The sequence below is a fragment of the Mirounga leonina genome, unplaced genomic scaffold (assembly GCF_011800145.1).
Source record: "Mirounga leonina isolate KUSES-001 unplaced genomic scaffold, KU_Mleo_1.0 Mir_173, whole genome shotgun sequence".
Classification (NCBI taxonomy): Eukaryota; Metazoa; Chordata; class Mammalia; order Carnivora; family Phocidae; genus Mirounga; species Mirounga leonina.
Window position 1 is genome coordinate 1,925,462 of NW_023270447.1, and position 72,089 is coordinate 1,997,550.

General features: G+C 39.0%; 1 protein-coding gene across 3 annotated transcripts; it reads right to left on the reverse strand.

Annotated features, from left to right (window-relative positions):
- Positions 1-20,436: 20,436 nt before the first annotated feature.
- CD53 (CD53 molecule) lies at positions 20,437-42,675 on the reverse strand. Of its 3 annotated transcripts, none has more exons than XM_035017801.1 (8): positions 42,493-42,675; positions 27,471-27,550; positions 25,351-25,527; positions 23,831-23,905; positions 23,244-23,339; positions 22,655-22,735; positions 21,487-21,570; positions 20,437-20,647 (listed from the first exon to the last, which is right to left on the reverse strand). In XM_035017801.1, the coding sequence occupies exons 2-8, from the start codon at positions 27,531-27,533 to the stop codon at positions 20,576-20,578; spliced, it is 648 nt and encodes a 215-aa protein (XP_034873692.1). In that variant the 5' UTR covers positions 27,534-27,550; positions 42,493-42,675; the 3' UTR covers positions 20,437-20,575. The 3 variants fall into 3 exon arrangements, with proteins under 3 accessions (XP_034873692.1, XP_034873693.1, XP_034873694.1); XM_035017802.1 differs by lacking the exon at positions 42,493-42,675 and adding an exon at positions 34,018-34,042; XM_035017803.1 differs by lacking the exon at positions 25,351-25,527 and having other exon boundaries at positions 42,493-42,625.
- Between the last annotated feature and the right edge of the window lie 29,414 nt (positions 42,676-72,089).

Sequence of the window (72,089 nt, forward strand, 5' to 3'; positions counted from 1 at the left end):
TATTTGAAGTTTATAATTTATTTCTTTGAATGTGGTAAGCAGTTATTTTAAAATCTGTAATTGGTAATTTCAATATCTGAAATTTGTGCAGGTCTGTTTCTGCTGTTTCTTGTTTTTGCTGGTTCTCACTCATGTTGCCATGTTTATTGTGTGTATTTCTATTTTTGGCTAATAGTTGGTAATTAACCTTGTAAAATTAGCTTTGAGATGTCCTTAAGGTCTTAGGTAGAAGTTCCTTCCACTAGAGTTGCTTTATTACTTACTTTTTCCTGGTCCTTGTAGGTACCACTAGTCAGGAAGCATCCCAAATTAACTCTATAGCCTGGACCTAAACTATGATTCACCCAGGTGTAAACCTGAATGACAGCCCAACTGTGGATCCTACTTCTTATGCCCAGTTTTGTTTTTCTTAATTCTTATACTCTGCTTTTGCCATAGAAGAAGTTTAAGAAAGTACCTTTCTGTTACAGTTTTGTGAGAAGTTTTTATTGAGTGTATTTTGTTCTTTAGTGTTTTGGCTTTTTTTGGGGGGGGGTTAATTAAAAAATATTTTTTATTACAGTAAAATATGTGCATAACCTAAAATTGACCATTTTAACCATTTTTAAAAATTTTACTATGTTATGTTAATCACCATACATTACATCATTAGTTTTTGATGTAGTGTTCCATGATTCATTGTTTGCATATAACACCCAGTGCTCCATTCAGTACATGCCCTCTTTAATACGCATCACCAGGCTAACCTTTCCCCCCTACCCTCTCCCCTCTAGAACCCTCAGTTTGTTTCTCAGAGCCCATAGTCTCTCAGAGCCCATAGTCTCTCATGGTGTGTCTCCCCCTCTGATTCCCCCCCTTCATTTCTCCCTTCCTACTATCTTCTTTTTTTTTTTTTAACATATAATGTATTATTTGTTTCAGTCAGAATGGCTAAAATTAACAAGTCAGGAAATGACAGATGTTGGCGGGGATGTGGAGAAAGGGGAACCCTCCTACACTGTTGGTGGGAATGCAAGCTGGTGCAGCCACTCTGGAAAACAGTATGGAGGTTCCTCAAAAAGCTGAAAATAGAGCTGCCCTATGACCCAGCAGTTACACTACTGGGCATTTACCCCAAAGACACAGATGTAGTGAAAAGAAGGGCCATATGCACCCCAATGTTCATAGCAGCAATGTCCGCAATAGCCAAACTGTGGAAAGAGCCAAGATGTCCTTCAACAGCTGAGTGGACAAAGAAGATGTGGTCCATATATACAATGGAATATTATGCAGCCATCAAAAGGAATGAAATCTTGCCATTTGCAATGACATGGATGGAACTGGAGGGTATTATGCTGAGCGAAATAAGTCAATTAGAGAAAGACATGTATCATATGATCTCACTGATATGAGGAATTCTTAATCTCAGGAAACAAACTGAGGGTTGCTGGAGTGGTGGGGCGTGGGAGGGATGGGGTGGCTGGGTGATAGACATTGGGGAGGGTATGTGCTATGGGAGTGCTGTGAATTGTGTAAGACTGTTGAATCACAGACCTGTACCATTTTAAGTGTATAGTTCAGTAGTATTAACATTGTTGTGCAACCATTAAACCTCTCATTTAATATAATAAGAAAGTAAAGCTCAAAAGGGCAACTTGTCCAGTGTTACACAGGTGATTGGTGGAAGAGCTCTACATTGTGCAGTCAGTGCTTTTCCTATTCATTCATTTTATGGATAAGAAAATCGAGTCCGAAAGGTAAAGTGACCGTGAACACATCAGGAGGAGGACTGGTAACATCTACAGACCTCATAGGCCAATGCTCTGCTTTCTCCACCTCACTACTTCAGACGGCCCCAATCTCCCTCACCATTTTCCTTTCCCAGTTCTTTCCACAGAAATTCCAGGGCTCTGCTCACCAAAAAGTGAGTTTCACACAGCCAATTATCACCTAAAAATATATATCCTGAAATTGGTGCTTGGCAAGTGTCAAATCCGTTGGCTGCAATATGTCTTCACACCAGACTTCAGTAGTTTGTCAGTTATGGATTAAACACACTACTTGCCACAATTTCCCACCACTGCTAAAGTTTTTCATGCATTGTTTTTGGCTGCAAATCAAGTTTAAAGAATTGGGAGAGTAATTTAGGTTATTTGTAATACATTATATAAATTGAGATTAATTTGATTAAACATATGGTCATTTACATATAACTGATAAATTATTGAACATTAAATTTGAAACTAATGATGTACTATAAGTTGACTAATTGAATTTAAATTTAGAAAATAAATAAAATTAAAATGATGCACCCCCCCCCCAAAAAAAAGAAACTTGAGAAAATAGGACCTGTCTCATAATATGGTAGGTTTTTCCCAGTATGAGGGCAGGATATTCACAAGATTCAAGCTGGTCAAAAAAAGGACACATGCCCACCAAGATTCCAAAACGGTCCATGATGAGGGTCAAACAGCATTCAGTATCTATGATTATGCTTTGCATTATACCTCTTGTTTTGTTATCAGGAAACTCTATTACACTTTGTCCTAACTAAAATATCTTTATCAGTTCCAACACAGATCATACAAATGTGTAAGCTAATATGAGCTAAAGGTTTGAACATGCCTTCTTCCTATAGTCCCAGATGCCAATAGGCTTTTAAACAAATAAAAACAAGTTAAAATTCACATGTAATGAAACCTGGAAATAGACCAAATACCTTTCAAGTGGGGAATGTATAAGCAAACTAGGGTACAATACACAATGGTATATAGAAATGATCTACTTATATAATGCATTAATATAGAACTTCAAAAACATTATGCTAAATGAAATAAATGGGACTGCAAAGGCTGCCTACTATGTGATTCCATTTATGACATTTTTACAAAAGCAAACCTAGAAGGACAGAAATCAGATGGGTGGTTGTGAGTGGACTGAGGAGGGTAGAAGGGCCTGACTACAAAGGGGTGTGGGGAAATTGTGGGGATGACTGAAGGGTTCTGTATCTTGATTGTTGTGGTGGTTACATGACTGTAAACACTTGTTAAATCTCACAGAACTGTGAGGGTAAATCTTACTGCGTATATGTTATACCTTAATTTTTTAAATGGGGGAAAAATCAATGAATATATCTGCATTCACTTTTTCAACCAATATTTACTGATCACCTACTATGTGCCAGATACTCTTAGGTGTTTGTTTTGTTTTTATGTAAAGTGATGAGTGTGTCGATTATTTTGATTTTGGTAACCATTCCACGATGTATATGTATATCAAATCATCATATTGTACACCTCAAATATGTACAATTATATTTGTCAACTATTCTCCAATAAAGCTAGGGGAAAAAAGGTATCAGTAGGAATCTACAGCAGCAGTTTAGACAATTTCATTGCCTAATTTTTATTAGGAGTATATTTTGAATTTTATCAAATGCATTTTTAATATATTGAAATAATTATATATTTTCTTCTTTAATATGAAATAAATTATATTTATTGATTTTTAAGTGACATACATTTATTTAATTCCTGAGATAAAATTATTTGAGCACAAAATATCTTTTTTATATGTTGCTGTATTAATTCTGCTAATATTTTATTTAGGATTATTGCATCTATGTTCATGAATAAGATTGTGCTCTAATTTTTCTCCCTCATATTGTTCTTTAGGTATCACAGTATTTTATTTTATTTTTTTATTTTATTTTATGATGTTATGTTAGTCACCATACAATATTTTATTTTTTTTACTGAAATTCAGTTAGCCAACATAGAGTACATCATTAGTTTTTGATGTAGTGTTCAATGATTCATTAGTTGTGTATAACATTGCCCCTTAGCCAATCTAATTTTTTCACAATACATGTCACTTCATAACATACAATATAATTTAATTGTATACTATATCTATTTCTAGTGTTAACCCCTTTCCAGAAAAATGTAAGCAATTTGAAGGCAGAGATTTTTGTTACATGTATATATTTCAAGCACCCAAGTTCCTAGCATATCACAAACTTTCAATAATATTTTATGTGGTAATCATTTCACAATATATACATATATCAAACCGCTTCTTTGTATACCTCAAACTTATACAATATCATATGTCAATTATATCTCAATAAAACTGGAAAAAATATCTTTAAATAAATGAGTTGAAGACAGAGATAGTGGCACAAATTACCTTATGATCAATTTTCACAAATATTCCATGCCCACTTGAAATGTGTATGTATGAATCAATTTGTTACAGGGATTTGACTTTACACAATCTGGTCAAACAGTCTCTGAAAGGATGTTGTCTTCTCATCTGATGTTAGAACTTGAAGTCTGCAGGGGAGGCAGTTGGGAAGGAATGATGGAAATAAAGTGGGAGAAAGCAGGGACAAACTAGAAAGTGAGCTGGAACTTACATGGATGGACAGGAACCCATGTCAGATCTCACTACTCCAGGCATAATACTGTAGTGTCCCACAGGAGAAACTAGTGCCCTTTGTCCTGAAGCTTGACATTTACCTGACTCAAGAGTTGGAGAAGCTGAAGGAGGATCCAGTGGAAGGTGAGAACTGTTGGGCTGGCTGCTGTCCACACCAACAACAAGGTGAGCTACCAGACATGTAACATCTGGTGACTCTGCTCTGAACCTTTGAGTGGAAAAACAGTATAACTTCTTAGGTGGAATATAAGAAATAGCACAGAGAATCATAGGGGAAGGGAAGGAAAACTGAATGGGAAGAAATCAGAGAGGGAGACAAATCATGAGAGAATCTTGACTCCAGGAAACAAACTGAAAGTTGTGGAAAGGGAGGTGGGTGGGGGGATGGGCATTAAGGAGGGCATGTGATGTGATGAGCACTGGGTGTTATATGCAACTAATGAATCATGGAACACTTCATCAAAAACTAATGAACTACTGTATGTTGGCTAATTGAATTTAAATTAAAAAATTAAAAAAATATATGACTGCTGCTTCCCTACCATCTTCCAAACCTCATGCAAAAATGTCTCTTGTGGCCCACCCTAACCAGAAACACACAGGACTGGAAATTGTAGGATGTGTAGTTTAGCTTAGACAGTTTAAACACAATCACAGCAAGATTATACAAATTTAAAGTTTCATATTTTCTTCATGCATTGCAAGTTTTATCATTATAAAATAGCTGTCTTCATTTCTACAAATGCTATTTGCCTTAAGGTGTATTTAACCTAGTTTGACCGGATTTCTCTTGGTTAATGCTTACCAGTTACAAGATCAAGAATGGAAGACTACTGCCATCCCAGGAGCCCCTGTGTATTCCTTCACAATCACAACTGGCTCCCTTCACCCACAGGCATCCACTACCTTGACTTTATAAGAGTAATTTCTTTCCTCTTGTTTTTCTCTTAAATCTTATAATGTGTTGACTTCCATTGAATTTTAATGTTAAACAATCTATATTCCTAAGATAAATTCATTTTGGTCATGATGTTTTCATTTTTTATTTTAATTTTTTATTACATTCAATTAGACAACATCATTAATTTTTGATGTAGTGTTCAACAATTTATTAGTTGCGTATAACACCCAGTGCTCATCACATCACATGCCCTCCTTAATACTCATCACCTGGTTACCCCATCCCTTCATCCCTCTCCCTTCTGTAACCCTCAGTTTGTTTCCCAGAGTCCAGAGTCCCTCATGGTTTGTCTACCTCTCTGATTTCTTCCCATTCAGTTTTCCCTCCCTTCCCCTATGGCCCTCTGTGTATTCCTTATGTTCCACATATGAGTGAAACCATATAATTGTCTTTCTCTGCTTGACTTCTTTTACTTAGCATAATCCCCTCCAGTTCCATCCATGTTGATGCAAATGGTGAGTATTCATCCTTTCTGATGGCTGAGTAATATTCCATTGTATATATGAACTACATCTTCTTTTTTTTTTTAAGATTTTATTTATTTATTTGACACAGAGAGAGTGAGAGAGAGAGAGAAAGCATAAGCAGGGGGAGTGCCAGGCAGGCAGAGGGAGAGGCAGGCTCTGTGCTGAGCAAGGAGCCCGATGTGGGACTCGATCCCAGGACCCCGGGATCATGACCTGAGCCGAAGGCAGACGCTTAATGACTGAGCCACCCAGGCGCCCTGAACTACATCTTCTTTATCCAGTCATCTATTGAAGGACATCGTGGCTCCTTCCACAGTTCGGCTATGGTGGACATTGCTGCTATGAACATTGGGGTGCATATGCCCCTTCTTTACACTACATCTGTATCTTTGGGATAAATACCCAAGTAGTGCAATTGCTGGGTCGTAGGGTAGCTCCATTTTTAACATCTTGAGGAACCTCCATACTGTTTTCCAGAGTGGCTGCACCAGCTTGCATTCCTACCAACAGTGTAAGAGGGTTCCCCTTTCTTCACATCCTCACCAACATTTGTTGTTTCCAATTAGCCATTCTAACTGGTGTAAGGTGTTATCTCATTGTGGTTTTGATTTGTATTTCCCTGATGCCTAGTGATGTTGAACATTTTTTCATGTGTTTGTTACTTGTATGTCTTCTTTGGAGAAGTGTCTGTTCATGTCTTCTGCCCAATTCTCGACTGGATTATTTGTTTTTTGAGTGTTGAGTTTGAGAAGTTCTTTATAGATCTCGGATACCGGCCCTTTATCTGTAGTGTCATTTGCAAATATCTTCTCCCATTCTGTGGGTTGCCTCTTAGTTCTGTTGACTGTTTCTTTTGCTGTGCAAAAGCTTTTTATCTTGATGAAGTCCCAAAAGTTCATTTTTGCTTTTGTTTCCCTTGCCTTTAGAAGCATGTCTTAAAAGAAGTCACTGTGGCCAATATCAAAGAGGTTGCTGCCTATGTTCTCCTCTAGGATTTTGATGGATTCCTGGCTCACATTGAGATCTTTCATCCATTATCTTTGTGTATGGTGTAAGAGAATGGTCGAGTTTCATTCTTCTGCATGTGGCTATCCAATTTTCCCAGCACCATTTATTGAAGAGACTGTCTTTTTTCCATTGGATATTCTTTCCTAATTTGTCAAAGATTAGTTGACCATAGAGTTAAGGGTCCATTTCTGGGGTCTCTATTCTGTTCCATTGGCCTATATGTCTGTTTTTGTGCCAATACCATGCTGTCTTGGTGATCACAACTTTGTAATATAGCTTGAAGTCAGGCATTGTGATGCCCCCAGCCTTGGTTTTCTTTTTCAACAATCCCCTGGCAATTCGGGGTCTTTTCTGGTTCCATACAAAATTTAAGATTGTTTGTTCCAGCTCTGTGAAAAATGTCAGTGGTATGTTGATAGGGATTGCATTGAATGTGTAGATTGCTCTAGGCAGCATAGACATTTTCACAATGTTTATTCTTCCAATCCATGAGTATGGAATGTTTTTCCATCTCTTTGTGTCTTCCTCAATTTCTTTCATAAGTGTTCTGTAGTTTCTATGGTATAGGTCCTTTACCTCTTTGGTTAAGTTTATTCCTGTGTATCTTATGGTTTTTGGTGCAATTGTAAATGGGATTGATTCCTTGATTTCTCTTTCTTCAGTCACATTGTCAGTGTATAGAAATGCAACTTTTTTCTGTGCATTGATTTTGTATCCTGCCACGTTGATAAATTATCTACTTGCTTCTTTAGTAATACTTTATGAAGAGTCACAGCACTGTTTTTTTTTTTAAAATCTTATCTATCTTTTTAAAAATGTTATATTAGTTTCTGGTGTAAACCATAGTGATTTGGCAATTATATGATCACAAAAGATCACCACAATAAGCATAGTTACCATCTGTCATTATGCAATGTTATTACAATGAATGGATAAAGAAGATGTGGTATATACATTCAATGGAATATTACTCAGACATAAAATATAGAATGAGATCTTGCCACTTGCAACAACATGGATGGATCTACAAAGTATTATGCTAAGCAAAATAAGTAAGAGAAAAACAAATACCATAAGATTTCACTCATATTTGGAATTTAAGAAACAAAACAAAGGAACAAAGGAAAAAAAAGAGACCAACCAAAAACCAGACTGTTAACTATAGAGAACAAACTGATGGTCACCAGAGGGGATGTAGGTAGGGGAAAAGGTTAAATAGGTGATTGGGATTGAGGAGTGCACTTGTTGTGATGACCACTGGGTGTTGTATAGAAGTGTTGAATCACTATATTTCATACCTGAAACTAATATTACACTATGTTAACTAACTGGAATTTAAATAAAAACATTATTTTTTAAAGATTCTATTTATTTGAGAGAGAGACCATGAGCAGGGGGGGAGGAGCAGAGGGAGAAGCAGACTCCCCACTGAGCAGGAACCTGGTGTGGGGCTCGGTCCCAGGAACCTGGGATCATGACCTGAGCTGAAGGCGGATGCTTAACTGACTGAGCCACTCAGGCACGCCTTAAATAAAAATTTTAAAAAATAGATAACTCACAGGGATGAAAAGTCATCCTTGTTAATATTATTATATTATAGTCTATAATTACAGTCAATAATATTATAACATATATTTTAATTTTTTTATACTTCTCAGTTTGCCATCTTCTTTTATAAGATTGTTATGTCTATTTTTATGAGTAAGATTGACCTAAAATTTTCTTCTGTAATCTTTTCTTTGTTCAGTTTTAGTATCAAAGTTACGCTAATCTCACAATTGAGTTAAGGCATGTTTTCTCTTCTACTATTCTTTTTTATAAAACTTTTTAATAAAGATTTTGTTTATTTATTTATTTATTTATTTATTTTATTTTATTTTATTTTATCATGTTATGTTAGTCACCATACAATACATCATTAGTTTTTGATGTAGTGATCCGTGATTCATTGTTTTCATATACAACCCAGTGTTCCATGCAGTACGTGCCCACCTTAATACCCACTACCAGGCTAACCCATCCTCCCACCACCCTCCCCTCTAAAACCCTCAGTTTGTTTCTCAGCATCCATAATCTCTCATGGTTCATCTCTCTCTCCGATTTCCCACCCTTCATTTTCCCCTTCCTTCTCCTAATATCCTCCATGCTATTCCTTATGTTCCACAAATAAGTGAAACCATATGATAATTGACTTTCTCTGCTTGGCTTATTTCACTTAGCATAATCTCCTCCAGTCCCATCCATGTTGATGTAAAAGTTGGGTATTCATCCTCTCTGATGGCTGAGTAATAGTCCATTGTATATATATATACCACATCTTCTTTATCCATTCATCTGTTGAAGGGCATCTTGGCTCTTTCCACAGTTTGGCTATTGCAGACATTGCTGCTATGAACATTGGGGTGCATATGGCCCTTCTTTTCACTACATCTGTGTCTTTGGGGTAAATACCCAGGAGTGCAATTGCTGGGTCATAGGGTAGCTCTATTTTTAATTATTTGAGGAACCTCCACACTGTTTTCCAAAGTGGCTGTACCAACTTGCATTCCCACCAACAATGTAAGAGGGTTCCCCTTTCTCCACAACCTCTCCAACTTTTGTTGTTTCTTGCCTTGTCAATTTTTGCCATTCTAACTGGTACAAAGCGGTATCTCAATGTGATTTTGATTTGAATGTCCCTGATGGCTAATGATGATGAGCATTTTTTCATATGTCTGTTAGCCATTTGTATGTCTTCTTTGGAGAAGTGTCTGTTCATGTCTTCTGCCCATTTTTTGACTTGATCATTTGTTTTTTGGGTGTTGAGTTTGAGAAGTTCTTTATAGATCTTGGAAATCAGTGCTTTGTCTGAAGTGTCATTTGCAAATATCTTCTCCCATTCTGTGGGTTGCCTCTTAGTTCTGTTGACTTGTTTCCTTTGCTGTGCAGAAGCCTTTTATCTTAATGAAGTCCCAAAACTTCATTTTGCTTTTGTTTCACTAGCCTTTGGAGATGTGTTTTGAAAGAAGTTGCCGTGGCCGATGTCAAAGAGGTTACTGCCTATGTTCTCCTCTAGGATTTTGATGGATTCCTGTCTCACATTGAGGTCTTTCATCCATTTTGAGTTTATCTTTGTGTATGGTGTTAGAGAATGGTCAAGTTTCATTCTTCTGCATGTGGCTTTCCAATTTTCCCAGCACCATTTATTGAAGAGATTGTCTTTTTTCCATTGCATATTTTTTCCTGCTTTGTCGAAGATTATTTGACCACAGAGTTGAGGGTCATATATGGGCTCTCTATTCTGTTCCATTGGCCTATATGTCTGTTTTTGTACCAGTACCATGCTGTCTGGGTGATCACTGCTTTGTAATATAGCTTGAAACCCGGCAACATGATGCCCCCAGCTTTGTTTTTCTTTTTCAACATTTCCTTGGCGATTCGGGGTCTTTTCTGATTCCATACAAATTTAAGGATTGTTTGTTCCAGCACTTTGAAAAATGTCATTGGAACTTTGATCGGGATGGCATTGAAGGTATAGATTGCTCTGGGTAGCATAGACATTTTAACAATGTTTATTCTTCTGATCCAGAGCATGGACTGTTTTTCCATCTTTTTGTGTCTTCTTCAATTTCTTTCATGAGTGTTCTGTAGTTCCTAGAGTATAGATCCTTTACCTCTTTGGTTAGGTTTATTCCGAGGTATCTTATGGTTTTTGGTGCTATTGTAAATGGAATCGTTTCTCTAATTTCTCTTTCTACAGTTGAATTGTTAGTGTATAAGAAAGCAGCTGATTTCTGTGCATTGATTTTGTATCCTGCCACATTACTGAATTGCTGTATGAATTCTAGTAGTTTGGGGGTGGAGTCTTTTGGATTTTCCACATAAAGTAAGAATATGTGACTACTAAGCCTGCCCTGCAAGAAGTATTAAGGGGGGTTCTATAAAAGGAGAAAGACCCCAAGAGTGATATACAACAGAAGTTTACAGGGACAATTTATAAAAACAAGGTCTTCACAGGCAACATGATGACAATTAATTCATATCTGTCAATAATCACTCTCAATGTGAAAGGCCTAAATGCTCCCATAAAATGGCACAGGGTTGCAGATTGGATAAAAAGACAGGACCCATCCAGATGTTGTCTACAAGAGACTCATTTTGAACCTAAAGATACATCCAGACTGAAAGTGAAGGGATGGAGATCCATCTTCCATGTTAGCGGACCTCAAAAGAAAGCTGGGGTAGCAATTCTTATAACAGATAAGTTAGATTTTGAACTAAAGACTGTAGTTAGGGCACAGAAGGACACTATATCACTCTTAAAGGGTCTATCCAACAAGAAGTTCTAACAATTGTAAATATCTACACCCCCAACATGGGAGCAGCCATCTACATAAGCCAACTGTTAACCAAAATAAAGAGTCATATTGATAACAATATATTAATTGTCGGAGACCTCAATGCTCCACTCTCAGCAATGGACAGATCATCTAAGCAGAAAATCAACAAAGAAACAAGAGCTTTGAATGACACACTGGACCAGATGGACCTCATAGATATATATAGAACATTCCACCCTAAAACAACAGAATACTCATTCTTCTCGAGCGCACATGGAACTTTCTCCAGAAAAGACCACATGCTGGGTCACAAATCAGGTCTCAACCGATACCAAAAGATTGAGATTATTCCCTGCATACTCTCAGACCATAATGCTTTAAAACTGGAACTCAATCACAAGAAAAAATGTGGCAGAAATTCAAACACTTGGAAGCTAAAGACCACTCTGCTCAAGAATGTTTGGGTCAGCCAGGAAATCAAAGAAGAACTTAAACAATTCATGGAAACCAATGAGACCACAAACTCATAGGTCCAAAACCTATGGGCTACTGCAAAGGTGGTCCTAAGGGGGCAATACATAGCCATCCAAGCCTCACTCAAAAAAATAGAAAAATCCCAAATTCACCAACTCTACACCTTAAAGAACTAGAGAAAAAGCAACAAACGATGCCTAAGCCATGCATTAGAAGAGAAATAATTAAGATTAGAGGAGAGATCAGTGAATTAGAAACCAGAAACACAGGAGATCAGATCAATGAAACTAGAAGCTGGTTCTTTGAAAGAATTAATAAGATCGATAAACCACTGGCCAGACTTATCCAAAAGAAAAGAGAAAGGACCCAAATTAATAAAATTATGAATGAAAGGGGAGAGATCATAACTAACACCAAGGAAATAGAAACAATTATTAGAAATTATTATCAACAACTATATGCCAATAAATTAAGCAATCTGCAAGAAATGGATGTCTTCCTGGACACCTATAAGCTGCCAAAACTGAAACAGGAAGAAATGGACAACCTGAATAGGCCAATAACCAGTAACGAGATTGAAGCAGTGATCAAAAACCTCCCCAAAAACAACATTTTGTATGGTATCTTTTCCATTAGCCAGGGTATCTGAGTGACTTCATTGAGAAGAGGCCCTCTGCCAACAATAGACATGTAACAAAAGTAAAAGTAAATCTTTGTTGTTTTCTGTTACTTCATCATTTTCTAGCTTATTCTGACAGATGATGTTCTTATTATCTGTTTAATGTCACTGTAGCATCTGCAATAATGTTTGCTTTTCTTTTTTTTTTTTTTAAGATTTTATTTATTTGACAGAGAGAGATACAGCGAGAGAAGGAACACAAGCAGGGTGTGGGAGGGGGAGAAGCAGGCTTCCCGCAGAGCAGAGAGCCCGATGCGGGGCTCGATCCCAGGACCCTGGGACCATGACCTGAGCCGAAGGCAGACGCTTAACGACTGAGCCACCCAGGCGCCCCTAATGTTTGCTTTTCAATTCCATCACTCTACTTCCCTCCCACCTCCCACCTCCCAGTCTCACCACCAGAGGTTTGTCAATTTTATTAGTCTTTTGAGAGAACAAACTTTGGGCTTTGCTTATGTTTGTTTTCTATTTTTTAAATTCTTTTTTTAATTTAAATTTTGTTAACATACAGTGCAATATTGGTTTCTGGAGTAGAATTTAGTGATTCATCACTAACATACGACACCCAATGTTCTTCACAGCAAGTGCCCTCTTTAATATCCATCAAGCATCTATCCCATCCCCCACCCACCTCCCTCCATCAACCCTGAATTTGTTCTCTATCATTAAGAGTCACTTATGGCTTGTTTCCCTCTCTCCTTTTTTATTTTTCCCTTTCCCATGTGTTCATCTGTTTTCTTTCTTAAATTCCACATATGAGTGAGATCATATGGTATTTGTCTTTCTCTGACTGACTTATTTCACTTAGTATAATACACTCTAGTTCCATCCACGTCATTGCAAATGGCAAGATTTCATCCATTTTTAAAAATTTTATTTATTTTTTTATTTGACAGAGAGAGAGAGAGCACAAGCAGGCAGGGCAGCAGGAAGGAGAGGGAGAAGCAGGTTCCCCACTGAGCAGAGAGCCTGACTTGGGGCTCCATCCCAGGACCCTGGGATCATGACCTGAGCCAAAGGCAGACACTTAACTGACTGAGCCACCCAGGTGACCTGAAGATTTCATTCTTTTTGATGGTTGAATAATATTCCAGTGTGTGTGTGTGTGTGAGTGTGTGTATGTGTTTATATACATACCACATCTTCTTTATCCATTCATCAGTCGGTGGACATTTGGGCTCTCTCTATGGTTTTCCTCTTGTTAACAATGCTGCTATAAACATTGGGGTGCATGTACCCCCTTTGAATCTGTATTTTTTTATCCTTTGGGTAAACATCTAGTAGTGCAATTGCTGGGTCTTAGAGTAGGTCTATTTTTAGCACTTTGAGGAACCTCCAAACTGTTCTCCAGAGTGGTTGCACCAGTTTGCATTCCCACCAACAGTGCAAGAGGGTTCCCCTTTCTCCACATCCTCATTAACACCTGTTGTTTCTTGTGTTGTTCATTTTAGCCATTCTGACAGGTGTGAGGTAGTATCTCATCATGGTTTTGATTTGTATTTCCCTCATGCTGAGTGATGTTGATCATCTTTTCATGTGTCTGTTAGCCATCTGGATGTCTTCTTTGGAAAAGTGTCTGTTCATGTCTTCTGCCAATTTTTTAACTGGATTATTTGTTTTTTGGGTGTTGAGTTGTGTTTCTTTATAGATTTTGGATACTAACCCTTTATCAGAAATGTCATTTGCAAATATCTTCTGATTTTTCTTTAATTTTTTCCTTCTGCCTTAAAAAATGTTTAAGTTTTTAATTTGCTGTTCTTTTTCTAACTTTTTGAAATGTTCATTAATTTTCATCTTTTATTTTCTTCTAATATATGCATTTAAGATATTAAATTCTCTCCAAGATTTACTTTTCCCATGGATCTTGACATAAGGTGCTTGTGTGATTACTCAGTTCAAAATATGTGCTAATTTCCATTATGATTTCTTCTGTGATCCAAAAGATCTGTGATGTGGGTTTAGGAAATGTATTCCCTAATTTATAAATAGACATGTTTTGTTATACTTTTTTAGATTTCCAGTCTAAATGAATTATGAATAAAGAACATATACTATATATATTTTCAATCCTTTAAAATTTAAATATTTCTCTTGTAAATAATATATAGGTTTTTTTTAATCCACTGTGACAATTTTTGTCTTTTGACTTGTTAATATCATCCATTTACATTTAATTACTGATACATTAAGATTTCTCCTACCCTCTTATTTTTTTCTTTACACTTATCATATATGTTCACAGTTTTCTTTCCTTCCTTGACTTTTCTTTTACTGACTAAATATTATTTTATCATTATTCTATTGAAAGTTTTAAAAGTTGTTTCTTTTCTTGTGGTGACTACCCTAGAAATTATAACATGTACACTTCATCTTTCAAAGTATGGATTTATAAAATATTTACCTCCCTCCTAGATAAACAATAAATACTGTAACTCCATTTATCCTCTTCTTGACTTGCTGTTATCTAATATTTTTAAACTACCTCTTGGTTTTACCCAAACAATGTATTATGATAATTGTTTTCTAGAATCAATGGTTGTTTACATTTGCCTATGTATTTAACCATTTTTTTCTCCTTGATTTTTCTTGTACTTCTGACTTTTCATCTGAGATCACTTTATTTATGCCTGAAATTTATCCTTTAGAATTTTTAGTGAGTGTCTGATGATTACAAATTCTCTTGGCTATTTAGTCTTAGTTTTTCTCTAAGAACATTCTTATTTCAACTTTAGCATTTTGAGGTCCACACTCTTCTAAGGAGAATTACTACTGATAAGTCAATGGTTAATCTATCATTCTTCAAAGATAATCTTTCTTTTCCCTCTGACTGCTTTAAGGTTTTTGTCTGTCTCTGGTTTTCTTCAATTTCCTATGACTCAAGAATGTGGATTTATTTTTATTTAACCTTCTTGAGATTAAGTGGACCTTTTGAATCTGTGTGTTGGGGTATTTCATCAATTCTCAATCATATTCCCTTCAAATATTTTTTTTTTTGGCCCATTTATTCTCTCCATTCATTCTAGGACTCTAATCAAATGGATTCAAACTGTATTTTCTAAATCTCTCACCCTCTCTACATTTTCTATATTTTTACATATTTGTGCTGTGTTCTCAATATTTTTTTCTATTCTATCTTCTAAGTCACAAATCCTGTCTTTTGTTTGTATTCAATCGTCTACCGAATTAAAGTTTTTAGCTTCAGTTATTGCTTTTTTTCATCTCTAGATGTTATTTGGTTCTTTTTAAAGTCTGTGATTTTTTATTTTATGATTTCCTATTCCTGGTAGAAATTTTAAAGTTTATGATTTACTTCTATATCATGGTAATCATAGTCAGTCTAAAACATGTATCTGAAAAGCCTTGCCTGGAACTGCTGTTAGGCCTGTTGTCAATTTCTGTTGCTTAGAGAGTTCCAGGACCTAGTTCAATATTACAGAGAGATTTGGGGTTTGCTTCTTTCAGTTCTCTGTGGTATGTTTAGTTGGGATGACTTCAAATCAAGTTTAAGTTCTGAGGGTCCATCTAGACCTTGCTTAGCTGATGTGCAAAGACATGGGAGATTTGGTCTTATCACAGCATGAGGTTTCCTTTTGCTTTTCCTGTTCTTTTTCCTCTCCTAATTGGTTCAAAACCACAGCATCCCATTCTGTAGTTATCAGAGTTTAAAGTAACTATAGGGGGTCAAGCTCTGGTTTGTTCTAACTGAGGGTGGGGTTCAATATAAATGTCTTCCACATGACTCCTTCCACTCATAATGGTGTGTCCTGACAAAGAATCAAAAGACAAGTATTTGTGATAGTAGTTCATACTTTCTCAACATAGGTAACCTTGGTGCTCTAATATTCCGTTCTATTGCCTATTACTAGAACTACAACTTCTATTGCTGTTCTTAAATCCCCGCCCCCCCCAACACACACACACACACACACACACACAGGTTCACCATGCTATGGCTAGGTGTGATTTTCTTTTTTTTTTTTCCCCCTCATGAAAGTAATTCATTTGACTTTTTATTTGTGGATTGTATCTTCCATCAGTTCTGGAATATTCTCAACTATTATGACTTCAAGTATTGTGTCTACTATGCTTTGTATCTCCTCTTTCCAGAACTCCAGTTACACTTATATTAGATTCTATAACTCTGTCCTCATCATTTCTTAATCTTGCATTCATATTTTTCACTCTTTCTATGTGCTACTGTATTAATCTCCCAGAGCTGCTGGAATAAAGCACCACAAATTGGTGGTTTCAAACAAAAGAGAATCATTCTCTCATAGTTTTGAAGGCTAAAAGTCCAAAATCAAGGTGTCTCCAGGTGTTGATTCCTTCTGGATGCCCTGACGAAGAATTTGTTCCATATGACTCTCTTACCTTCTGGTAGTTGTTGGCAATCTTAAGTGTTCCCTGGCTTTAGATACATTGTTCCAATCTCTGCTTCTGTCTTCATATGGCCTTGCCCTATGGGTCTTCTCTATATCTGAGTTAAAAATATCCCTCTCTTTTCTCTTTAAGGACAGAAGAAATTGGATTTAGGGCTCACCCTAAATATAGGATGATCTCATCTCAAGATCATTAATTTAATCACATCCACAAGGACCCCATTTCTAAATAAAATCATATTTACTAGTACTAGGGGTTAGAATTTGGACATACCTTTTTGGGGGCAAAGTTCAACCCACTATAGCTACATTCTGATTAATTTATTCATATAAATCTTCTTGTTTATTAATTTGGCTTTCCTTGTATCAAATATGCTTTTAAACATGTTCATTTAAATTTTAAAAATTTCAACTATATTTTCCTCTTTCAAAAATGATTACTCTTTCTTTCAGTTTTTCTCTGCACATATTTTAAAGCTGATCTTTATTTTCTTAAATATAAAAAAAAACATGGTTATATATATTTGTTTAAAGTAAGTATAATAGGGCGCCTGGGTGGCTCAGTTGGTTAAGCAACTGCCTTCGGCTCAGGTCATGATCCTGGAGTCCCTGGATCGAGTCCCACATCGGGCTCCCTGCTCAGCAGGGAGTCTGCTTCTCCCTCTGACCCTCCCCCTCTCATGTACTCTCTCTCATTCTCGCTCTCTCAAATAAATAAATAAATCTTTAAAGTAAGTATAATATCTGAAGTTTTGTGGGTCCATTCCTATTGTTTGTTGCTTCCCTTGGCTCATAGTGCCTTGTTTTCTCATATTTTTAGTGAATTTTAATTGTGAGTAGTTCAATTTAATTAAAAATTTGCTTTTTGAGATTCATGGGGACCTGGTATTATTATTATTTATTATTTTTTTCCAAGTTTTTATTTAAATTTTAGTTAGTTAACATACAGTATAATACTAGTTTCAGGAGTAGAATTTAGTGATTCATCACTTGCATACAACACCCAGTGCTTATCACAACAGACCTGATATTATTGTGGGCTCATTCAGAAAGTGTGTGCATTTTGCTTCTGCCAGAGCCTGGGATAACTTCTTGTTTGGGACTACTTTAAACTAAATTTTAGTTTGAGAGTTTGCAGATGACTCAGACACTTTAAGTTTTCACTTTAAGTCAACATAATGGCCAGATTATGGATTCAACTTTTTAGGGATGTTGCTTTCCTCTGCTAAATTGCCAAGTTGCAGACTTTCATGTAATCTTTTGTGAAAGTGAGTGGTATTTCTAGTTTACTCTTATACTAAGGTATAGCACTTTGGTGCCTCTGACTTAAAAGAGGAAAGATTTCTGCTTAGACTCTCAACCTTAGACCCTGAAATTTTCCATGTACCTCCATGTGTCATGAAAACTGAAATCCAAGTTCATCTAGTTTGGCAAATCTCCTCAAATTCCTCTTACCTCTCTGGTTCCCATCATCACAAAGTCTCAGGCTTGAGTATTCCTTACTTTCATTCCATAAAACATTAATAAAATGTTTTAAAGCTTTTATCTAGCACTTTAGTTGTCTATAGTGGAAGTTTAGTCTAGTAATATCATCCATCTTACCAGAAACAGAAATCTCCTTTTTCTATTTGAGTCAATTTGGATGGTTCTTATTATTTTAGAAAAAATGTTTATAGCAACTACATTTTCTTTTCAAAATGATTGGCCTAGATTTTTTTATCATATAGTTTCATGTGTTTTAAAATTTCAACTGTATTGTGGTTATGACACAATCTTTATTTATAGTTGATTTTTACCTTTTCTCATTGTTTTTCTAACTTAGGCCAATAATTAATAGAGACAAATAAATAGCAATTAAAATAAAATGTAATAAGATCTGTGAAGTTTCTATGAGTGCATTATGGAGGTACTCACAAAAGACATTTTGTCAAGATTTAAATGGGGAGATGTGTGGAAAGCTCTTAGCACACTATCTCATACTTATAAAGACCTCAATAGATGTTAAACTTAGTAGTACTAGGGAAACCTTCCTTAGGGCAAAGGAATTATCCAAAGGGATCATTGGATGAATGGGAAAAATAAGTCCGTATAAATAAAGCTCAGAGCAACTAAATAAACTTCAATAGACCTAAGTTAGAATAAAAGGGTAAGAACAGTAAGAGGTGAGGCTGGAGGGCTAAGAGTGGGGCATATCATGTAGGTCCTGGTAGATATAATAAGAAATCTGAATTTTATCCCAAGAGAAACATAGTGTCGAAGGTTTCCCTATAACTACCACTAAAATGACCAATTTTCCTTTAAGGGAGTTGGGAGATACACAAAACTTCAAGAACAAAACCAAACTCTTCTGTCCTTTTCTCTGCCTTCTCTACATTTGGTTCTATATTAGATATGTTCTGATTTTATGCCTTATTACATATGGTTATTAGATGATTTAATTTAGCTTATAGACAATCCAATTAAGCTTTTTCTGGCCCAAAAAACATGTGGTTGGCAACCTCTAAGATGGCCCCCAATGATTTCCGCTCCCTGGTATTCACACCCATTGTAAACTCCTGCCCTTGAGTGTGGGCTGAACTTTTTGACTCACTTCTAAGGAATATAATATGGCAGGATTGATATGATGGCACTTCTGAGTTAGATTATAGAAGGATTATGGCTTGTTTGGGGTGCTGTATTTCATGCTCTCTCTTGGATCTTTTGTAATAGGGGAAACCAACTGTGATGTCATAAGGCAACCCTGTGGAAAGTTGCATGTGGCAAAGAACAGGCCTACCAAGAGGCATGTGAAAAATTTGAAAGTAGATCCTCTTCCATTTGAGCCTTCAGATAAATGCAGCCCTAGCTGACATATTGATTGTAGTCATGTGAGAGACTATGAACCAGAATCACTCAACTAAGCTGCTCCCAGATTCATCACTCACAAAAAATGTGAGATAATAAATTTATGTTCTCAGCCACTAAGTTTTGGAATAATTTGTTATGCAACAATGGATAACTAATATACCTGGCTTGCTGGCAGGGCAATCAGTCTGAGTCACAGAAAACATATTTGAGATATAGGAATGAAAATGTAATGATTGAGATCATAAGCTATTTTATTTATTGAAGAGATAAAATAGTACATTAACAAAACCTTGTTTGATAGAAAAATAACACCAAAACTCTTACAAATGTGATTATTAGCTAAACCACCAGAGATACTGGTTCTGCTGAGTTCTTCCATAGCTAGGTAACTCAAAGGCTAAGAGATTGGCTGAAGTCAGGATATGAATCACTGGACAGTTTCTTCTGGAAAGACAGAATAAATCAATAAGGCCCCTTAATAAGGAAGTTGCAAGAAACCTTACCCTTTGGAGAAAGTACTCTGTCATTCCTGTAGTCAAGGACCAGGCCCAGCCAAAAGGAAGCAGAGGGTTGTGACAATGAGTCTGGCCCCAGAGCTCCCTTCAGCTTGTCTTTTGTTTGGCTTTGGAGAGTGGATTGGGCATGATTTAGAGGCTAGAGCCTTATTTGACAATAAGAAGATGCAAAAATTCAAGTCCCAGACCCATCCTTTGACCTTGAACCATTAGTGCTGCAGGTTCTCTTGGCTTCTCATGTCCAAAAAATGCTCAGATATTAGTGTCACCTCCTTGAGGGACATAGCTGTCCCATGAGTGGGTGAATCATTGTTCTGGTGCCTGAGATGGGGAATGCCTGGCTAATACCCTCTTTTCTGATTCTATGATACAGGGACAAAACAGGGAAAAGATGAGAGAGGGACAAAGACACCAGGCCAAGAGGTGATCATTTAGGACTTCATGCTAATAGCTGATTTTGGCTTTCCAGAGATGAAATAAGCCTCTCCAGCACAAGGCAGTATCATGTCACAGCCCTAGGGCCTGGCTGGTTTTATCAATCTGGCAGTTCAAGGTCAGCGCAAAGGACATCCCCAACACCTGAGAAAAGAGTTGAGAAAATGTGAGGTCTTCATAGGAGGAGCCATCTTTCCCACACCCTTGGGATTAGCCCCAGAGAAAAAGGAAGTGTTCATTACACTGGAACCACCCTTCTTGCCATTACTTCCAATTCCTTCCCTATTCTCTCCTTCAACTTTAGAATGCTAGTGGGGGTGATGTCAAAACAGTAGAGGATAGAGTGTTGGGACATCTTTGTCTCCTTAAGAAGTCACTTGTATAGGCAAGTACTGCACAAGTCAACATTTTGTGCAATGAGTCATCTCTACCCGTGCCCTGAGACTCCTTAGTTTCCAAGCAGAGAAGAATTATTTCCCTCTGAGCTTCTTGATTACATCTTAGCCATTCTGTGACATACCCAAAATACATGGGTATAAAAATAGTAGAAATGTCACATAATAAAAAAGAACACAAAACTATCCCCAATTCACCCCTGACTTATCATGCTAAGCAGAGAAACAAGGAGGAAATTGTTTATGATTTTTATCATCAGCTCCTGCTTGGCATACAAGGCCAATTTTTCACAAAAAATGTTTATCCATCACAAGTTTTCCATACCGGTTGAGTGAATGACCAAAGTAGGGGTCTGCTTGATGACTTTTAATTTGACTATGAAGCACTCATAGCTCTTAGGGATAAGTTGACCAGATAGATCTTGCAGCATATTTTCTGTATGCCTTAAATTGGTAATGACATCATTTGCTACATGACTGAGGAAACTCTTATTTATTGAGCATATACTATCTACCAGGAACTGTTCTAAAACTTTACCTGACTTACCTAATTTAATCTTCACAATAGTCCCATGATTAAGTTCTTACCTGGATCACACAAACACAGATGGTGATGATTCCAATGTGCAGGAAGTTGGAGTGAAACCACAGTTTTGCTTTTGCATAGCAACCCTAGAAAAAATTACAAGTACAAAGGATACCACTATATTATTCGACTTTATCAGGAAGTTAATTTCAGAAGATAGTTTATATTTTGCCTTATGCCAAGAAACTTAGGCCATTTTATTTTCTTAGGCCATTTATTTTATTTTCTTTCTGTGGATGAAGAAACAGTCATAAAGTAGAGAATATTAAACTACAGACTTTTCTGGTGTTGTTATCATCACAATGGCACCTAACGCGGAAGTCCTAGATGTCTACACAAAGAGTTAAACTAGCTCCTGAGAGGCAATAGATATCCTTAAGTTCTTTAAACATCCACTGCTGACTTGGGACAAATAAATGGGGAGGTAACCTCTGCAATTCTAGGATTGGTTGCATTTCAGCTTCTGCTGAAACCTAAATCTATCATGGTCCTACCAAGCTCCAGGGCAGGGCTAGTTGGTGAGTGTCTCAGTCTTTCTTTATAGACCTAAAAGGTTCTGGAGATTTCAAACAATCCCAAGGTGGATAACACCAGGTAACAGGAATTTAGGAACTTAATCTTGGAATATAATCTTGGCTTCTTCTCTGGGCCTAGTCTGGAGGTCTGAATTAAGTCAGCAGGTTCTTTCAACAGTTCTACCAACTCTCTCTCCCCCAACTCCAGACTCCTTTACTTATGATTCATTTCACCAAGGGGCTGGATGTTGACATTTCCAAGGAAGAAGAACAGAGAAACAGGAAGAGGGGGAGGTTTTCTACCTCAACTTTACAACTTTCATTTTCAACCATAAGACCTACTTCTTGCTCAAGAAAAATGTAGATATAATCCTCTGTCACTATCACATAAACTTTTCCCCTCTAATGTAATAGTTTAGGATAGCAAGATTTATGATGGCATCGCTAGTCTAATGAGCTTGTTCCTTTTTTTTTCTTTTGTCTGGACAACTTTTGTCTAATTTGCCTAGTTACCTGGGTTTTCTCCCTGGCCTCTATTTTATCTAAGGTTTCTTGTTTCTGGTTGGGAGGACTAAGTCCTGTATGACTGGAGTTTCTAAGATAATTGAAAGTTTAACCAAAGAAGCTAATAACAGAAAAGTTGCCAAAAAATTACCTGAACTTGTGGACCCGAGGGGCAAGATGCTGGTGGGTAACCGGCCCAATCACTCGTGCCATTTACACCACAACATTGCAGCTAAAAGCCAAATTCCCCAAAAACATGATGGTTAGAAAGTCAACAAAAGGAAAACTGGAATTTGGAGAAAAGGTAGACCCTTCAGATCTGACTCTAGCGGAAAATACAGAATTGGCTTAACTACTATGACTCCTTAGAACAAAATATTTTCAAATCCATTATACCATTTCATTCACATAAGACTCCTTGAAATAGAAAGGGCATGTTTAACTTATTCACATTTTACAGATGAAAAATTAAGCACACAGGGAATTTAGTCTGACATGTTTGGGTCTTCCTTAGATCTTAGTAGGGCTTAGACAATGAGCCTAGCTGAGAATGTGAAGGATGAGAGAATGTAGAGAATCAGACTGATTCCTGTTTGTGACTGCTAAACATTATTTTGGACCTAGGGGTTATGGACCTTAGATTCTGGACCTTTCAAGAAACGAAGTCCCTTTAGCCTCCAGGCACTGAGGTTAGAAAATTAAGTCTGGGCTGAGCTGAGGAGGATTCCATCTGTACTCACAAATGACTGGATGGAATCCCATGCTGCCTTGGTGCTGTTGTCCGTGTGGTATCGCTGAATGCTGTCAGTCAGGCTCTCAGACACATAATTATTCAACTGGTCGGGGCATATTCCGGCAGAGAAGACATTATAAAAAGCAGGTGAGTTCAAGGAACAAGCAATATCTAATAATGGCTGGTGGTTCCATTTGCTCCTCCCTTCCAAATAATCTCCTCAGAGCTAAGGAAGCCAGGAGAGGGAGAAGTGCTGAGACTGAGATAGCATTGCAGGAAGTACATAGTCTCTTGTCCTTCTAGAACTCTGGTTTTTCAGAAGAAGACAATCAAAACATGGGCTCTCTTAGGCATGGAGACAGACATTTTCTACTGCCAAACACATGGAGAAAAGGAAGTAGGAGGAAGATAAACTTGTTTTTACTGCTCTTCCTATTCATCCTTCAAAGCATGATTCAATTGCTATCTTTCATGAAATTTTTTCCCTCCCCATTTACAATTAATTTCTTTCTTCCATCCTTCCACTTTGCCTCTATTACAGGACTTTTTTTCCACGGTCAGAAATACAACAATGAGATGTTCTTTATAGCTTACCTTCTGTTCATACACGAAGAGCAGGATGGCCAAGGTCACCTCAGCAAGGAGGATAATCAGCAGCAGGATAAAGAACTGAGGCAAAGCAGAGACATGCTCATAGCACTGATCCTAGTTCTTCCCTCACTCCCACTCCACCCTGGGAGCATCCAGGCATGTCTCTGCACATGTACAGAAGTTCCTATTCCTGCTTGCTCAGGCCTTCATAAGCCTTTTGTTTCATGAGGGATATGTGTCATTTTTCTAAAACTAGACTCCAAGTCTCTAGAGGGCAGATCAGCTGTCCTTTAACTTTGTTCTCCCTTTCCCATGTGCCTATACAGCTCCATGCACATAGTGAGTATGCAATACTACTTGTTGAATCAGTGAAGCAATTTTGGCATCAGCTTTTTGAAAGAGTTGAGCAAAAAAGCAGTAAACTAAACTATGTGCCTTTAGAGTTTGGGGCCTGGTCCTTTCTGCAAGATCAGGGCTAGTTTGGGGTTGGGGACAGGTGATGGTGGAAGTTGAGAGGAGCCCTGTACAGATGGGAAGAAGAGGTATTCTAATCATAGTCCTAACCCTTATTTACTTCCAACTGTAGATGCTTACTCCCTTTATGCTAATCACACACAGCAGAAAATACATTTTCACTTATTCTCCTTCACCTTTTCATCCCAACATTAATTTTGACTGTTTAAACCTGTTTAGCCTTTTCCTTATGTCTATTATCTCCCATATTATGCCATTAATCTGGGAACTGAAAACAAGAACTTTTTTATTCTATGTCTGGGCTCCAGTCTGACCCATAAGGGAAAGAAGATTAACCAAATGACTTAAGGAAGAACCAAGGTGACTGAGTGGATGGAGTGGCACTGTTATATCAAGCACTGTTCTGTGTACACTTAGAGATACCAAAACTCTTCTCTCATAGAGCTTACAGACAAAACCTAAGCCTAAAGATGCTCTTCATGACACTTAACTGACAGGGAACAACTGAAAAGCTCTAGCATCTCTCACGTTAGATCAAAATGGCTGCCACCTAGGTCCTCACTTAAGTTGGGTCATCACACCATCATGTATCTTGTGCAGATTTGAGATAGAGAAGCATATTCTGCCATTTTAGGAGGGTCACAGTACTCAGAAGAATCTAGAGACTAGATTTTCCATCAGTTAGTGACTCTGACTCAGATCCTAAAAACATACTAATGTGAAAAGCATTTAGGCAGATGGATGACACTTGATTTCAACGAGACATGAAGAAATAAAATGCCATAAAGGGAAATTATGACAAGGGTCATTATTAACACTGTACAATGAATCCCAAGGAGGACAGCAATGTCCTCTTCCATCTATCCCTGGGACCCCAGTCAGAAGCAAAATACTATTGGTCTAGACAGATTTGGCTGGCCTAAAGTGCCAATCCTATGTTCCTATAATTTCCCTGTGCCCATAGGTTAGCCACCAAGAAACATCTTTCCTGGGGCTTAAGGCATCATGTCTCTCTACTTAGGGTACCACATCTGCTGCAAGAGACTCACCGACATAAGCAGGCACTTGTTCTCCTTGATGGAGCCCATGCAGCCCAGAAAGGCAACCACCATGATAATGGAGCCCACGATGATAAGCACATTGCCCAGTGTGAGGGAAGGGAGCAGGTTGAAATTGTTGTGGATCAGGAGATAGATCCCAAAGCCCAAAATGCAGCAACCACAGAACTGAAAGAAAGAATTCCACAACACTCTTGAATATCTCTTCACATTCTCACTTGAGATTAGGATGGGGGGATGGGGTAACCGGGTGATGGGTATTAAGGGAGGCACATGTTGTGATGAGTACTGGGTGTTATATGCAACTAATGAATCATTGAACACTACATCAAAAACTTATGATGTACTATATGCAGGCTAATGAACATAATAAAAAATTTTAAAAAAATAAAGAAGTTTTGCCACCAATGAATCAAAAAAAAAAATCACGTCTTTCCATTGGCTCTATCAAGACTCTCATGAACAACCTCTTTACCCAACTTTCCCCATGCACCTAGAAAAGAGGTGATCCTACTTTCCTCCTGTGATGTCCCACTCATGCTTCATTCTACCCATATCAGATACCAGGAGAAGCTCACTGTGAGTCATATAGTATCTTCATGCTTCAGATCCCCTACTCCTTGTTCCCACCACATCCTACACATGGTCTTCCCTTTGGAAACCACAACCATGTAGAGGGGATGCCCTGGCTGAGAAGTTTATCTTGCTAGGCAGAAAACTAGAGAAGCCAAACTTTTAAGAATCTTCTCATAAACACGAGTGCAAACTAATCCTATATTTGAAATTCAATTGCTAAATTTGGTATGGTGAAACCTTCCCAGAAAAGGTGATGTCCTTTTTTTTTTTTTTTTTTTTGTATATGGATGATTTTTATTTTTTATTTTATTTTTTTTCACATGCTCAATAAATATTTATTTCTTTTTCTTTTTTTATTATTATGTTATATTAATCACCATACATTACAACGTTAGTTTTTGATGTAGTGTTCCATGATTCATTATTTGCATATAACACCCAGTGTTCCATGCAGAACGTGCCCTCTTTAATATCCATCACCAAGCTAACCCATCCTCCCACCCCCCTCCCCTCTAGAACCCTGTTTGTTTTTCAGAGTCCATCGTCTTTCATGGTTAATCTCCCCCTCCGATTTCCCCCCACCTTCATTCTTCCCTTCCTGCTATTTTCTTCTTCTTCTTCTTCTTCTTCTTCTTCTTCTTCTTCTTCTTCTTCTTCTTCTTCTTCTTCTTCTTCTTCTTCTCTTCTTCTTCTTCTTCTTTTAACATAAAACTTTCAATCAGCTATTCATCCAAGGGATTAAGGGGAGGAGGGGAGCAGGAAAGTGTTACTTATACACAGAATGTAAAGTCTCAGGTTTCTCACCCATAGATGTCAGCAGTGAGCAACAGTAGCCTAGAGTCCCCAGAGAGAGAAAGAGCATGCCTATAGATAACGGCACTGGATAAAGAAGATGTGGTACATATATACAATAGAATATTACTCAGCTATCAGAAAGGATGAATACCCACCATTCACATCGACATGGATGGAACTGGAGGGGATTATGCTAAGTGAAATAAGTCAAACAGAGAAAGACAATTATCATATGGTTTCACTCCTATGTGGCACATAAAGATTAGCACAGAAGACCATAGGGGAAGGGAGGGAAAACTGAAAGGGGTGGGGATCAGAGAGGGAGACAAACCATGAGAGACTGTGGACTCTGGGAAACAAACTGAGGGTTTCAGAAGGGATGGGTGTGGGGAGATGTGGTAGCTGGGTGATGGGTATTAAGGAGGGCATGGTTGTGATGAGCATGGATGTTATATGCAACTAATGAATTGTTGAACACCACATCAAAAACTAATGATGTAGTGTATGGTGGCTAACTGAACATAATAATAAAAAAAAAGATAACTGCATTGGTACTTCTCAATTTTACAGGCTTATACAATGGCAGAATGGGAAGAAGGGAAATTATTATTCCCTTGTTGTAAGTTGGGTATGCCATTCAGACATGCATGGGTTGCTCTCCATACCAGGCTTCAGTAGAGGAGAAATAGAGTGTAGCTAGGAGGAGATGAACTCCTCATGCTCAGAAGAGGCACACTTACCCAAAAGAGCAAGTTGAAGAAAAACAGAACGTACTTCAGCAATTTCAAGCCACTCATGCCCATGCTGGGATATTCTTACTCTAAAAAGTGAAAGGAAAAAAAGAAGAAGTAAGTTACCTGGCTCTGTAAGGTGGCACCTGGGTTCAAGATCTCCAGCATCACCTTGGGTTTGAGCTGTGACTCTCCTCTAAGAAGTTTCCCCAAAATCCCTGTTTTCTCAGTCTCTGAACTAAGGTACCAATTGGCTTAACTTGGACACGTACTTTTGCTCCAATTCAGCAAGCCAAGAATGCTTATCACTGAATTAAGCACTGTAGAGGAAAGCAATAGAGTTGCTCTTAGAGGAGAGTGAGTCACAGTAACACACAGTAGGCCAATGCTCAGAGACTAGTGCTTGGGCATTTACTCAAGGCAGAGCAGGGGTCAGGAATTAATCAGGTGTGGAAGTCAGTGACTTGATCAGCCAGTTCCTTGTATGCCCTGAGATGCATGTATATACTACATTTGGTCTATAAACCTCTCCACATGAAAATGGGGGAACATACCTACGTATGATTCATTCTTTTACTGAAGAAACATTTATGATGTTTTTTGTTCTAGATACTGTGGGAGATATAACTGTGACTAAACAGTAGCTATCTTCCAGGAGATGTCAATCTTATAGGAGAGATAAAACTAGCTATCAAATATCCAGTGGAGAAATGAAAAGAGATAGCAATGGGAGCTTGATTTAAAAAATACATATAATTTCATTTTCTCAGACAGAACATTAATGTGCAAACCCTCATCCTCAATTACACAATTTTGAATTTTCTCTCAGACACAATTAGATTCTATAGAGTAACTCACATTTTAAAACTGCATATAAGACTGCTATATAAAGCAGAATGTCATTTTATTGTTTTTTTTTTCCCATTAGAACTATGCCTTTTCTAGTGTATAGATTGTTTGTACAATCCATTGCCTGTACCCTCTTAACAATGTCAGAAATCAGATGGTCTTGAGGAAGAGGTCATCTAAGCTCTTGATAAGCTTGATGAGCTATTTGTGTTCCACAGTAGAATAATCTCTGTTGAAAAGACCAAATATATATATTTATCTCATACTATTTTCCTTTTCCTTTACTTTGTCCTTCTTTTTCCCTTTCTCCTTCTTGTCTTGACCCTCAGGATTATTCTTAATTCTTCATCAATATTTTAGCCAAGTTAAAGTAAAATTGATTATATTATAAGTGTGTTTGTATATACTTGAGAGGTTAATATGGTGATTTACTACATAGGCTTTGAGGTCAAACTTGAATTCAACTCTCACATATGCCACCAAATAGCTACATGACATTTGGAAATTTACTTAACATTTCTAGTCACAATTTATTCCTATGTAAAATGTGGGTAATACTTACACCTCTTAGGGTGGATGTGAAGATTAAATGATATTATAACAGAGACTGATATATGACCATACTCAGTAAATGGAACCCATGATTATTTAGTTTTAAAGGAACTCTCTGGGAAGGGAGAAATGGAAGAATACTATAAGGTTCTATTATGTGGTGTGGTAATGCTACTTGAAGATAGACCGTGATGGATTAAAGATGTACAGTATAAACCATAAGGCAGCCTCTAAAATAACAAAACAAAGAATTATAATTAGTAAGTCAGCAAAGGATAAATAAATAAAACCTTAAAAAAGTAAACCAGCGAAGGAGATAAAATTTTTTCTAAATACTGGATTAGTTGAAAGAAGCCTGACAAAAAGAGGAAAAAGGAAACCGCTATGGTCTGAATGTTTGTGTCCCCATAACATTTACATGTTGAAATCCTAATGCCCATGATGGTGTAGGGATGTAGGGTTTTGGGAATCAATTAAGTCATGAGGGTGGAACCCTCCTAAATGAGATTAGAGCTCTTATAAAAGAGACCCCAGAAATCTTCCTAGCTCCTTCCATCTTGTGAGGACACAACAAAAAGTCTGCAACCCAAAAGAGAGGCCTCCCCTGACCATGTTAGCATCCTGGTCTTAGATTTCCAGCCTCCAGAACTGTGAGAAATATATTTCTGTTGTTTATAAATTACCCAGTATGTAGTATTGTGTTATAGCAAACTGCACAGACTAAGACAAAAACAAAGAACAGATGAGGAAAACAAAAAACAAATAGAAAGATGGGACAAATAGAAAACAAATATGCTCAACTCTAACCATATTAATAGCAAGTAAATGAAATGGCCTAAGTACTCCAGGTATGCCCCGAGATAGCTAATTGGGTTAAAGAACATTAAGTAATGAATTATCAGAAAAAGAAGAAAACAATCCCATTTAAAATAGCATGAAAAACATAAAATGCTTAGGAATAAGTTTAACCAAAATGGTAAAAGATCTAGACACTGAAAACAAGACATTGATGAAAGAAATGTAAGAAGACACAAATAAATGGAAAGATATTCCATGCTTCTGGATTGGAAGAATTAATATTGTTAAAATGTCTACACTACCCAAAATGATCCTCAGATTGAATGCAATACATATAAACATTTCAATGGCATTTTTTACAGATACAGAATAAACAATCCTAAAATTTATGTGGAACCACAGAAGACCCTGAATAGCCAAAGGAATCTTGAGGAAGAAAAACAAAACTAGAAGCATTACACTTCCTGATTTCAAATTATATTACAAGGCTATAGTAATCAAAATAATATGACATTGGCTTAAGAACAAACACATAAATCAATGGAACAGAATAGAAAGCCCAGAAATAAATCCATGCATATATGGTTAATTTATTTATAACAAAGGAGCCAGGAATATACAATGGGGAAAATATGGTCCCTTCAATAAATGGTGTTGGGAAAACTGGTCAGCTGCAAACAAATGAATGAAATAATCTATCTTACACCAATCACAAAGATAAAATAAAAATGGATTATAGACTTGATACAAAAATAGTGTTTCAAAGGGGGCACATGTACCCCCAATGTTTATAGCAGCAATGTCAACAATAGTCAAAATATGGAAAGATCCCAAATATCCATCAATAGATGAATGAATATAGAAGATATGGGATATATATACAATGGAATATTACTTAGCCATCAAAAAGAATGAAATCTTACCATTTGCAACAATATGGATGGAACTAGAGGATATTATGCTAAGCGATATAAATCAGTTGGAGAAAGACAAATACTATATGATTTCACTTATATATGGAATTTAAGAAACAAAACAGATAAACATAGGTGAAGGGAAAGGAAAATAAAATAAGATAAAAACAGAGAGGGAGGCAAACCATAAGAAATGCTGAACTCTAGGAAACAAACCAAGGGTTGCTGGAGGGGAGATGAGTGGAGGGATGGATAATTTAGGGATGGGGATTAAGGAGGGCACTTGATGTAATGAGCACTGGGTGTTATATGCAACTGAAGAATGACTAAATTCTACACCTGAAACTAATGCACTATATGTTACCTAATTGACTTTAAATAAAAAATTAAAAAGTGAATTATAGACTTGAATGTAAGGCTTGAAACCACAAAACTCCTAGGGGAAAACATAAAGGGTAATCACCTTGACATTGGCCTTGGCAAGGATTTCTTGGCTACGACACCAAAACAAAGGCAACAAATGCAAAGATAAACAAGTGGGTCTGTACAGCAAAGGAAACCATCAACAAAATGAACAGGCAACCTACTTAGTGGGAGAAAATATTTGCATAATATATCTGATAAGAGATTAATATCCACAATATATAAAGAACTCATGTAATTCAATAGCAAGAAACAAAAACAAAAACAAAAATCTGATTTACAGATGGGCAGAGGAAGTGAATAGACATTTTTTCAAAAAAGACATACAAGTGGCCAGCAGGTATAAAAGAAAAAGATTCTCAACATTACTGATCAGCAAGATGGAAAATGCAAATCAAAACTGTGATGAGTATCACCTCATACCTGTTAGGAAGGTTATCATTAAAAAGACAAGATATAACAAGTGGTGAGAGGATATGCACAAAGGCAGCCCTCATGTACTATTGGTGGGACTATAAATTGGTTACAGCCACTATGGAAAACAGTATGGAGAGTTCTCAAAAAATTAAAAATAGAACTACTATACAATCCAGCAATTCCACCTCTGGCTATATATCCAAAGGAAAGGAAATCATGGTCTCAGAGAGGTATCTGCACCTCCATGTTCATTGTAGCATTACTTACAATAGCCAAGACATGAAAACAACCTATGCCCATTGACACTTCAACTAAAAAAAAAAATGTGGTATAGGGATGCCTGGGTGGCTCAGTTGATTGGGCGTCTGCTTTTGGCTCTGGTCATGTTCCCAGGATCCTGGGATTGAGTCCTTGCATCGGGCTCCTTGCTCAGCGGGGAACCCACTTCTCCCTCTGCCTGCCGCTCCCCCTGCTTTTGCTCTCTCTCTCTCTGACAAATAAATAAATAAATAAAATCTTTAAAAAACTATGGGATAGTGACGCCTGGGTGGCTCAGTCAATTAAGCGGCTGTCTTCGGCTCAGGTCATGATCACAGGGTCCTGGGATCGGCCCCACATGGGCTCCCTGCTCAGCGGGGAGTCTACTTCCCCCTCTCCCTCTTCTGTTCCCCCTGCTTGTGTGCTTGCATGCTCTCTCTCTCTCTCTCTCTCTCTGTGTTAAATAAATAAATAAAATCTTTATAAATAAATAAATAAATAAATAAAGTGGCATAAATATACAAAAGAGTATTATTCAGCCATGAGAAAGAAGGAAATCCTACCATTTGTGACAACATAAATGGACCTTGAGGGCATTCTCTCAAAACTCAGGAAACAAGCAATCCCATTTGAAAATGGAAAAGAAAAAAAAATGGACAAAAATCTGAACAGATAGTTCACCAAAGAAGATACATGGGTGGAAAAAATGTACATGAAAAAGTACTCTATTTCATTAATCATTAGGGAAATGTAAATTAAAACCAAAATGAGATACTGCTATCTACCTCCTAGAGTACCTAAAATTAAAAAAACAAAGACAAAAAAACTGACCATACCAGGGGTTGATCAGAATGTGGTTGGTGAGAATGTAAAGGGGTATATCCACTTTGAAAAATATTTTGCCAGTTTTGTGAAAAGTTAAACATATATTATCATATGATTCAGCCATTCCACTCCAAGGTATTTATCAAGAGAACGAAAAGCATATGATCATACAAAGACTTGTACAGGAATGTTCATTGCAGTTTTATTTGTAATAGCCAAAAACTGGAAACAGCCCAAAAGGCCCATCAACAGATAAATGGAAAAACAAACTGTGATATGGCTATCAAATGGTATACTACTCAGGAATAAAAAGAAGTGAACTGTTGATACACAACACAGCATAGATGAATCTCAAAATAATTATGGTGGATGAACGAAGCTAGACAAAGGGAAGAGTACGTACTGTGTGATTCCAGTTATAAAATTTTAGAAACGAAAACTAATATATAGCAACAGAAAGCAGATCAATGATTGAGGATAGAGGCAGAAGAAGGTGGTGGTGGTGGCGGGGGTTAGGTAAATAAAAGGAGAGTAGGAATAGGCAGGAGAAAGGGATTACAAAAGACCATGAATAATCTTTTGGAAGTGATGAATGTTTGTTATCTTGATGTAGTGATGGTTTTATGTATGTATGTGAATGTCAAAAAGTCCTTCCTAATTTGCCCCTGTCCATCTCTCCAAACTCATGGCAACCTCACTGGCTTATATTTTATTTTTTATTTATTTATTTAATTTATAAAAGCACTTTAGATATGAATGACATGTAAAAATGCTGTACATACTAATATATACAACTCAATGAGTTTGGGATAAGTATACACTTGTGAAACCATCACCACTATCAAGAACATAGATGTATCCATCATTTCCTGAAGTTTCCTCCCATCCCCACTCTTATTATCTTTATTTTTTGTGATAGTAATACTTAATATAAGCTCTACCCTCTTAGCAAATTTTGAATGTACAATACTGTATTGTTAGCTGTAGTCATTATGCTGTATAGTAGATTTCCAGAACTTATTTATTTTGGGCAACTGAAACTTTGTACCCTTTGACCATCACCTCCCTATTTACCTCTCTCCCAAGCTGGTAGCAACCACCATTTGACCCTATGCTTCCATGAGTTTGACTATCTTATATTCCACATATAAGTGACACCATACAGTATTTGTCTTTCTCTGTTGTGTTTATTTCACTCAGCATAGTATCCTCCAGGTCCATCCATGATGTCATAAATGTCAAGAATTCCTTCTTTTTTTAAGGTTAAGTAATATTCCATGGGGGGTATGTACCACATTTTCTTTATGCATGCATGCGTTAATGAACATTTAGATTGGTTTCATATCTTGGCTATTATGAATAATGCTGCAAAATGAGAATGCAGGTATCTCTTTGAGATCCTGATTTCAATTCACTTGAGTATATACCCAGAAGTGGGATTGCTGGATCATATGGTAGTTCTATTTTGAACTTTTTGACGTACCTCTATAGTGTTTTCCATAAGGGCTGTACCAACTTACATTTCTACCAAAGTACATCAGGCTTCATTTTCTCCACATCCTCGCCAGCACTTTTTTTTTTCAGTTATTCATTTGTTTATTTATGGTGGGAGAAGAACAATTGTTATTTTTGTTTGTTTCAAGTTTGTATTTAAATTCTACTTAGTTAACATATAGTGTAATATTGGTTTTAGGAGTAGAATTTAGTGATTCATCACTTACATACAACACCCAGTGCTCATCACAAGTGCTTCCTTAATACCCATCACCCATCTAGCCCATGCCCCACCCGCCTTCCCTCCAACCTTCCCTCCCTTCAACCTTCAGTTTGTTCTCTATAGTTAAGACTCTCTTATGGTTTGCCTCCCTCTCTTTTTTTCCCTTCCTTCCTATATTTTCATCTATTTTGTTTCTTAAATTCCACGTGAGTGAAATCATATACTCTTAACTCCATCCAAATCATTGCAAATGGCAAGATTTCATTCTTTTTTTTAAAATATATTTTTTATTTAAATTCAATTAGCCAACATATAGTACATTAGTTTCAGATGTAGAGTTCAGTTATTCATCAGTTGCATATAAAACCCAGTGCTCCTCACATCACATACCCTCCTTAGTGCCCATCACCCCAAAGATTTCATTCTTTTTGATGGCTGAGTAATATTCCATTGTACCTATATACCACATCTTCTTTATCCATTCATAAGTTGATGGACACGGGTTCTTTCCATAATTTGGCTATTGTTGATAGTGCTGCTAATCTTAAAACCCAGCAATTAACTTTGACTACTTATCTCAGTGCCTCCTTTTTCACCTGTGCTCATGGGGTTCTTTGCTGAAATTTGCTGCTTTCTCTCCCTCTGACCCCTTAATTTGGCTAGCCACTATTCATCCTGACACTCAGCTCCAGTGTCACTCTTCCGGGAAGCCCTCTCTGATTGTATCTATTTCTCCACACCCAACCCCACTCCCCACGAGGAGTGCCCATAATACCTGCAATCTCTGTTGTTGCACTAGCCTCTTTGTTTTATAATTATTTCTTCCCTCTCTAGAATGTGAACTCCTTGAGGGTAGGAGCTGGTTTATTCATCTTTGAATCCTTGAGATCTAACACAGTCCCCTGATTACATGAAACATGTAAGATTGTTCAATAAGCCTTTGTCAACGAACTCTAAATAATCTGGTGTGGTGGAATGAACTACATACACACCACAGCATCAGAAGCCTTGGGCTTGAGATTTATTCTGCCAATAGACTAATCTTTTGGATGTGGGCAGATAACTTACACAGAAGATTGGGCCAGATGCCTCCTAGATTCCCTGCAGCCCCAGCATCCTGGGATCCCATGATCGCTGCTTCAGGCCCCTATAATCAAATGGTCCACAGAGCACCAACTAATGAAGTGTCCACAGACCTGTGGATATCCCTACTGATTTTTCCCCTCACAAACAGGAAGAAGAACATCTTCTTTCTCCTTCCCTGATTTTCCATTTGCTCAGATTCCCCTGGTTGAAGGAGAAAAGCTGCCCATTTGGTGAAGATTGTCACTACTTTTACCATGTCCGTGGCCCTAGTTTTCATATTAACCCAGACAGAATGACACTCCATTTCCCCTTCCTTTCTTCGTTGTGACTTCATCAGCTATTGGGCTCCTGCCCCTTCCAACCCAACTGTCTGGAAGAACTGACACCTCTTTGCAGTCAAAATCTGCTTCATGACTCATGGCTCTGTGAAGAAAGTCCCTGACATCAGCTTCCAGGAAATCCTGTGACCAAACTCCAGTTAACTGTGGCGAGGGATGAAGTTCACTTTTCAGTTCCCTCCAAGCAAAGATCTTGGGCTAGTAAACTGTCTTATGGATTTCTAGTTCAAGCCCTCCTTTTTTTTTTTTTTTTTTTTTTTTTGGCCCATTCTTGCAGAGCCATCATATCTAGTCCTGAATTCAATCAAACTTAGAAGTAGCTAAGGTTGGGACAGAAGCTTCAAGAAGCTATCAATTCAATCCAGCCTTATGTGACCCAATCTTGGAGCCACAGCAAGACAGCTTTGATGTTATGAAGACTATTATATTTATGAGATGTTAATATGTGTTCCCCAAATGAAAACCAGCAAATAAATAAAACCATGAGGAATCACTGTATTGTACACCTGAAACTAATATTACTCTGTATGGTAACTAACTGGAATTTAAATAAAAACTTAAAAAAAAAAAGAATGAAAGGAAGCCATGGTAAAATAATTTTGAAAGTAAATAGGATTAAATGAAAATAAAAGAAAAAGCAATAAACTTCTTTTAATGAATGACTTCCGAGAAACTCATTATATGCTAAGGTACATTGTTACTACAAACCTATTCTTATTTTGAAGATTACTTATAACAGCTCAGAGAGCATAGTGTTCCACAGAACACAGTTTGATAGACACTAGTGACGGAATCAGACAAATCTAATTTTGAATTCTGGCAGTGCAACCTGCCATAAATGTGTAACTTTTATGGGCAACTTGTGTAACCTCTCTAACTTTCACAATTTCCTCATCTTTAAAATGGTGATATCCACATGCAGTTCACACATGGTTCAAGGGGTTAAATGAGATAATATTTCCTGGATGGCTCAGCATCAGAGTGCCTGGTTCAGTGAACTCCAACTAAAAGATCAAGTTTAGAGCTTCCCTACCAGTCCTTTCATAAGGGCAACCCTGGGCTTTCTGCTAGGTTTTTCAGGAATAAAATACATCAGGGGCCAGAAGGCCTTTAACAATTTTTTGCTTGTTTCATTTTTTGGTAAATACCTAAAAAAAAAGTTTTGTGCACCCTCTGTAAAAAAATTCAAACAATAAAGAAAGTACAATTCTTTATATACAGATCTATTTGCCAACTTACACAGAAAAACAAGGTATTCAGTAAGGTGACGTTTGGCTTCCTATCCCCTTCTACACAGTGCCTGTGAAGGTTTTTGGTTCATCAGTGAAGAACAGTGGGACCTTGATTAACAAAAGATTTTTCTAAATAGGAAAGAAAATTGGTTCGCTATGAGGGTCCCCCAAATAAGGGCAAAATAAATTTAAATAAATGATAGAGTTCACTGAATCCTGCAAAATGCTGAATGCTTCATGAATGTATCTTATTTATAATCTTCTTATCAACCCTGTAACTTAGGTGTCAACAGCCCCATTTTTGCAAACTAGAAATCCAAGGCTCAGACAGCCCATATAACGGGCACAAGTTCACCCAGCTAATGAACAGCAAACACAGGGCACAAGACAAGGCCTCTCAGCCTCCCAGCCCACCTTCCTTCCACTGCCTCAGGCTCCATTTTGTGCCTCTCACTTACCAACCTGACTCACCCCTTGCAGTGTGATGAGCCTCAGGAAGATTCCTTCAATCTTTCAGAGTGAAGCCCTGTGAACAGTGGCTGAGGAGGAATGGGGGTTATGCAGGTATGTCTCTCTGAGGGAGTAATAAGCAATCGTGGGGGCGGGGAAGGGCCATACGAAAATAAAACCAAACCAAACCATCAACATTTACGCATTAGTTTCTTCTCATCTCTCCATCACTTTGTCAAAGGAACGTGTTTGTCATCTCAGTCCTCCCCAAAATTGTGGTCTGGTGAAAACTTTTTCCTTTTCAAAGCTGTTATCAGGGAGAGAAATTGGTGATTTGTAGAAGAAGAGAGAAAGAAGAAAGAAGCAAAGAGGAGGAAAGAAGTGAGGAAAGATAAATCCAGATGATCTCATTTCCTAAAGGTTCTCTTTCCTTACCCTAAAAATATGTAGAATTTTGCTGTAGAGGGGCCCTGTTCTGGAGACCCATCTATGGTGGGTTCAGGTAAGCTATGTCCAGCATTAGCAAGGCTCACTGTGGGCTAATAAAAGCCACTTTTGGGGTATTCCCATCAAAAGTCTGAATAACCTGAATCTAGTCATGAAGAAACATGAAAAAGCCAAATAAAGAGATATTCTAGAAAATAGCTTGCCTGTACGTTTCAAGAATATCAATGCCATGAAACACAAGGAAAGACTCAGGAACTGTTCCAGGTAGAAGGAGACTAAAGAAACAGGACAGTTAAAAGCAAGGTATAATCTGAGATTTTGAGTCGCTATAAGGATACCAATGGGCAACTGATGGAATCTTAATAAAATCTATGGATTGGTAACAGTATTGTATCAGTGTCAATTTCCTGATTTTGATTATTATACAGTGGTAAGTAAGAGAATGTTTTTGCTCATAGAAAATACACAGTAGGGGCACCTGGGTGGCTCAGTCAGTTAAGTATCTGCCTTCAGCTAAGATCACGCTCTCAGGGTCCTGGGATTGAACCCCTCAGCTGGCTCCCTGCTCAACAGGGAATCTGCTTCTCCATCTCCCTCTGCCCCTCCCCCCCTCATACTCTCTCTCTCTCTCTCTTTCTGTCTCTCTCACTCTCTCTCTTGCTTTGCTCTCTCTCTATCAAATAAATAAATAAAATCTTAAAAAAGAAAGAAAATACACAGTAAAGCACTCTGTGGGAAAGGATATCATGCCAACAATTACTCCCAAATGAAAAAGCCTAGGAAGGATAAAGAAAACGTGATAAAATGTTAATATTTGGGAAATCTAGGCGAAAGGGGGGTGTTCAGAAATTCTTGGTACTAGTTTTGGAAGTTTTCTGTAAGTCTGAATTGAGAGAGAGATAGAGTTGAATATGAGTAAATGATCTAAGGAATTCTGATCTTCAAGTCATTACATCGTAAATCCCTAATGGCATAAATACTGAGATTCCACAAGAGCTGTTTTTAGAAGAACAAACCATGGGATAATTCTTTAAGGCCTCTATTTGCTTCTGACAGAGAGTGAGTATTAAGCCATGAGTTTAAATTGAAAAGATGTGAGGTATCAAAATAATTTCTCACTCCCATTCCTCAATCTAGTTCTCCTGAAATATAAAATGTCAAACAAAAGTGTGACAAGTTGAATATATTTCAAATATTTAATTTGCTAGCATATTGACTTCAGATCAGTTGGATTTATGATTAAGTTGGATTTTTTATGTTTGCTTATGTTAAAATGCACTGGAAATTTATGTAAACAAAGAACATCTAATGATGTTTATTTAATAGGAAGTCTATAAGAAAAGAGAGTATAGTGTGTAATGGGGAGGAAAGAGCATTCCATGGAGAATCAGGAATTACTATTTAACTAGTTTTATGACTTTGGACAAGCTTCACCTTGCCTGGAAAATAAGCAGTTTCGAATGTTTTAAGAATAGCTAATGTTTACTGGGCTCTCACTACAAGTTGAACACTTTATTTGAACCTAAATAATCCTGAATTGCATTTAAGTAACAACATTCTAACACTTGTAAAATAGATAGGGCTCTTATTTCAAATGATTATAGAAATGTATCCTTGTGGCACCTTTTCCTTTACAACAGTTCTTGGCCATAGCTGTGATGTACTGATGTTCCTGCTTAGGAAGGAACGGTCCTGTGTGCTCGTGACCTGGGGAATGAAGAGAGGACTTGCCTCTGTGTCCCAACACAGAGATCCATGGCCTCCACTCTGGGAGTGCTCACCCAATGGCTTTGGAAATGGATTCCTTCTTCTCAAAGCCTGTGTCCAGACAGCCTCCCCACACTCACCCTCCAGCTGCAATCCCAGCCTCCCATCCCCAGAGGCCCTCTCTGTGTAGCAGTCTCGTTTCCCTGCTCCTTTACTTTGGTGCTCTGTACCTGCTGGGCCCCGGAGCTTCCTGAGGGCAGGTACCCAGTCTGCAGGCCCAGGGTGACCTGCACACACTGGGTGCTCACTTGCTACGGGAAGTACTGGGGGAGGACTAATTTAGGAACACAAACCAAACCACTGTAACTAAATCAACACAGCGTTTCCTGGAACAGAAGTTAAGAGACAGTGGCCATAACCTCACAAAGAGCTCCAAACTTCACCCTAACCTGGGGGAAATCGAGATTAAGGAGTAAGAAACCTTCCCCTTCACCTTCATTTCAAGCCACATCCCATCAATTCTGATGTCTCAGGCATAGTCACGGCCAGGCCTAGACCTTGGACCTGCCCAGTTGTTTGATCTTGCCTCTCACTTTCAGCTGCTGGGTTTGAGAACCAAGTAGGAGAGAGAGATTTCCACTTCCTCTGCTCCTGCTCACCTGCTTACTCTCGTCTCAAATGCATTTGGGGGGCGGGGTTATACTCCTTGAGTGTACATGTATTGTGCCCCATCTGGAATGCATGGTTACCCCCAGTCTCCATAGCAAACTTGCACTTCTTTGAAAATGAACCCAAGCAGTCACTTCCTCTCCAAGGCACACTCCTACACTCCTCCCACATTGTGTGCACACTCTTCCTCCATGATAGAAAAGATTGCATTGTGCTATAATGGTGTGGTGTGTCTGTATTCCACGCCAGAATCCACAAACACTTTGAGATTGATAAGCACGTCAGTCATCCCCGTGTCTCCGGGACTTAGCACCATGCCTAGCTGTTCGTAAGCCATGGGGTGGGACTGAAAAAGGGGAACAGCCTTCATATCTGGAGTCTGAAGCCTTCTGGTTGGTCAGAGGTCAACCTGAGGACACTAGAAACAAAAGACCAATGGAGTTTGACCTTGCCCATTTGTGCGGGTCAATTACTAAAGGTGAAGTGGCCTCAGCAGCAGTAGCTGTGAAGGAATGGGCTTTGAATCATTCCCTGTGGGTATAAAGGCACCCAATCCTTTCATTTAAAAGCTAAGTATACTTAATTGGCCCACACAGAAAACAACACAGGAAATCAAGCTTCAGTTCAGTCTCGATTCCAAACCAACCGCAATTTCAAAACAGTGCAGATTCTGGTGGAGATTGAGAAAGCAAAACTTCTTTGTTTAGCCAGCAGCTAAGACTGCTTTTGCTCAATTCTCTTCCAAAGCACCGATATCTTTTATCTTCCATAGGAGTTCCTTAAGGGCAGGACTATTTTGGGGACAAATCTCTACCTTGCTATTTTTGTCTCCCCACCAGAATCTTCCAAAGCACAGTGCCTGGCCCCAGGAGGCACTTAATATATGATTATTAAATGAATTCATTAAAAATTCTGGTCTTGGGGCTCCTGGCTGGCTCAGTTGGTAGAGCATGTGATGCTTAATCTCGAGGTTGTAAGTTAGAACTCCACATTGAGTGTAGAGATTACTTAAAAATAAAATCTTAAGGGGCGCCTGAGTGACTCAGTTGGTTAAACGTCCGATTCTTGGTTTCAGCTCAGGTCATGATCTCAGGATTGTGGGATAGAGCCCTGCATCTGGCTCCATGCTCAGTGCCTGCTTAAGATTCTCTCCCTCTGCTCCTCCACCCCGCCCCCACTTGCACTCTCTCTCTCTCTCAAATGAATAAATACAATCTTTTTTAAAATCTAAAAAAAATAAAATAAAAAATCTGGTCTTTATTTTTAAATTCATGGCTCAATGGCCCCTGAGGTGCTTTGGGAATCTAGAGCCCTTGGTGACGTTGCCATCCCTCATTGTTAGGTTGGTAAGTAATGGTCCTTGAGGGCCGTCCTCTCCCCCTAGGGCATAATCAGTTGAGATTCCTGCAGGTATTAGAAAGAGAAAGCTCTGGTTTAGTGTTTCCTTTGGTCTCCTGACCTCTAGTAATGACTATGGTGGTCACAGAAAGCCAGGACCAAAGCTTGACTTTGACTTTCTGAGTCCATGAGACCCCAGTCGCTAGTTACAGGGCATGAATTAGAAATCATTACAATATCAAATTTTGTTGGTTGGTGTATGTCACGTTATATTTATCAATATTTATGTTTTGTATACCAAGGACAAGTTTATTCAGCAGAATAAACCACAATGTTCTTCCTACTGTTTGAAAACAATCAATCTAAGCATCTCTTAGGGGTGTTCAGCTTTTACCTCTTGATATACAGGCAGTGGGCATGCCCTGTGTTCCTGACTCTGAACTGGGTGTTGTCATTTGTAACTGTCCTTCTATTTAGTGGCTCTGAGGAATCACAGTGAGAGTCATGAAAACTGATTGAATTAAGAACTGCCATCTCCCAACTGCCTCTCTAAATGGCTCTGGCAGTTGGTTCTCTCCTCACTCTAAAATCACAAGATCAGTCTTCTAAGAGACCTAAGTATGTATGAAATCTCCCCAACGTCATGTCCCACAGAAGGCTCCAGGCATCAGAAATGACTACACACAGAAATTCAAGTTCTGAAACAATTTAAGCTCATGAATGCCCTGACCCAAAGAGGTATCAGATAACGGGAACCTGGTTAGTGAAAAGTCTTTTCAGTCATCCCCGTGTCTCTGGGACTTAGCACCATGCCTAGCATGGTGCTAAGCACCCTTTTGAGGGGTGCCAGGATCTTGATCTTTTTACTTTCCTGCACTAAATATTTGTGAAATAGCAGTTGCAGGAGATTTTAGACTTACTGAAGAGGTGTACGGACAATCCTAAGACACCCTATCCCACATAATATGATTCAGGTCTTGTCAAGCCAGATTAAAATGTCACCAAGCTTACCTTTCGCAGGCACTCTTCCTCAGTTCTTTAGGCAAGATCAGTGATTATCCTTGAGATGGTCACAACAAGACTGGTAACACGGATGTCCGGGGCTATTTGTGTAAAAGGAGAAGTGAAGGGAAAATAAATGTGCTCACACTGTGACAACAGGAAGCCCAGTTGACGAGAGGGAGGAAGTGAGGCTCGGCCTGCTCTCTTTAACCTTAGAGATGCAATCCTTCCCCTGTGGCTTTTTAGACACCTACTCCCATGCCCACCCAAATACATAAACTTGTTTCTATGAAACACAAGAAAAGTCAAAGACCTCTTCCAGGCACTCATCCGTGAGCCCTGGTGCATTCTGAGGTGATTTCAGTATTGATTTCTGTCTAGAAAAAGTCAGTGCTTCTCAGTCAAGATGGCACCTCGAAATTATGTGTGGATCTGTTCAAGAATAAGTATGCCTGGGCCCCGTTTGGTAGACAGAAACTGGAGTGGAACCCAAGAATAATTATTTTTAAAAGTTTTCTAGGACTGAGACAGGAATGTCTCTCAAGCCACTCGGCCTTCTCCCCACCCTCTTTCCAGCTGCCTTCCAGAAGATCTCTCGTTTCCTGTTGGATTGGGATGCAATTTTCAGACTTCTGTGTCTCAGAAGCTGGACTTTCCTTGTGTAAGGATATTGTCAAGGGTAAACCCCAAGGCACACTCCAAGGGACACTGGTAGAAATGATTTGGTTAGTAAAGGGAGCCCCAGATTTAGAATCCAAAGTTCTGAGTTTCAGCTTTATCTCTGTTAGCTCTGTGGTACTGAGCAAATCTCAACCTCTCAGCTTCAGTTTATTAATAGTAACATCTAATAATAATCCTGCTAGTTACCCTTATTTCCCCATTTATAGATGAGAAAACAGAGGTTAGATATTTAGTGGGTCAAGTGTGACCCACTCTTGATTTCAGCTCAGGTCATGATCTCAGCATTGTGGGATCAAGTCCCACATCAGGCTCCGTGCTCAGTGCAGAGTCTGCTTATCTCTCTCCCTCTGCACCTCTCCCCATCCCGCTGTGTTTTCTCTTTTTCTCCCTCTGTCTCTCTCTAAAAATAAATAAATAAAATCTTTAAGAAAAAGTTTTTTAAAAAGTTTAAAAATAAAAAAGAAATAATAAGAAGAAATAGCAGTTGGGACTCAAATTCAAAGTCACAGAGAATGCTGTGACCAGTAGATTTTGAAAATTATATATAATTATTATATATATATATCTATTTCCAGTTTTCTCTCTGCTGTGTCTACTGGGATTTTCTTAGATTGAAATGGTTAGGGGCTAAGTGATAACCCCAACATATCCCTAGCCAGCCATGAAATGCGGAACCTATCACTGAGCCACAATTTTTTTATCTGATAAAGAAAGAAATGGACATTCTCCCCAGTGCTCAACTTGAAAACATGCATCTGGGAAAGCTAGCTTTCTCTGTCTTCCTTTACCCTGACACATTCAGATTCTGGAATCACCTCTGACCAGGGCTGGCTTATGGAGAATCCTGAAGGAAATGGATCTTGACTGAGGAACGTGTCAGTCCTTGATATTTTCTAAGTGCAGATTTTTCCAAACTTATGTGATCATGGAACAGCATGTGTGTGTGGGGGGGAGGGTGGGTGTATGGTTTTTCTCAGGGAACAGTTTTTCAGCATCATGGCACTGTAGGAAATGCTGTTGTCAATTCTCCTCTCTTCGTCTGGCATCAGTCTGAGGAGTCAGTGCCCCTCACTCGGGGCTGCTGCAGTAGAGGGGTCCCTGCAGTAGAGGGGCTGAGAAAAGACTTCTTGCTTGGCTCCCATTCTCTGTAGTTTCCGTTACTATCTCTTTTTGCCAAAGATTCACAGATCTATATGTGTGATCCGAGTTCTCATTGAGCTCCACGCAGGTACCTGCAATCCAGTACACAACATTCAGCTTAAGAAGCTGGGCATTCTCCTGCTGAAACCTGCTCCTCCCCTATATTCATCATCTCAGGGAAAGGCCCAACTAACCACCCTGTTGCCCAAGTCAGGTATCCTCTTGGGCCACCCACTGTCCCACATCATGGCATATTATCAACCCCCAAGTCCTAGAAATTGTACCTTTGCCTCAATATTTCTCAAATAGGGCAACTTCTCTCCAACTCCAGAGCCACACACTAATCCTTATCTCTCACCTGTTTCACTGCATCCCAGCCTCCTTCAAGATCAACTTGGATGTTTTCTCACTCAGCCCCGACAATGAAAGCCTTCTAAAAATGATAATTTAATCATGCCATTCCCTGGCTTATGACTCTTCCATGGTTTCCCCTTAGGTTTTTGGTTTTGTTTTGGTTTTGTTAAGTAAGTTCTACACCCAGTGCGTAAGAAGTGGTCCCCTTGTGCCGAAGACTCGTAATTTCCACATGAAAGTTATGACTCTCTTATTAGGGTTCTATCTTCTTTGAGCTCAAGTGAGGATGGATACATGAGAACCCACCAAGATTGTATGACACTGTAGCATGGACGAAATGGGCTTTCTTGACCTCCTCCCTTAGCTCAGAGAGAGCAGGGTGACAGGTTTCTCTGCAAACACAGTTACTCTCTGTGTTGTCTGAAGCGGCTGTGAATTCCTCTCCTGACCCCACATCCAGCCTTGACTGTGCATCTACTTTCCCTCTCATCCATCAGCAAAGGAATGCACTGTCCAAGGACAAGAATCAGGAACTTCTAGCTCATTGTGTAGCATCCCCTTCACTTCTCCTCAGAAGGAATCTAAATCAGAGTGACAAGAGGCTCCTTTTGCAGGCCAATTCACTCCTAAGCCTCAAAGAACAAATACGTCAGGGTATGGCCATGCTAACATGGGGTATCCCGTGCCCCATAAGGACAGGCATCCTTCATAAGCCTGGGAATAATGTCATTGACAAGTGTTGATTTGAGACCCAACTTATAGATGACAAGTCAGTTATAGAGATTTTTTTAAATGATTTTATTATTTATTTGACTGAGAGGAGAGAGAGAGTGTGAGCGCACAAACAGGGGGAGTGGGAGAGGGAGAAGCAGGCTCCCGTGCTGAGCAGAGAGCCTGATGTGGGGCTCGATCCCAGGACTCTGGGATCATGACCTGAGCTGAAGACAGACCTAACTGACTGAGCCACCCAGGTGCCCCAAGATTTAGAGGCCTAAAAAATACAGTGCAGGTAACTGTGACACAAAATCATCTATAGAAGCTGGTCACCCCAGAAGTTGTGGCTTTCTCTAAATACTCCCTCCTTATTCTTCTCTCTGTCAGGGCACACTAACTGTCCTTGGCTTTACAGGGCATAAATTAATCCAACTGTGAGCTCCCTGTTTTTGTGTATCTTTCCAGCAGGGAAAGTAAGGGAAGCTAAATTGAAAAGGTCTAGTTAAAAAAAAAAGTTGTGCGTGTGTGTGTGCATGTGTGAGTGTACATATATAGCAGCAAAATTCTTCATTCAAATAAAGCTTAAAACGGAACAACCATAACTCATATAGAAGAAAGCAGAACTGCTCAGAGAACACAGGGGTGGGGCTCGTCCTGCCCCCACATTAGTGGCTTCTTGACTTCTTTGCCCAACCCTAAGGATCAAAAAGCATTGGTCCAGAGGGCCTGGCTCCTGGTTCCCTTGCCGGTGTTGGGGTTTGTTTTCAGTTGTGGGCCCAGGGCTGTGACCACTCCAGTCCTGCAGCCCTCACTATCTTGGAGAAAATGTCATTGCCATGGCTCAATGGAAATAGGAAGCCGGTTCCATACCCCACAGCTCCTCTTCCCCATTTGGGAGGCTGGGAGTTGTGGCTTCCTGCAGAAAGGATAATGGGGAAATGTTTTTGTTCAGCTGACAGCAATTGTACTGGCCACAAACACCCTGAGGCTACCTTACCAGATTTGAGGCTGTGAACTCATAGCAGGTACCATGTGGGACTGGGGGCTAGTGCGGGATGTCAACAGCCCTGCGCACCGTGATACATTACACTCACTCCTAGACAAGTCTAGGAAAATGGTAATCCTACAGGCAATTCTAGCATACGCCAGGGGAGCTCCTTCTGGTCCGTGGGCAAGGAGAACAACCAGAGATGGTAGGTCGTGTGGTATAGAGGACTGAGGCCTGGACTCCAAAACAGAAGTGATGGATTCTTTTTTTTTTTTTTAAAGATTTTATTTATTTATTTGAGACAGAGAGAATGAGAGACAGAGAGCATGAGAGGGAGGAGGGTCAGAGGGAGAAGCAGACGCCCCGCTGAGCAGGAAGCCCGATGTGGGACTCGATCCCGGGACTCCAGGATCATGACCTGAGCCGAAGGCAGTCACTTAACCAACTGAGTCACCCAGGCACCCCGGAAGTGATGGATTCTAGTCTTTGTTCTATAATTACCCAGGGAAAGTCCACTTAATCCCCTAAGGGCTCACTTCCCTGTCTGTGAAAGAAAATAGATGAGGCAATCCACACATTCTCTCTGGGCCTTAAACATTCTGAACATTTATTACTTTAGAATATCAAAAATGAATTCCTAAAATGTAGTTTTGGGTATCATCTGGGACTGAAAGTGGAGCCTTCTAGTTCTTATCTAGCCTTCATGTTCTTATTTAGCAGCAGAAGGGAATAAGCATGGCATTTCGCCCTTTACGAGAGAAAGGCTAGGTTCACTGAGTTCAGGTAACTTGCCCAAAGCACACTGCTAGAAAGTGGCAGAGCCTGAATGAGAAACTTGCCCATGATACCAAAGCTTGTTCACCTTTCCAGCTATCCAGCTTCCCCCAGAGCTAATATGACGTTCTAATACTTGCTGCACCTGTGGATGATTGAAAGCTTACAATGTTTACTTTCACCAGTAATACCATAAGGTGATCTCTCAATACTTTTCAGGTTTATATAAGAGGAGCAAGAAGAGGGCAATTCTCCCTTCATAAAGCAAAGCCTGAGAATGTTTTCAGACAACCAGCATAGACTCCTATATGCCGTTTCCCAGCCAGGGTTTTGAATAACCTCCATGAATGGTGAACATAATCTCTTTGCTTAAGTCAGAAAAAAAAAATGCTTCAAGAGAAAGGTTTAGGCGAAACCTATTTGTACCCTCAGGATTGGGGAAGCATAATCCGAGGGACCAGAGGCAGGCAGCATCTGAATGTATGTTGCTGACCTCAGGTTCTCTACTCTGAAGTCAACTCAGCTCTTTAGAGTTGCACAGAGCAAAGAATAAACCCATGCCCGCCACACCCTATGTTCTAAGTACTGAGAGCACAAGCCAGCAGGAAGGGGAGTGAGTGTGGGCAAGAGCCTGGCAGAGGGCCTGGCAGGAGGAGGTAGCACTGGAAGACAAAGCCCCAGCTCCCAGCTGAGCCTGCCGCAGGGCAGCATGGGAGATGGAGCCCTGTGGATATTGCTGTGGGTCCTTTGCCTAGCTGCATCTCCCCAAACCTTCACTTCCCACTGAGAAGTTCTAGAGTGCAAGGGATTAGAAAATGCTCTGCCTCTGTAATGTCATTTGCAAATATCTTCTCCCATTCCGTGGGTTGCCTCTTAGTTTTGTTGACTGTTTCCTTTGCCATGCAGAAGCTTTTTATCTTGATGAAGTCTCAAAAGTTCACTTTTGCTTTTGTTTCCCTTGTCTTTGGAGACATGTTTTGGAAGAGGTTGCTGTGGCCAAGGTCAAAGAGGTTGCTGCCTATGTTCTCTTTTCGGATATTGATGGATTCCTGTCTCACATTGAGGTCTTTCATCCATTTTGAGTTTATCTTTGTATATGGTGTAAGGGAATGGTCCAGTTTCATTCTTCTATATGTAGCTGTCCAATTTTCCCACACCATTTATTAAAGAGACTGTCTTTTTTCCATTGGATATTTTTTCCTGATTTGTCAAAGATTAGATGACCCTAGAATTGAGGGTCAATTTCTGGGCTCTCTATTCTGTTCCATTGATCTATGTGTCTGTTTTTGTGCCAATACCATGCTGTCCTGGTGATCGCAGCTTTGTAACATAGTTTGAAGTCAGGCAACATGATGCCACCAGCTTTGTTTTTCTTTTTCATCACTCCCTTGGTGATTCGGGTCTTTTCTGGTTCCAGACCCAAGATCTATAAAGAACTTCTCAAATTCAACACTCAAAAAACAACAGTCCAGTCAAAAAATGGGCAGAAGCCATGAACAGACACTTCTCCAAAGAAGACATACAAATGGCTAACAGACACATGAAAAAATGTTCAACATCACTAGCCATCAGGGAAATACAAATCAAAACCACAATGAGATACCACCTTACACCAGTTAGAATGGCAAAAATTAACAAAACAGGAAACAACAAATGTTGGTGAGGATGTGAAGAAAGGAAACCTCTTACACCGCTGGTGGGAATGCAAGCTGGTACAGCCACTCTGGAAAACAGTATGGAGGTTCCTCAAGATGTTAAAAATAGAGCTACCTTATGACTTAGCAATTGCACTACTAGGTATTTACCCCAAAGATACAGATGTAGTGAAAAGAAGGGGCACATGTACCCCAGTGTTCATAGCAACAATGTCCACAATAGCCAAACTGTGGAAGGAGCTGAGATGCCCTTCAAAAGATGAATGGATAAAGAAGCTGTGGTACATATATACAATAGAATATTATTCAGCCATCAGAAAGGATGAATACCCACCATTTGCATCAACATGGATGGAACTGGAGGGGATTATGCCAAGTGAAGTAAGTCAAGCAGAGAAAGACAATTATCATATGGTCTCACATATGTGGAACATAAGCCATAGCACAGAGGACCATAGGGGAAGGGAGGGAAATCTGAAGGGGGAGAAATCAGAGAGGGAGATGAACCATGAGAGACTCTGGATTCCGGGAAACAAACTGAGGGTTTTAGGGGGTAGGGGGGTGGGGAGGGGGTAACAGGGTGATGTGTATTAAGGAGAGCACCTGCTGTGATGAGCACTGGGTGTTATACATTCAATGAATCATTGAACACTACATCAAAAGCTAATGATGTACTATACAGTGACTAACTGAACATAATAAAAAAGTTAATTAAAAAAAAAAAAAGAAAATGCTCTGCCTCAACCAACTCTACTTCAGAGAAGGAAACCGAAGCTCCAAATTCTTGATGGATAACATATCTTAGAATTGGAGCTATTATTATTTTAAAATAAGTTTATTTTTGGAGTAGTTTAAGGTTCTTGGCAAAATTGAGCGGAAAACAGAGAGCTCATATATCCCCTGGCCTCTGTGAGAATTTAAGGAAACCTTGTTTAGAATGGAGTCAGGAGCAATGTCCACAATAGCCAAACGGTGGAAAGAGCCGAGATGCCCTTCAACAGATGAAAGGATAAAGAAGATGTGGTCCATATATACAATGGAATATTACTCAGGCATCAGAAAGGATGGATACCCAACTTTTACATCAACATGGATGGGACTGGAGGAGATTACACTAAGTGAAATAAGTCAAGCAGAGAAAGTCAATTATTATATGTTTTCACTTATTTGTGGAACATAAAGAATAGCATGGAGGACATTAGGAGAAAGAAGGGAAAAATGAAGGGAGGGAAATCGGAGGGGGAGATGAGCCATGAGAGACTATGGACCCTGAGAAACAGGGTTTTAGAGGGGAGGGGTGTGGGGGGATGGATTAGCCCTGTGATGGGTATTACGGAGGGCAGGTACAGCATGGAGCACTGGGTGTTATAAGAAAACAATGGATCGTGGGTCACCACATCAAAAACTAATGATGTATTGTATGGTGACTAACATAACATAATAATAATAATAATAATAATAATAATAATAATAAGAAGAAGAAGAAGAAGAAGAAGAAGAAGAAGAATAAAAAAACAAATAAATAAAATAAATCGTCTATCTCTGGCAAAAAAAAAAAAAAAATGGAGTCAGGAGGCCAGCAGGGGGAGCTCTCACCGTCTACCACTACTTTTCTATTGCGGCCCCAAGAGGAAGAGATGGATACTGCGTTTGGATACTTTTTCACTATCCCGGAGGAAAGAAAAAAAGGCTCTCCCCTCGCCTGGCAACAGCCCGCCTGATGAGAGACTACTCAGCCAAGGATAAGTCACTACACTTCCAATTCCCAGTTTACCCCAATGGATTTTTTGTTTAGAAAAGCCTTCCCGACTTCCCACGTTCCTCTATAAAAGAGTCTTCCCCTCCTTTGTCCTCTGGACTTGCCTATGATTTTGCTGTTTGTGGGGGCTTGTGATTCTCGGCTAGTCTCAAACCCATTTTTGTTGGCAAGATAACTGGCAGTTTTATATTTAAGGTTAACATTACTTGGTGATCTGAAGCGGGATCCAGAGGAGACCCCTAACTCTGAGGCTGGTGAGCGAACAGGTGCGTGTACCCACAGATCCAGCTGAGTTCCCTGATTTCTTGCCCACCCGTGAGTTCGAGGGTAAATTTTCTCCTAGATTTCAACTTCCTTCTCTTTTGTGTTTGAGCTCTCCAGGACTGTCACGAGCATGCACACAGGAGTTGTGTCTTTCCACAACGTCATCTTTATTCAATCGTAACCCAAGGTTAACATGACTGTAAAGCAGGTTCAGGAGTCCAAACTCAATAACATCACATTAGGCATTTAACTTGGCTTCTTGATACATGGCACACGAAGCAAAGCCCAATACGAAGTCACACAACAAACGATCCAATAAGGGTTAAGAGTTAACAAACCAAATGTGGAGTCAGTCCCAGAGCGGGCAGTTGAGATGGGTCCGGGGCAGCTCTTGGCACTTGCAGCTTCTTATGTTCAGGCAGTGGAGGATCAGCTATGATCAGACACCAATCGGGCAGAGCCCTTTGGTGGCAGTTGCCTTTCTGATGTGGGCACATGTGGAAGAGTCAGCATCTGGAGAGTCCGACAGTTTGCTGCAGAAGTCTTCCCTTTTTAAAGGGGTCTAATCAGTCTTGGGCTTTGCAGGTTTCTTCCAGTTCTAGTGATTATCAACTCTCAGTTCTTCCAGGCTCTCTTGGCTCTGCTGGTTATCAGGTCTGGATGCCGTCAGCCAGTGCTGGTTTCGGTGATACCTGGTCTTAGCAGCAACACCCCTGGCTGCTTATGTCACTGCTTGTCATGAGTCACTGCTTGACAGGGGTGACTCCATCTTGCTTTCTATATTGCGCTGGTGATTCCCCATGACTAATCTGTCAGGGTCATTCAGGAATCAAATATATCTTTACCCAGGCCAGCATGTGGTTTTATTCGTTTAACTTGGATGAAGGCAAATCTAAGTCATCCGATCATGGTTCCAATCAAACAAAATCAAATCACTCTCAAATCATATGAAATGTCAACTGACATCATAAAATGAAAATCACACCAAGTAAAACAAGTTAGATTGAACTAAATGAAGGTAAATCACTTTAGAGTAAAGCAAAATTATTAAATCAAATATCAATCAAATCAGGTTATAAAGTCAAATCAGAATCAAAATTCAAATCCAAAGTCACATTTAATAAGAAGTCAAGTAAAAAAAAAAGCCAATCTAAATCTGAATTTAATTACCATAAGTTAAGTAATCAACAAAGCAATCAAATCAAACGAAAATTATTTTATTAAGTACAGGTAGTTAGAAGTCCAAAAATCCATATGGAATCTTCAACATAGGCTCACGTGCATACAGAAAAGAATGGCAAGGATGTGATTAATCATAGTAATTTCTCTAACTTTCCCTTCTTAAGCCTGAGGGTGCATAACATTCTAATAGCATGTTTAATAAGATATGGAGCATAGGGGCGCCTGGGTGGCTCAGTTGTTAAGCATCTGCTTTTGGCTCAGGTCATGGTCCCAGGGTCCTGGGATTGAGCCCCGCATCGACTCCCTGCTCAGTGGGAAGTCTGCTTCTTCCTCTCCCTCTCCCCCTGCTTGTGTTCCCTCTCTCACTGTCTCTCTCTGTCAAATAAATAAATAAATAAATAAATAAATAAATAAATAAATAAATAAAGATATGGAGCATAAATAATAGCTAAAAACAATAGGAGGATTTCATTAATGGATTCCCAAATGTGAGTAGAGAAATAATTCCATCCCATCTTTAAGTATTTTAAAGGGTTGTAGTCAGACCATTAGCCAGAGCAAATCACATGTTTAAAAGGTTTTGTTAGCAATTCTAGAAAGGAACATTTCTTATGTAAATTTTGTATATTTGTTTACTGCAGCTAGGTTGGTGTTGATGAGTGCCAAGGCCCCATGAGTAGCCCATGCAGCCCGTTCAAAGTGTGGATTAGCTTGAGGGTTAAGGGTTCATGGGCTGCTTTGAGCTCTTCTAAGCTTTCATCTAAAAGTTTTTCAGTTCTGTCAGTTTTTACCCAAGGTAGTTCTGTTATTTAAGTATGATAGGATGTTGGAAAATCTTTATATGAATATTCTGAGATAAAAGTACCCATCTTGATAACATTCTTGAATATCACATTAATAGCATACAATATACAGATGCACTCACTGTCCGTGGTGATGAACATCCTTCATCCTAGTGTGATTAAAACACATGACTTCTGAGAAGTTCTTAGCATAAATTATCCAGTTAAAATGTCCTATGTCTAAGAATAAGTTTTCCATGGATGTTCTTGTTAAAGGATAAAGATTAGCATTGATTTCTAATTCATGGCAGGCATAATAAATGCCATTAGACAATTGAAATACCATCTCTTTGGGTAGCAAATAGCCATCAATCCACAAGGCAGTGTGGGTTGCCAAAAGAGCTGTGTATGTGTCATATGCTAATAGACTTTGACCCCTCCTAAGTCTTAACAATGAAAGTTTACGTTGTCCTGTATTGTCAATACCTGATGGTCTGGAGGGGTCTCACTGTAAGAGAGACTCTGTCCAGTCTAAAGAATACATTTTGTTATAATGTTTCTGATATCATTCCATGCTCTCTCCAGTAGGTTATTGATTCTGTAGCAACAATTTTCAAAGTGTTCCCTTATGAAGAAATTTCTAAGATTGAGTATGTTCTGTTGGAAGGCCTGGACCTTATGGTCAATGTCACAATTAAAGTCCATTTGGTAGGCATAGTAACCATGCATAGTTGAGACAATAGGATGTTGTTCTCTGAACGCTGGGAAGATTTTGGAACCTAAATTTCCTACTGCATTAAGTAAGGGGTTCGCATGTTTTTTTCTAAACACAAATAGCTCCTGTTTAATGGCCTGGATTTCTGTTTCTTGAATTCTGGAAATAATTTAGAGATGATGCCTAGTCCTACCAGGATTGTAGGGGTATTCTAAATCTAATTCTGTCAATGGATGGTAAGTCGGGCATTTCCTGGGTGGCTGTTCCCAGCTCTGCTGCATAAATCTTACATTCAGATTGTATATGGAGCAAATTGAATTGTTCCTTTTAGAAGGTTATTTGAATGCTCTGTGGCATAGGTTTGTATGCAATTCTCACAGGATTAAATAATATAGGTTCAAACATATTTGGTTTGAGACTTTTTGGTGTTGGGTTGGTAATGCCATGTGTCTATTATGGTTTCCAGTGGAAATTTCTCATACAGTGTGTAGTATTCCAACATCCGCTTTCAGTAATACATGGGCCTGCACTATTGGGTGATACATCCCATTGGTCAAAGGTAACTCCTTTAGCTGTGTAAATTGGTACTGATGAATCAATTCTGGTTATATTCTCATAGGGTGCTGTGCTGACCATGTGTGTTCTACCTTTTGGGCCTCTGATGGTTGGATCAATGAAAAGACATATTTTTGCATACCTGGATCAATCTTTGTCACTAGGCCTGCATTGAAATCAATTCCTAATGTTTCCCACCATGCTCATGATCTTCCTTGTATAATTAAGGTTTTATTAACCAAAAGATAGTAAAAATATTTTGAATCTAATCACTCTAATGGACATACCAGTATGATCACTTCCTTTGTTATGTTATATAGGTTGACTTTAGATTTTGATATTAAGATAGCATTATAGTGTTGGCAATTGAGTTGCGTCTTATACTAGGTAGGCGTGAAAAGCCCTAGGGTGGCTGGACTCATAGGTGCAAGGCTATTAAAATTATCTAGAGTATGATCACAGGTAAAGACTGTATTACCCCATTTACCTCTCATGTGCTGAAACTCATTTAGGTCTGATTGTATAGGTGTCATAGACTGTTTTGGGAACCGTTTTGCCTTAACTACAGGGTGACCATGTTTCCAACAATTAGTTATATCAGTTGGTAGTTTGTAAGTTGTGATGTTAGCTTGCAGTAGGGGACTCATAACAGGTAATCCCTAAAGCCATAAACATTATCTCTAGAAATATTCCACTGTGTAATATTGCATTGAATTTTTGATACGCCTGGATCATATCCAAAAGTGTTATCACTGGAAGAGATGTCAACTCCATGAGGGTGTGAAACAATAATGATATCCATGAGGATGTCTTCAAAGATTGAGGTGTTGTGTGGCATCTATGTGTAACCTTTCTTTGTGTCATCATTCCATATTTACTATATCCTGTGTTATTGAAGTCTAACTTAAATTCACCTATCCCATTAAGCGGGAGTTGCCCAATCATGGCGTTGTTCAAGATTTTTTATTCTGTTCCATTATGATTTGGTATGCAGAAAGTTTCAAAGACTGACTTTGAGGTTATATTTCCGGCTCTAGGGCAGTTCATCCTTCCGGGTAATGTCCATGCCCTGTACACCAGCATGTTAAAGTGTGAATTGTTCCAAATGGTTAGTTTAGGTGCTGGTTTTCTGAATATTCTGCATAAGAGTGTCCCATCATCTGTGCTGCTGTAAGGTTGAATTGAAAGCATTCAGGAATCGTTTTTAAAAGCATTGGTCTTGTAGCATTGTCCCTATGTAAGTGTGTGGTAAAATTACCTTAAAAGCCCCTTGGGCATGCCAATGTCCAATTGTGGCATAATGGTTTCATCTAATAATGTGTGTTTTTTGGTACATGTAAATCAGGTCTGGCTTGATGTGTGAAGTTGTCGTCTGGCTGTGTAAGCAAGGCTGGTCCTATTTTTAATCTCCAATCTAATTCTGTATGTGCAAATGTTCCATTTCCTCTTTTCTAAAATTCTTCAGATGTTAAGTAGGTTGATGAAGACTTGGTGTACCAAGTGGCATGTGTGTTGTTGTTGCATTGTGTATCTTTATGTCTCACACAAAAAATTGCCAAAAAATGGAAGGTTTGGAAAATTTGTTAAATAATAGTCATAATATGTAATGTTTTCATTTGTGGATATGATTTTGTGATCCTTTGGGTATCTGGTTGGCATTGGAACCATGTCTAGGGGTGGGTTAAAGTATGGAAAGTGATATAATGAGGGTTTAGTAGTAATAGTACTTTCAGGATATTCATATTTGTCATATTCATTAATACTAGTAGTATTTTCAGGATATTTATATTCATCATATATATCCTATTGTTCCATACCCGGTTGGTCCCCAAATTCATACCATGTGTTGACAAAGGATTTGTGCAAGTGTATCATAAGGTTAATGCATGTGACATCCTACAGTGTGTATGGCTCTATATTGGGTACATATGCTTGTGTGGTGAGATTATGTAGGATGGTACTATGTTTTATTGTTTAATTTTTTTCTGATTTCTGAAAATTTTATTTTCTTTCAAGGATAGGTTACATATTCTCAAAATTATTTTTTAGCAGAGGGTATATCCATCCCTTTTGGTTTCCAGTAAGAATTGTCTTTTTTAAGCTTTATTTAAAATCCACTTAGTTAACATAGTATAATATTAGTTTCAGGTGTACAGTTTAGTAATTCAACACTTATATACAATACCCAGTGCTCATCACAAGTGTACCCCTTAATCCCTATCACCTATTTAACCCAGCCCCCCACCCACCTCCCTTCTGGTAGCTATTAGTTTGTTAAGAGTCTGTTTCTTGGTTTGCCCCTCTCTCTTTTTTTTTCCTTTGCTCATTTGTTTTGTTTCTTAAATTCCACATATGAATGAAATCATATGGTATTTGTCTTTCTCTAACTGGCTTATTTCGCTTAGAATTATACTCTGTAGCTCCATCCATGTCCTTGCAAAAGTCAAGGTTTCATTCTTTTTATGACTGAATAATATTCCATTGTGTGTGTATGTGTGTGTAATAGTGGTGTTTGTATATAATATATAAATATAATGTATAAATTAGATATAATAAATATATAAATAAATATAATATATAATTTATATATTATATACACACACTACATCTTCTTTATCCATTCATCAGTTGACAGACACTTAGGCTGTTTCCATAATTTGGCTATTGTAGATAATGCTGCTTATAAACATCAGAGTGCATGTATCCCTTCAAATTAATATTTTTGTATTCTTTGAGTAAATACCTAATAGAGCAATTGCTGGATGATAGGGTAGCTCTACTTTTAACTTGGAGGAAACTCCATCCTGCACCAGTTTATATCCCCATCAGCAGTGCAAGAGGGTTCCATATTCCCCACCTCCTCACCAACTCCTGTTGTTTCTTGTGTTGTTGATTTTAGCCATTCTGACAGGTGTTAGGTGATGTCTCGTTGGAGTTTTGATTTGTATTTCCCTGAAGATGAGTGATGTTGAGCATTTTTCATGTGTCTGTTGGCCATATGTCTTTTCTTTTAAGATTTTATTTATTTGATAGAGAGCACAAGGAGGGGGACCCACAGGCAGAGGGAGAGGGAAAAGCAGGCTCCATGCTGAGCAGGGAGCCTGATGTGGGGCTTGATCCCAGGACCCTGGGATCATGACCTGAGCTGAAGGCAAATGCTTAACTGACTGAGCCACGCAGGTGCCCCGGCCATATGTCTTCTTTGGAAAAATGTCTATTCAAGTCTTCTGCCCATTTTTTAATTGAAATATTCAGTCAGGAACAAGACAGGGATGTCCACTCTCACCACTGTTATTTAACATAGTATTGGAATTCCTAGCCACAGCAATCAGACAACAAAAAGAAATAAAAGACATCCAAATCAACAAGGAAGAAGCAAAACTTTCACTATTTGCAGATGACATGATACTCTATAGAGAAAACCCAAAAGACTCCACAAAAAATTTTCTAGAACTGATATGTGAATTCAGTAAAGTCACAGGATACAAAATCAATGTACAGAAATCTGTTGCATTTCTATATACCAATAATGAAGTGGGAGGAAGAGAAATTAAGGAATCAATCTTATTTACAACTGCACTAAAAACCATAAGATACCTAGGAATAAACCTAACCAAAGAGGTGAAAGACCTGTAGTCTGGAAACTATAAAACTCGGATGAAAGACATTGAAGACAATGAAAAGAAATGGAAAGACATTCCATATTCATGGATTGGAAGAAAAAATATTGTTAAAATGTCTATACTACCCAAAGCCATCTACACATTTAGTGCAATCCCTATCAAAATACTATCAGCATTTTTCACAGAGCTAGCACAAATAATCCTAAAATTTGTATGGAACGAGAAAAGACCCCAAATAGCCAGAGGAATGTTGAAAAAGAAAACCAAAGCTGGGGACATCACAATTCCAGACTTCAAGCTCTATTACAAAGCTGTAATCATCAAGACAGCATGGTACTGGCACAAAAACAGACAGATAGATCCATGGAACAGAATGGAGAACCCAGAAATGGACCCTCAACTCTATAGTCAACTAATCTTCGACAAAGCAGGAAAGAATATCCATTGGGAAAAAGACAGTCTCTTCAACAAATGGTGTTGGGAAAATTGGACAGCCACATGCAGAAGAATGAAACTGGAACACTTCCTTATACCATACACAAAAATAAATTCAAAATGGATGACAGACCTAAATGTGAGACAGGAAACCATTAAAATCCTAGAGGAGAACACAAGCAGTAACCTCTTTGACATTGGCCATAGTAACCTCTTACTAAATATGTCTCCTGAAGCAAGGGAAACAAAAGCAAAAATGAACTGTTGGAACTTCATCAAGATTAAAAGCTTCTGCACAGTGAAGGAAACAATAAACAAAACTAAAAGGCAGCCTATGGAATGGGAGACGATATTTGCAAATGACTTCTCTGATAAAGGATTAGTATCCAAAATATATAAAGAACTAACAAAACTCACCATCCCTCCAAAAATGGTACTAATGTTTTTTTAATTTAATGGATGTGGTTAATTCCATGTTTTTACTTAAAATTTTCTTGTTTATAATGTGAGTAGTATATTGGTTTGAGACATTAAAGGCTACATTGAATTAGCATAATTTTGTCTGCAGTTATCTAGCATGTGATTTATTTTTTATATGGCTTGATAAAGGTGTGCAGTTTGTAAACTGGAGTAAAAATTTTGTTGATAAACCTTAATATCATTGTTATAAGTGCAAAAGTGTCTTGGGTGCCTGGGTGGCTCATTCGATTAAGTGTCTGCCTTCAGCTCAGGTCGTAATCCCAAGGTCCTGGGATCGAGTCCCGCATTGGGCTCCCTGCTCTGCAGGGAGCCTGCTCTCTCTCTCTCTCTCTCTCTGTGTCTCATGATTAAATAAATAAAATCTTTTAAAAAAGTGTCTTAAAGCTGCCTTTTAAGCTCTAGTAGAATTAAGCATGTAAGTGATCGATTTTTTTAAAGAATTTATTTGAGAGAGAGAACAAGCAGGAGAGGAAGAGGGAGAGGGACAAGCAGACTCCCCGCTGAGTGGGATCCTGATGTGGGGCTTGATCCCAGGACTCCAAGATCATGACCTGAGCCAAAGGCAGATGCTTAACTGACTGAGCCAGCCAGGTGCCCCGTAAGTGATCAATTTTGACAAAGGGGTAATATTATTGGATAAGATATAGCCTAGTATTTGTTCAGGCAATCCTGGTATGGTTGGGGCATGATTTGAAAAATTGAATTTAAGTATGGGCTGGTTTTGTGGTGTAGGGATGTTTACCTGGTATTCAGCGGCTAAAGTGTTAGTGGTATCTCTCATACTCATTGAGATATTAACCATACTTATGATTATAATGCATAAGACTGGCCACCAAATCTTGACAGTCATGTGGTAAGATGGGTATGTTTGCAAACAGAACAATGTTCTCCATTATCTCTTTGATCAGTCTTTGTATACATTGACAATAATAGTATGTTAAAAGTCAACAAATATCAATTAAGTCATCTGTATATGTGACCTCCACTAGTCCTTATAAAGTTCCTAGTGCTGCTGCTAGTTCAGTTAAGAAACAATTATTAAAATAAGGATGCCTCATAGGAGTCAGCACATCTTGGTGCTCAAACCAATCCCATATACCTGCAGTAGCCAGCAATCATCATCTGACATGTCTTCCAAGAAGTCTGAGAGATCTTCCCAGGCTGCTTCCAACAGCGAGGTAATTTCTGGATCATCTCCCCCATGTTATTTGTGCCAAGTCTAGATCGTTGTCAGGAGATTATGGGAAGTGTGGTATGGTAGAGTCCGGTATTTGGTGCTTCTCTCTCATGCCCCTAATGTGAAAAATCTTCTTATTTTAATGTTTTGTTAATTAGGCAGATATAGTAGTTAGCTAAGTTTCTGCACAGTGATTGGGTCCTGTTACCACTATAGCAATTTCTGTGGTAGTAATAAGTGAATTATCTGGTTAATTTAGTAAGACAAAAGATCAGGAGAATATTGTTAATTATAAGGAGTATTTTTCCTAGGAACGTTTTTGGTAGGAAACTAGATGGACACTGCATATTTGTATGTTAATTGGTGGTGTGATTGAATGTGCATATATATCACTTGTGGGGTTTTTTAGATTTTATTTATTTATTTGAGAGAGAGAGAGAGCATGCATGAGCTGGGGGAGGGGCAGAAGGAGAGGGAGAAGCGGACTCCCCGATGACCAGGGAACCCAATGTGGGGCTGGATCCCATGACCCCAAGATCATGACCTGAGCCGAAGGCAGATGCTTAACCAACTGAGCCACCCATGTGCCCCTATCATTGTCTTATGATGACAAGCAGACAGGTGGCCACTGTACAAGTGAGCAGGGGCATAAGGATTGGATACAGTATATAACAATTTTCTAACCTATAATGTGAAGAATATTGTATTTTACATGTGCCTGCTGTGCTTGTATAATATAATACACATATGAGCGTGCTGGCTATTAGCCAAAGTATAACACCTTAGGTGTAGGATGACCCTAGCTGGTACACAATTCTCTTCCAATTATTCTTGAAGTATGCCCATGGGGGAAAATCCTGGATTTTCTAAAGTTTTAGCTGTCCCCTGGCCCCTGTGGTCTAATAAGTGTTTCCGTGTTCATGGGCAACAATATCCTGTCATGAGACAGAATTGTCCCTTGGTTTTGTTGCTACCTTATATGGAATTTCGGGTATGCCTACTGGTGCCTCCCTTTTCCCTGTATCTGGGGCAGAAGTGTTTAACATATGAGGACTATCTTTTTGTAATCTGTCTCTTTGATGTAGCATAAAGCAAGCCACAACCAGGGCCTGTTGGAAACTCCCTTGTCTTTCTGTCAATTGTAATTCTCTTTTTACTAATCCATTAAATCTATCTATAGGTCCAGCAGCTGTAGGTTATAAGCTAGACGGCAATTCCACTGTTAGTCTCAGAGATCAGAACTGAGGCAGCTCTGAGATAAATTCCTTGATCACTTTCTACTATTATTGGTGCTCTCAGGTAAGCAGCTCTTACTGTATGGGCTGAGGGGCTAGATGCAGCCAGCGCTATCCTCAATCTTTATGTCTATCATAATGGTGACATACTTCTGTTGGTATAGTTTGCCTGTATTTGTCTGTCATCTGTTTACATTCCTGTAATGCCATTTTAAGGTAACCGTTAGATTTCTTTCTGTGAACCACTTGTAGAAGGCATATGCTCCTGTGTGATCTTTCTGTGGATGTATTACCATAATTGTGTGTGGAGTTAGTTGGACTTGTTGTTTCCTCATTTATGTGATATTGGTCTCGTCTCTCTCTAGTTTTAATGGTGGTACTCTGGGTACCTCCCATTTTTCATCATCATCCCCTTTTATAAAGTTTTTACTTAAATTCCGGTTAGTTAACTTACAGTATATTAGTTTCAGGGGTACAATATTGTGATTCAACTCCTCCATACAACACCCAGTGCTCATCACAACAAGCGCACTCCTTAATCCCCATCACCTATTTCATCCATCCCCCTCTGGTAACCACTAGTTTGTTCTCTCTAGTTAAGAGTCTGTTTTGTAGTTTGCCTCTCTCTTTTTTTCCCCTTTGCTCATTTGTTTTGTTTCTTAAATTCCACATATGAGTGAAATCATATGGTATTTGTCTTTCTCTGAATGACTTATCTTGCTTAGCATAATACTCTCTAGTTCCATCCATGTCATTGCAAATGGTAAGATTTTGTTCTTTTTGATGGCTGAGTAATATTCCATTGTATATATAGACACCACCTCTTCTTTATCCATTCATCTGTTGCTGGGATATTTCCATATTTTGGTTATTGTGGACATTGCTGCTATAAAGATTGGGGTTCATGTACCCTTTGAGTCACTGTTTTTGTATCCTTTGGATAACTACCTAGTAGTACAATTGCTGGGTCATAAGGTAATTCTATTTTTAACTTTTTGAAGACCCTCTATACTGTTTTCCAGAGTGGCTGCACCAGTTTGCCTTCCCACCAACAGTGTAAGAGGGTCCCCCTTTCTCTGCATCCTCACCAACATCTGTTGTTTCCTGAGTTGTTCATTTTAACCATTCCACTTGGTGTGAGGTGATATCTCATTGTGTTTTTTACTTGTATTTCCCTAATGATGAATGATGTTGAGCATTTTTTCATGTATCTGTTGGCCATTTGTATGTCTTTTTGGAGAAATGTCTGTTCATGTCTTCTGTGCATTTCTTGACTATATTTCTTGTTTTTTGGGTGTTGGGTTTGATAAGTTCTTTATAGATTTTAGATACTAGCCCTTTATTGGATATGTCATTTGTGAATATCTTCTTCCATTCCATAGGTTGCCTTTTAGTTTTGCTGATTGTTTCTTTTGCTCTGCAAAAGCTTTTTTTCCTGATGAAGTCCCAATAGTTCATTTTTGCTTTTTTCCCCTTGTCTAGCAAGGAGTTGCTGTGGCCAAGGTCAAAGAGATTGGTGCCTGTGTTCTCCTCTAGGATTTTGTTGGATTCCTGTCTCACATTTAGGTCTTTCATCCATTTTGAGTTTATTTTTGTGTATGGTGTAAGAAAGTGGTCCAGTTTCATTCTTCACCATGTGGCTGTCAATTTCCCAACACCATTTGTTGAAGAGGCTGTCTTTTCCCCATTGGATGTTGTTTCTTGCTTTGTCGAAGATTAGCTGACCATAGAGTTGAGGGTTCATTTCTAGGGTTCTCCATTCTGTTCCATTGATCTATGTGTCTGTTTTTGTGCAGTACCATAGTGTCTGGATGATTACAGATTTGTAATTTAGCTTGAAGTCTGGAATTGTGATGCCACCAGCTTTGGTTTTAATTTTCAACATTCCTCTGGCTATTTGGGGTCTTTTCTGGTTCCATACAAATTTAGGATTGTTTGTTCTAGCTCTGTGAAAAATGCTGTTGATATTTTGATAGGGATTGCATTGAATGTGTAGATTGCTTTGAATAGCATATGTCCATTAGGTTTTAATACTAGCCATATGGGACTATTAAAACTAGATGACATCCCTGGAATGATTATGCCATCTTTTAATAATTCCATTATCTTTTCTGTTATTTCCTTATATTCCCTTTTAATGGGTATTGTTTAGAAAATGACCCCCTCTTGGGGTCTTGAGAGTTCTATGGGATCTATTTTCACTTGTGCTAAGCATGCCTTATTTTTCATTTCTTTTTAATGGCATCCCTTCTTCATATGACTTTGGAATCAGATTCATTTCTATAATGTTTTCCATTGGCAGTGCATTCACAAAGGTGTGTTTTATGCCTTCTCCATCATACATCAGCACTTCTGTTTCTATGGGTAGTCCTTATTTTTCCTCCCAATCCTCCAATGTTTATGCTTTTTCCTTTATTGGGTCTTTTTCTCTTTAATAATGATATTTGAGATCCTGTATCTACTAAAAATGGATCTGTTACTTCTTTTCCTATTCTCAGTGCTAATTGTAGATATGGCCCTATTCCTGCTGTTCCACCCTGGGGTTCTCTAGTTTTTTTGTAAAAAAAAAAAAAACTTTTGGTAAAGTCCCCCTTGTTCCTTTTGTCAGTAATTTTGCTCCTCTCTTGGTGTTTTATTTTTATTTTTTTAAGATTTTATTTATTTATTTGAGAGAGAGAGAGAGAGATCATGAGCAGGGAGGAGGGGTAGAGGGAGAAGAAGACTCCCGGATGCAGGACTCCGTCCCAGGACTCTGGGATCATGACCTGAGCCAAAGGCAGATGCTTAACCCACTGAGCCACCCAAGCACCCTCTCTTGGTGGTTTAAATGAGACATTTCTTTTCTCTCCTCTTCTGTCTTGATTTCTGTATGCATTTCTGTTAATTCTCTCATTTCTTTGTTTCCTGTTCCTATGTTGATTTCTATTCCCTGTGCTTCCTTGTTGATATTTGCCTTGATTTCTTCCTGGATATCCTTGGTTATACTCTCTATTCCCTCTTCTTTGATTATTTTGGTAATTCTATGTTCCATATCTATCAAATGGTCTGTTTGTTGTGTTCCCAGACACCTGCACAGTAGTGTTAAATGTAAACCTCTGGTGTGGTCTGTCTCTCTCAGTGGATGATTGCATGTATGTTCATTTGTATGAGCAATGCCTGGAGGTGTCATTGAGGGTTTGTGTATGTTCTCACCCAATCTTCATCTGGTCAATTTGGGGGTTTCTAGGCCATAAGTGTTATCTTATGGGTGCCTGACAGCTCAGCCGACAATCTAAATGTTATCTATAGCATCTGGCATATTGTGGCATCCTGCTAATGCATTCATAAATGAATTTTTTTTAAAGATTTTATTTATTTATTTGAGACAGAGAGAATGAGAGAGAGAGAGCACATGAGAGGGGGGAGGGTCAGAGGGAGAAGCAGGCACCCTGCCGAGCAGGGAGCCTGATGCGGGACTCGATCCAGGGACTCCAGGATCATGACCTGAGCCGAAGGCAGTCGCTTAACCAACTGAGCCACCCAGGCGCCCCATAAATGATTTTTTTTAATTCCCTGGGGCTCCTAACAGCAGAGCTCTTTTGATCTCATTGGTGACAGGCACCTCAGATGGTGTTGTGAATCTTCCCTTAGTGTTGTTCTATCATTGCCAGAATAGCCAATTTCAGCAATGTAACCAAGCCTGTTCTAGATCAGTCCAATTTAATTTATCTCCAGATTTGGTGGAACCTAGATAGGAGTTCACCCCTTTCCATGCCAAGGCAATCCAGTCCCAAAGGGATAAAATCTTTGTGACGTATTTCACTGTTACTTCCATAATTGCGTGGTTTAATGAGGGGTTCTCCATGAAAGAAGATACCTGAAGGTGCTATAATTGCCACCACCCCAGGATTATCAGTCTCCTGGGTCCTCAGGATGGGGATCCTGTGGTCACAAGGGTGGTGCATCCTTTAAACTGAAATTTCATTGATTTGGCTTTCCTTATCACTCTATTAGCTAGCTCTTTGCCCCTTTGTTGATCTGGTCTTGCTGCAAGATGGTTTTCATCAGTAAGATGGGAACCTCTTCAGTGGGCACTCGGGACCCTAAGAGTTTTACATTTTTAGGATCCTTCAGATTTATGATTACATCTCCTAGAGTCCTATTTGTGAACTTCTTTCTGACTTCCAACTCCATGGGGTACCCTGGGTCTTCTATACAAAGTAATGATGTCTGGCCTCGTGGCCCTCTCTACCATCTTTTTAAATAATTTACCTAGTGTCAGACATGAAAGAGTCAGCAACTGGAGAGACTGACAATTTGCTGCAAAAGTCCTTCCTCTTTAAAGGGGTTTAATCAGTCTTGAGGCTTTGCAGGCCTTGACACGGGTGACTCCATCTTGCTCTCTATAAGACCTTATTTGGGATCTGTTCTAAGGCCTTTTTTTTTTTTTCCCCTCTGAGAGTACTCATTTGGCCTTTGGGCTAACTTCTTTTAGGAATCAGACTGTTCATAATGGAACTGTGCTGGTGGTTGGTCTGATTCCTTCTAGGACCGGGCTGTTCCTGTTGAAACTGTGCTGTTTATGAATTTGTCTCTTTACTCTAGAGAAAAACTCTGACAAATGGCACCCAGTGTATGCCTTGAGGGCATTCGCCCCCTTGGGACACTGGCTGGTTTTATGTTAAAAACCCATGGTCCCTCCTCCTGCACATTTATAACTAAGTGGACTGCCTTAACCAAAATAATTGAGAACTTCAATGGCCATTATGGAAAATTGCAATCACCCAAACTTGTTTTACTTAAAATTAATTTAGAGAGCAGTGGCCCCAAAACAAACAAGCAAACCAAAAGTGGAATGCGATGCCTATTTTAAATGGTACTTTGAGGCTTCCAGATGCTTTCAGAACTCCAAGTCTCCCTCTTTGCAAAATACTATTTCTAAATTAACTGAGGCAAACAATTGAAAGACCTCCAAATGACTTCTGAGGCCTCCCCCACTACCCCTCTCCCGCCACCATCTTCTTTGTCTGCAGGCAGGTGGCAACTACCTTGTGCTCAGGCCCCACCCTTGGCACCATCTCTGCCAAACTTCTGTTTTCCACTGAATCTTTCTCCGCTCCCTCCTCTTCTGAGCCCATTAAAACCTTCCTCTTTAAACTTAAGTCTCCTGTTCTCTGGAGTAAGACCAAATTGTGAGCCATAGTTAGAGCTTCATAAAGTGACTGTGGATCCCGTAAGTTTGCTGAAGAATTTGGCATAGTTATTCCAACTTAACCAACATGTTTTCTCAGATTTATATCAATTAGGCCACATGCTTGTTGGTGAGAACCAGGCCAAACATTGGATGAAACTGGCCAGAAGGGAACATCCTGAAGGGGGTGTTTAGAGAAACAAACCCCTAACTTTTGGCAAGATGTTAGAACACTCGCTGGAAATCGCCGAGCAATTGCAGTAGCTTTTTCTAAGCCCGCTGATGGAAACAAAATTCAGGTTTGCACACAAAAGCCTGATGAATTTGTCCATGACTATTACAATCAACTCCAAATTGTCTTTTAAGAGAATTCTGGTTTTCTTTAAATGTTGAATCCACCTGGATAGCATTTAACTTTATGTTTATTAGAAGGCTGAACCAGGACTGTTCTCTTTTAGTTAGAAGAACCAGGATGGAATGGGAAATTACCCACTCCAGATTTAGTTCATATGACAAACCGGTTCTCTTATATCCTTGATGAGTCACCAAAAAGAAAGCTGCTAAAATTCTCAGTTTTCAACTCAGGCAAAGCCAACCCACCTTCACCCCTAGTTTTTGCTGTTATTGCAAAGAGCCAGGGCGTTGGAAAAAAGATTGTTATGAATTAAGTACCCAAGGCACTTTACACCTTCTAGTTAGCCTTTCCAGCGGCCTCACCATTCTCAGTGATGGGGATACAGGAGCTCTTCCCAATCCTCCTTCTCAATCAGCTTGGAGAAATCACTCTCCAGATCAGGAATTAGTCTCTGTCCCTATTGATATGGAAGCTACACTCTTATTAGTGTTGAAGCCCGCTGCTATACAGTAGCCCCTGCCTCAAAGTATTAAAACTGTTCAAATTGTGGGGCTCTCTAATACAACTCAATAAGTTCCTGTCTCTGAACCTATTCCCTTTTGTGTAGGCTCTTTGAGAGACACAGGCCTTTTCTCCTTAGTTACTCTACCTCCTTCATGTATTGGGCTGAGTTTCTTAGAAATATATCATGCCAGAATTTCTTTCTCCGAGAAGGGGAAATAATTCTAGAATTAGACAATAGTCATCAAAATAACCAACCAGGGGAATTAAATAATCCTTCGACAGCTTTTATTTGTTCTGTCTCTGATGGCAATATTGCTGAGTCGAGGGACACTGATTATTTATTCCTGTTGAATCAGATACCATTTTCTTTATGGGCAAAATCCTTAACTGATATTGACAGAATTCACAGTGCACCTGCCATCAAGATTCAAATAGATCCCTCAAAACCTCTTCCCATAATTAATCAGTACCTTATAAGTAAAGACGCTCTTCAAGGCATCAAGCCCATAATAGAAGATTACAAGTCTCAGGCCCTCATTATCCCCTGCACTAGTCCCCATAATACCCCTATTTTACCTGTGAAATAACCCAGTGGCAGAAGATGGAAGTTTTTCCAGCACCTCTGAGCAATAAATACTATTGTTATCCCTTGGCACCCTGTTTTTCCTAACCACTCTATGCTACTAATATTCTCTCACTAAAAGAAAATTTTTCCTGTAATTGATCTATGTGCTGCATTTTTAGTATTCCAGTTGATAAGGATAGCCAATATCTTCTTGCTTTCACTTGTGAAGGATGGAAATACACCTGGACAGTAGTGCCTCAGGGTTTCACAGAGAATCCTTCTTACTTTTCATAGGAGCTGATTTGGATGATAGAAAGTTTTCTGCAGGCTCTACTTTGTTATAATACATCATGATTTGCTTCTCTGCTCCCCTTCAAAAACCTCTGCATAGGAAGATAACTTCTATCTGCTAAAACTTTTGGCCTTAAAGGGATATAAAGTTTCCAGAGAAAAATTTCAGTTTGCTCAACCTCAGGTTTGATACTTAAGGCGCCTGATCTCAGAATAAGGACAGTTGGATCTAGATGCTTAATGTTGACAGATTACCTTTTGAATCTCTGTGATAATTTATAGGAAACTCCTCTAACCAATGCAGATTTTTCATGGTTTATGGATAGTTCTTATTTAAAGGATAAAAATGGTAAACATTAGGCTGGGTATCTATTTTAGCTCCTTTTGAAGTCATTGAAACAGCACCTTTACATTTGGTTACTTGCCTTCAGCCTGGCACGCTGAGTTATATGCCCTTACTCAAACTTCTATGTTAGCCAAGGGTAAACTGCATTTATATAAATAGTTGGTATGCCTATGGGGTAGCTCATGACTTTGGAGTATTATGAAAACAACAAGGCGTCCTTAACTTCAGTGGGAATACAATTTAAAATGGCTCCTATCCTGTACCTCTGAAACAAATAATACATTATATGTTAAAAAAAAAAAAAAGAAGAAGAAGAAGATAGTAGGAAGGGAAAAATGAAGGGGGGGAATCGGAGGGGGACACGAACCATGAGAGACGATGGACTCTGAAAAACAAACTGAGGGTTCTAGAGGGGAGGGGGGTGGGGGGATGGGTTAGCCTGGTGATGGGTATTAAAGAGGGCATGTACTGAATGGAGCACTGGGTGTTATATGCAAACAATGAATCATGGAACACTACATCAAAAACTAATGATGTAATGTATAGTGATTAACATAACATAATAAAAAAAAGAAAAAGAAAATGGCACCTATGTTCAAAATTTATTATATGCCATACTTTTGTCAGCTGCTTTGGCTATTAAGTTTCCTGGACATACCAGACTCAACTCCCTGGAGGCCAAAGTAATCTAGCTCACTGATTCTTCCACCAAAATTACTACTCTCAAGGAAGTTAGTAGCCAAATCTCTGTTATGGCCCAAAGGGATATTCTCCCTTGTGAATGATAAATTTTGGAAAAATTGACAAGAGATACCCAACAGTTGGCTCCATAGAGGGAAAAACAATATTGGAAACCTAGTAATTGTTAGCTTGATTAAAAAAAGGGGGGGGGGATGGGCTTTCTCTTGTAGACATGCCAATGCTTCTTCTGTTAGAAAAGATTATCCTTACCTGAGGAACATTTCTCAAACCTCATAGTGATCAGGGAACCCATTTGACTAGTCAGGTGCTTTGACAATTCTGTGCTGTTTGGCCGGTTTTACACTTTCTTTGTGCATATCATCCTCAACCCTCAGAGTTAGTCACACATGCACTAAGTTAGGCACTGGGACTCAACTGGCAAAATTTGTAGAGACCCTCCAAATACCTTGGCCGAAAACATTGCCATTGGACCTTTTAAATCTCAGGTCTATCCCCTTGGGAACTCATAGTCTCCTCCTTTGAGATAGTCACAGAATGTCCAATGAACTTGGCCCCTGCCTCCTTTGACCCATCCACAGTTGGTAAAAGGAGATAGAGGTGTACTTCAACAGTGTAAGTGTCTAATTATTTCAATTAAAAATAGCCATGTTTGGTGGGTGCCTGAGTGGCTCAGTCAGTTGAGCATCCAACTCTTGAGCTCAGCTTAGGTCTTGATCTCAGTGTTCTGAGTTCAAGCCCCCCATTGGGCTCCATGCTGTGTATGGAGCCTGCTTTAAAAAAAAAAATAACCATGCTTGGTGGAGCAATCTTTTCATAGTGCACTCCTAGAAGACAATGACCTTAAGCATCTTGCAACCTAGAGATTTCATCTGTTGGAAAAGACACCTCCAGAAAGACTCTTCAACCTCACTGGACAGGCCATTATCAGGAACTTCTAACCAACCCTTGTGCCACCAAACTCTAAGGAAGAAATTCTTGGATCCATGTGATGCATGTAAAGAAAGCACCAACGCCTGACTGGAAGTGCACACCATCTGGTGATCTGAAAGTAAAGATTTCCAGGAATTGAAGCAGTCATCTGATGAGAGCTTTTCCAAGGTGTCCAGGCCAGGCTTGTGTACCTTTTTCTTACTGTGCTTCTTCCCTCTTCTGTATGGGAAGACAGTGCCCTGTCTGCATTTCCCAAGCCCTTGCAAAAGGGGGAAAACTTTTCTTTCAATTATGGCCTTTTGGAAACAGCTTCATGATCCTGGGACAAATTAATTTTTCACTTGCTTTTTCTGAAGGGTTAGAAAGTTCAGAATTCACAAAAGTTTTCTTTCATCTGAACTATACACTGACTTAAGATTCTTTTCCAAATTCATGGTCTCTGAATTTTCAACCTTGCTGACTGTGTTGTTGATAATACATTTGGTCCTAAACAGTTCTTTTGAAATAACAGCATTCTTTTAAAATGTCTTTGAAGTTTTCAAAAGTTAATCAGCTACTGCTTTGTGTTTATTCCTATGCTGTATCTTCCCAAATGTCCTTGGTTAACTCTTTCAGTGTGCTCTCACAATATTTACTATTCTGCGTTTTTGACTTCCGGGAGGCATACTATGGGAGTTTGCCTTCATAAGGAGGACCTTTCTCCCATAAGTCAGAATCAGTGCCAATAGAATATTTCTTTTTTTATTAAAGACTTTATTTATTTATTTAACAGAGAGAGACGCAGTGAAAGAGGGAACCCAAGCAGGGGAAGTGGGAGAGGGAGAAGTAGGCTTTCCACTGAGCAGGGAGCCCGATATGGAGCTCGATCCCAGGACCCCGGGATCATGACCTGAGCCAAAGGCAGATGCTTAATGACTGAGCCACCCAGGTGCCTGCCAATGAATATTTCAGTTGGCTAATTTTCAGACGTAGAGTCCTGGTTTAGAACCATCACACAATTTGGAATTGTTATGTTACTTCTCCTATTTTTCATAATTATTTTACATTTTATATTTTGTTGCCTCTCAAAACTTTTTTAAAAATAATGTACCCAATAAGGTGATGCTACCTCATGCTCTGAGATGATTTCTAAAATGACCTTGACAAGATATGGGCTTTAAGTTGGAGTACCTGAGAGTTTTTCCCTCCTAACCTTCCTTGTTACTCAAATGTGGTCTTAAGTGGTTTCCAGCTGCTATGCACTTTCCCTCCAATGTAGGATGTGACAATCAGGAAAGGTCCTTCCTGGCACTGAGGGGCAAAACCACTAAATATGGAAAACCTGACTCTTGATCAGCGATCCTTTCAAAGAGAGATCTTGATCAAAAGGGGGACAAGGTGAATATTAATAAGAGGAAATCTCATTTTTTTAAATTTAATTTTATTTTATTATGTTATGTTAGTTGAAATCTCATTAAGAATGGTGTTGGGAGACCAGCAGAGGGAGCATTCATGTCCCACCCCTCATCAATTGGTGACCCAATAAGGAGAGATGGATCTTGCACATGGATACTACTTTACTACCCTAGCAGGAGGAAGAAAGGCTCTCTTCCTCTCCTGCAACAGTCCAACTAATGAGAAGCCACTATACTTTGAACTCCCTGTTTACTGCGATGGACATTTTGCTTGTAACAGCCTTCCCAACTTCTCCCCTTTCTTCTTCTATAAAAGAGCTTTCCTCTCCTGTTCTGCAGACTTGCCTATGGCTCTGCCATAGCTTTCTTGGTCTGGATTGCAATTCTCTGTTATTCCCAAATAAACCCATTTTTGCTGGTAAGATAACTGGCAGTTTTTTTTTAAGGTTAATACCCCATACTTGCAGTCTCCCCCATTATCAACATTTCCCCCAGAGTGGCACATTTGTTACAGTCAGTGAACCTACAGAATTTACATTTGAGTGCACTCTTGGTGGTGTACATTCTGTGGGTTCTACCAAATGTATAATGACATGTATCCACTTTGTAGTATCATACAGAATAGTTTCACTGCCCTAAAATCCTGTGTTCTCTATTCATCCCTCCCCTGACCCTAACCTCTGGCAACTACTGATTTTTTTACTGTCTCCATAGTTTTGCTTTTTTGTGGAATGTCATATAGTTGGGATCATATGATGTTATGATTAACTTCTTTCACTTAATAACATCTATTTCAGGTTTCCTTCACATCTTTCAGATCTTGATAGCTCATTACT

Coding starts and splice junctions, on each gene's coding strand:
- CD53 (XM_035017801.1), bottom strand. CDS start 27,533: ATGGGCATGAGTGGCTTGAAATTGCTGAAGTACGTTCTGTTTTTCTTC. Junction 23,340..23,830: donor TCTTCGTGTATGAACAGAAG/GTAAGCTATAAA, acceptor TGCCCCGACCAG/TTGAATAATTATGTGTCTGA. Junction 20,648..21,486: donor TCTGTGTTTGTGTGATCCAG/GTAAGAACTTAA, acceptor CTCTTTTCTCAG/GTGTTGGGGATGTCCTTTGC.